This window comes from Oratosquilla oratoria, chromosome 12, assembly GCF_046742065.1.
Source record: "Oratosquilla oratoria isolate Oo_2021 chromosome 12, ASM4674206v1, whole genome shotgun sequence".
In the NCBI taxonomy this organism is placed as follows: domain Eukaryota; kingdom Metazoa; phylum Arthropoda; class Malacostraca; order Stomatopoda; family Squillidae; genus Oratosquilla; species Oratosquilla oratoria.
In genome coordinates, this window is record NC_134788.1 from 35,732,813 (window position 1) to 35,804,901 (window position 72,089).

Here is a 72,089-nt window from a genome sequence, read left to right on the forward strand (position 1 = left end):
ACACACACACACACATACACACACACCGGACTCCACGGCCACGAGAGTTGGAGTAACGACTCGAAGCGCAGCGATACTGAAATTATTTCAACCCTAGGCGGGATTCGAACCCGGACCGCCGTAGTGACAGCCGGGAATTCTACCAATCGCGCCACCGAGTGTTTGTGTGTATGTATGTATTTATGTATGCATGTATGTATGTACTGTATGTATGTATGTATGTATGTATGTATGTATGTATGTACCGATATGTACATATGTATATGTATGTATGTATGTATGTATGTATATATGTGTGTATGTATGTATGTACGTATGTATGTATGTGTGTATGTATGTATATATGTATATGTATGTATGTGTGTATGTATGTGTGTATGCATATATGTATGTATGTACGTATGTATGTATGTGTGTATGTATGTATGTATGTATGTATGTATGTATGTATGTACAAGGTGTGTTCAATAAGTAATGAGAAAATGTCAGGCGAGACATTAAATATAATTTGATCAAAATACTACTTCATGGTGAAGTACACATACATATATTCTATAAAATGACTAACTGGCAACTTTCTATATTTGTAGGTCTGAGTGCAGCGGTGAACGTGGTGGAACCAGTCTGATTCGGTTTGCCGATCTGTGAACACTTGTCAAGATGCAGGGAAACATGGAGCAACGTTACACCATCAAATTTTGTGTTAAACTTAAGAAAACCAAACAAGAAGCTTATGGAATGTTAAAGGAGGCCTATGGGGATGAACAGATGAGCCAAGCAAGTTTCTATCGGTGATTTAACAGATTTTCTGAAGGAAATGAACAGGTTGAGGATGAACCCAGATCTGGAGCACCGAAAAGTGCACGCAAGGAGGAAAACATTGAGGAAGTGCAAAGGTTAGTGATGCAAGACCGTCGAATATCTGTGAGGATGATATCTGAAGCTATTGGTATTAGTATTGGCACAGTAGAGACAGTTCTGACAGAAGATCTGAAGCTCCACAAAGTCTGTGCCAAGTCCGTGCCAAAGATCCTCTCCGACGACCAGAGGCAGTTTCGTGTGGAATGTTGCACCGACATTCTCGAAATGATAGAGGCTGATTCAGATTTCCTGAATAAGGTAGTGACTTGCGACGAGAGTTGGATGTTCACCTACGACCCTAAGAGCAAACGTCAGAGTGCTCAGTGGAGGCACACGACCTCCCCCGACCCAAAAAGGCAAAGATGAGCAGGTCGCAAGAGAAGGCCATGGTTATTCCTTTTTTTTATTCCCAGGGGCTTATTCACGTTGAATGGGTTCCTCAGGGTCAAACCGTCAATAAGGAACATTACCTTACTGTTCTGAAAATGTTCAGGGAGAAGAAGAGGAAGAAGAGGCCTCAGCAGTTGAGGAGTGGTCAGTGATGGTTCCACCAGGACAATGCCCCATGCCACAAGTCAACGCTGGTGACCTCCTGGATGGCGACAGGGGAATGAAAGTGGTACAACACCCACCCTACAGCCCTGACCTAGCCCCTTGCGACTTCTTCCTGTTCCTACGCATGAAGGACAGCCTCAGGGGAACTAGATTCCAGTCAAGAGAGGAGCTGAAAGAGGCATCGGAAAGTTACCTGAAGGGGCTACTGAAAAAGGACTTTGAGGAAGTCTTTCAGGATTGGGAGAGACGCATGAAGAAGTGTGTAGATGCGAGAGGCAATTATTTTGAAGGAGACAAAGTCTTGTAAGCTTATGAAAATAAATAGTGACTCTCTTGACATTTTCTCAATACTTATTGATCATAGTGATATATGTGTGTGTGTGTGTGTGTGTGTGTGTATGTATGTGTGTGTGTGTGTGTGCGCGTGTGTGTGTGTATGTGTGTGATTCACCATGGTCTAGGATCTCATATTGGACTCGTGATCGACAGCTATTTCCCTCCCGGAAGAGAGCTCATAGCTCGTATATGACCGATCTGTGGGTAATGCTGTGACCTCACACACACACACAACTCCCCGCCCACGAGAATTGGAGTAACGACTCGCAGCGCAACGATACTGAAATTATTTCAGCCCTGGGCGGGATTCCAACCGGACCGCCGTAGTGACAGCCGGGAACTCTAACCACAGCGCCACCGAGTGTGTGTGTATGTATGTATGTGTGTATGTACATATGTATGTATGCATATATGTATGTATGTATATATGTATATATGTGTGTATGTATGTATGTATGCATGTATGTATGTATGTATATGTGTATGTATGTATGTATGTACGTATGTATGTGTGTATGTGTGTATGTATGTACGTATGTATGTATATGTATGTATGTATATTTGTACGTATGTGTGTATGTATGTACGTATGTATGTATATGTATGTATGTATATTTGTACGTATGTATGTATATGTGTATATATGTATGTACGTATGTATGTATATGTGTATGTATGTCTGCATATATGTGTGTGTGTATGTATGTATGTACGTATGTATATGTCTGTATGTATATATATGTGTGTACGTATATGTGTATGTATCTATGTATGTATACATATTTGTATGTACGTATGTATATGTGTATGTATGTGTGTATGTATACATATATGTATGTATGCATGTATGTATGTATGTATGCATGTATGTGTGTATGCATGTGTGTGTATACATGTATATGTGTATGCATGTATGTATGTATGCATGTATGTGTGTATGCATGTATGTGTGTATACATGTATGTGTGTATGCATGTATGTGTGTATGCATGTATGTGTGTATGTATACACGCACGTATGTATGTATGTGTGTACGTATGTATGTGTGTATGTATGTAAGAGGCCGGTAGATGGAGGTAGACGATTAGGTAGATGGAGAGGTAGATGGAGAACGAATGCTAATTCAATATCAGTTGTTATGAAACAACGGCCGACTCTGAAGTGCTGAGTCGCGGATTTGTTTAGTCGCCGTCCTGTCTATGTAGACAAACGACAGACGACCGACGAGGTTGTTGAATGTTGATACAGAGGTGACTGATTGTAATAATGCTGATGTAAGCGATTAGCCAGCTCCGTTTCGACATAATGCTTATGTAGCAATAGATAGATAGATAGATAGACTTTATTTGGCAATAAATCAATGTACATGAAGTGCAAATAATGACAAGAACACATAGTTTGAAATAATAAATGTAAATTGCCGAGGATAACACAAAAAGCATGAACGCTTATTTCCATTGTGGTCCTCATCAGGTAATTTTTCTACATTAAGTCACACGGACAAACATACATAGGGGGTTGAGGGGACCAGAGACACTCATGAGTAATACCAGTCAGTACACATATGACACGCAAACATTGTTATAGATTTGCTAATATTACTGAAATGTTTGTACACATAGGAACATTGAGTCCGAATATTTGAGCACCATCCAAAAGGAACCTTGCATTAATCAAAGGAACAACAAAATAATGTTAAACTGTAACAAAACAGTATGAGTGAGTACTATATCGGAGTAGTACCATTAATAATATATTGCATTTTTCTACATCTGTATCAACATGTTTGAGTGAGTACTATATCAGAGTAGGACCATTAATGATATACTACAATATTCAACATCTGTAACAACATGTAGTTATAGTGAATCCTACACTGCAGCTAGGGTTACCTATTAATTAAATCTAACATTTTACCTGAATCTCAGGACGGAGTGGGCAATTACTATGAGTAGTACATTATAACCTGAAGCACCAGAGGTAGGGTACAGGGGACCAGTACTCGAATGAGTAAAACAACAAGGAGAATGAGGAAAGAGGTCAGATCATAACTGTTCTCGGAACCTACCTGAGACATATGCCATATTATGACTGGCAAAACAAAGGTGGAAACCAGTTTGTAAACATCAATCATTGTTATGCTTAACTAAACTTCTGAAAAAAGGGGGGGAAGGGAGGTCAGAAACAGTTATGAGTGAACGCAGATATGGATGGTATTACTCATGGATTCAGGTATCCCTCACTAAGCTAGTAGTACACAAAATCAAGGCTGTTCTCTGTCCATAGCTGAGACATATAGTAACCCTTGACTTTTTTCTTGAAGGTAACCTTGCTCTTTGTCTTCTTAATGGACACAGGTAGTGAGTTCCATAGTTGAGCACCTGTGAAGTGAAAACTGTTTTTGGTGAAGGGACCTGCATGAGGTACGATAAGAGACTCTTGACTGTTCCGGGTTACTAGAAGGGCTGTAACAGCTTCTCGGATTGGAGAAAAATGTGTACGAGGAGAAAATATTATTGGACAAAAAAGAAAAGGCACGCCCTTAAGGTGTGGCACTTGTTTGAGAAGTAAAAGACTATTGGATGGGGAAAAAAGTGACGTCAGAACGAAGGTGGCTAGACGCGACTTTGAGAATTCCTCTGGGGACTTCTCGAGTGTGTACTGATTGAGACCAACACGTTCACTGAAAGTATAATCTCACTCTCATTCACCCTCAATCGGAACTTAGGCAGGGGGCCTACTGAATAAGATGAACTTGGAAGTTAGTGAAACTGGCATAACGAAAGCCTTGTGACGAGTGAATTACGAGACTAACATTAAGAAGGAATTATAAGTGTTATTAGTCGTGGTGTAACAGTGGTGACAGAGGGTGACAATGTACCTATGTATGTATATGTGTATGCATGTATTTATGTATGTATGTATACATTAATATATATATATATATATATATATATATATATATGTGTGTGTGTGTGTGTGTGTGTGTGTTTGTGTGTGTGTGTGTTTATGTGTGTGTGTGTGTGTGTGTGTGTGTGTGTGTGTGTGTGTGTGTGTGTGTGTGGGTGTATGTATGTATGCATGTGTGTATGCATGTATGTGTGTATGTATGTATGTATGTGTGTATGCATATATGTGTGTATGTATGCATGCATGCATGTATGTATGTGTATGTATGTATGTATGTATGTATGCATGCATGTGTATGTATGTATGTGTATGTATGTATTTATATATGTATGTATATATGTATGTATGTGTGTATGCATATATGCATGTATGTATGTATGCATGTATGTGTGTATACATGTATGTGTGTATGCATGTATGTATGTATGTGTGTATATAAGTATGTATGTACGTATGTATGAGTGTATGTATGTACCTATGTATGTAAATGTGTGTATGCATGTATGTATATGTATGTATGTATATATGTATGTGTGTATATATTTATGTATGTGTGTATGCATATATGTATGTATGTATATATGCATGCATGTATGTATGCATGTATGTGTGTATATATGTATGTGTGTATGCATGTATGTATGTGTGTGCATGTATGTATGTACGTATGTATGAGTATATGTATGTACCTATGTATGTATGTATGCATGTATATATGTATGTATGTGTGTATGCATGTATGTATGCATGTATGTATGTGTGTATGTATATATGTGTATGTATGTACCTATTTATGTGTATGTCTATGTATGTATGCATGTATATATGTATGTATGTGTGCATGCATGCATGTATGTATATATGTATGTATGTATGTATGTATTTATGTATGCATGTATTCAACATGGTCTTTGGATCACGTTTTGGACTCGTGATCGACAGCTATTTCCCTCCTGGAAGAGAGTTCAGAGCTCGTATGACCGATCTATAGGCAATGCCGTGACCTTACACGCACACACACACCCAACTCCCCGCCCACGAGAGTTGGAGTAACGACTCGAAGCTCAGCGATACTAAAATTAGTTCAGCTCTGGGCAGGATTTGAACCCGGGCCGACGTAGGGACAGTCGGAGATTCTAGCAACCGCGCCACCGAGTCGTATGTACGTGGGTGTGTATGTATGAATGTATGTATGTATGTATGTATGTGTTAATGGAAGTTTCCGTGACGTTAGCGTCTCCTCCTGCCTCCCGGGGCCAGCACCTGTTTCTATTAGCGTCCGCCAGGAGGGGGGGGGGGCGAAAAAATGGCAGGTCCATTGGCAGGCAGGCAGACATGCATTCAAGGCCCTTGTGATGTTCATTGACAGGCTTAGGCAGACACGGCAAATATGTTATTTGTTTGCTATTATTTGTCTGTTTGTTTATTATTATTTATTTTATTACTGTTTATCACTATTTAGCTGTCAATTTATGATTTACCTGTTTGTTTGATATGTAACTTTACCTGTTTGTTTATTTATTTTATTTATCATTATATTGTTGTTATTTTATTGATCTATTTATCTATTTATCATTATTATATTATTTAGCATCCGACCTAGTTATGGAACAAAAGGTCTCCTGTCGGCATGCTCCTCCTTTGTCATTTTTTGCTTTTGTATGGGACACGAGCCAAACGTCAGACAGACCCAGAATTCTTTATTGTTTATGTTTACTTGGCAAAGTCGGTCGTCGTCGCTTCGCCTAAAGCCACCTTCCCACTGTCTTGGGACTTTTTTCCGGGTCGCCAAATTACATTTCGACAATCTCACTTGCTTGCCTTAGTTCGAGGGCTACTTGTCTTCTCTATTTTCGCATCAAGGTCGCCATGTCCGTGAGGTTCTGCTGTTTTGTTTTATTGCTTCTGACCCGGGGGCAAGGTGAGGGGGGAAACAAATATGGACGTGTTTGATGACGTGTTCTCATTCACATAACTTGTTTGGTGAGCGTCCAAAAGTTCACAATGGGATTGAAATCGCGTGAATAGCTTGGTCAATCATATTTCATATCGCAGAATGCAAAACATTCCTTCCAGGCAACTTCACTCACAGAATAGGAGCAACGCTCGTTGGGTACTGTGTCCTATTCTCTAATTACACAACGTAACATTGTTTTTCAAAAGTTTTGTTTATTGTATTTTTTTTAGATTTTATTAAGCCATTTTTCCTGCTGATTTCAAATATGCAATTATTTTTTCTGTATCATTGACTGTTATAGAAATACATATAATTTCAATGTTACCATGTATATTTTGGAATTGTTATGTGGTTTGCTACTAAATGTTGATCTAATTTTCTCTTTCAGATCAATGACTGAACTATTTACCTGTTAAGATGGATACTAGAGGATGTGAAAATTCTCCTGATACATTTTGCTATAAGTGTGTGGTTATTATATTGGGAAAAAACAAGTACTGCATAAGATCGTGAGAGGTGCTAAAGTGTGGATAGCGTACAGACTATTTCGGAATGCCCATGGGTGACCAGGACAAGCCATGGGCACCTCATGTGATATGTGGAAGCTGCCGATCTACTCTAGAAGGATGGCTGAGAGGTACAGGAAGGGCAATGCCTTTTGCCATTCCTAGAATATGGAGAGAGCCGAAGAACCATCACGACGACCGCTACTTTTGTATGATTGATGTGACGAAGTATAGGAAAGTGAAAGGAAGACAAGCTCTGCAGTATCCAGACATACCATCATCTAGAGCACCTGTCCCACATGATGATAGCTTACCAGTACCACAACCACCAGAAAATGCAAGTTTATTTTTATCATACTCTCTTTACTTTTAATTAACTTCAATATAAAGTACTTAATATACATTCACTTTCCTAGAGATATATGGAATACTAATGCTATTCGTCTTTGTTGAAGTTGCTATATTTAGTTATTTCTTTCCAGATGGAAGATGCAATGGAAATTTCATCTGAAGGGTCAGCAGGTAGCAGCAGCCATGAAATGGGAGACGAAGATTTCGCACCAAGAACGACTTCGGAGCCTCACTTTCCAAGTCAGAGTGAGCTAGATGACTTAATCAGAGACTTAGGTCTTACTAAGTCAGGAGCTGAGCTTCTTACATCAAGGATGAAAGAATGGAATCTACTAGGAAAAGACTGCAGGACATCTGTGTACCGGAAACGACATGAAGAATTTAAAATTTACTATGACTTTAGTGATGATATGTGTTATTGTAAGGATGTTACTGGTTTGTTTACAGCCCTTGGACTCGAACATGATCCTGCAGAATGGCGACTGTTCATAGATAGCTCAACACGAAGTCTCAAAGCAGTATTGCTCCACAATGGAAATAAAAACCCATTTTTGCCTCTTGCACACTCAGTACAAAAGAAAGAAAACTATCATAATGTCAAACAGCTTCTTGAAAAAATAAATTATGCTGAATTCAAATGGGATGTTTGTGGTGATTTCAAGATGCTAGCCTTTTTGCTTGGCTTACAAGGGGGATACACAAAGTATTCCTGTTTTCTTTCTTTATGGGACAGCAGGGCTGATGATGATCATTATAATAAAGTTCATTGGCCCCGAAGAGTTGAACTGCAGCCAGGAATGTTAAATGTTCTCAGACAGCCTCTAGTAGATTCGAAAAAAAATTATTACCCCCCACTTCATATCAAGCTAGGGTTAATTAAACAGTTTGTGAAGGCTTTTGATTTTGGAGGCGAAACTTTCCAAGAAATTTGTCTCATGTTTCCCAAGCTATCTGAGGCTAAGCTCAAGGGTGGTATGTTTGTTGGACCCCAGGTAAACAAAATGTTGAAGTCGGAGAAACTGGAAAGAGCGATGACGAAAGTTGAAAGAGAAGCTTGGTGTTCATTTCGTGATGTAGTTCGTGGATTCCTAGGAAATCACAAGGACCCTAATTATAAACAAATAGTGGCAAAGCTTATTGAGAACTTCAGGAAACTTGGTTGTCGTATGTCCTTGAAGATACATTTCTTGCATTCTCACCTAGATTTCTCCCCCGAAAACTTGGGGGCTGTTAGTGAGGAGCATGGCGAGAGATTTCATCAGGATATCGCAACTATGGAAAGAAGATATCAAGGACGATGGAATACTGCTATGATGGGAGATTACATATGGTCACTAGTCAGAAAAGACGAAAGCATGCATTCTAGAAAATCTCGATCGTCAAAGCACTTCTAATCATGAGAAGAGTCATCAAAACACTTGCAGTGCAAAGTTGTTGTCGGGAATAAATCCCGACAGAGGCATTTTTTAGAGTAAATAGACTATTATTACATATCAATATAGACATCTGTGGTTTCGGCCTCAGTTAATTTAGTGAATTGATAGCTGTAGAATTAGGATTAAAATTGAAATACAGCAATTAAGCATATCAAGCTGTATGAAATTGGTATTCTAGAGACTTAGTATATGAAAACATACATAACAGATTATACAGTATTACTTTTTCCATTTAGATAGAGTGGCCTATCATTTTTGTTTCTATATACGAAAATATTATATAAAGCATTTTGTAAGGACTCGACACCCCTTAGTTACCACAAGCCGGTTGTTCTAACCCCTCTCAGGAATGTCGAATTACCGATATGTCATTTTCATTATTAATCATTTAATTTACCACTTGGTGTCTTCTCCGTCTTGAGTATTGGTTCTGGTGTATTACCCATCTATAGTTCCTATGCATGGGGATCATATAATATATGTATCGTGCAACATTTTCACTTCAGTTAAGGTGAAGTTGTACTTCCCATAGACCCTTGGCAACGAGAGGCCAAAGGTCACTAGGCGTTCGGCACCAAGGAGGCCCCTCTGGCGCCAAAACAGGCAGTGTTGGCGTGGTTGAGTTCAAGTTGAGGACAAGACAAGTCCGAGACAAGAAATGTAATTGACCAAAGTGTTAGTGATTAGTGACTAGGGGATGATATGAATTCACCCCAATCACAGACCTCATATAAATCATGTGTGAAGTGCATATACGACGAAGCGTGTCTTAAACCAGTGAGGGGATTCTGTGAGAGAACCATTTCCCCTCAGCATACCTATATCCTTTCCCATCCCCATACTCACCCTCCATGCCACGCCCGAAGTTCGTTACGCACATCACCGTCATTAACCAGAACAAAGACGAAGATTTCCAAGTGGCCCCAAGGCCACGGTAAGTCACAAATTTAGTTCAATGAAATATTCAAACCAATATGAATAATGGAAATAATTACATATTCATAAAGATACATGATGCTTTGTGATGCCATTATACGTTTCAGGGTTCGATGAGTTCCCTGCTGTTCACAGGTACGTAGTTTTGTAGTGTTGAAAGTTGTATACAAAGTTCACGCAGAGTATCCCAGTATTAACTCGGTGGGACGGTCACCTAGATTAACTTATACCGTCAACATTCGTATTAAAAGAGATGGGAAATCTGTTGGAAGTCATAATATTCTCCACAATTGTGTTGTTTATTTTGTTCTTACTAATAGTGTAGCTCTTAAATACACTTCATATTATGAAAAAATACTAGATGTTGTATAATTATCCTTAGAATGCTAAAGTAGATCGAGTCAATTAATTAACTACTGTAGAGAAAGGTTGCGTATATAACAATAAAATATAAAATCAAGAATAAATAAATAAATGTCGATGTTACGTCAAAACTAATGTGATATTTGGATTCAGTGACACGAAATACATATATAAACATGAAAAAATACAAATAAACAAAACATGTGTTACATTGTGTTGTTTATTATACCTAGCCTCAGATTGATGTGCAGTTACAACTTAATCTATGTCCTTGATTTCCAGATATACTTATATTTGAAATCATGTATTGCTCGAGTTTGGGCTTTATCACTTCCTAAGCTAATCAAAGAATTTATACTTCTATGTAAAAAAATGTATTTCTTCACACCCTTTAGTGATCTGAATACTACAAGTACAATCTTATCACCTCTTTCTCTTCGATATTTCAAAGTTGGCAGACCCAGTAGTTTTTCCTCGTATGATTTACTTGCCAGGTTGGGGGACCAGTTTGGTTTCTGCCCTTTGTAGTCTCTGGATCTCGTGTGTGTGTGTGTAAAGGTACCATTAATTGATATAACCCATAATCGTGGGCATTGTACCTAATGTACAGTTGCCAAGTTGGGTATTTGGGCCCCCACCTCGTGACAACAAATACCCCCCTTTCTTTTCTATCCCTGTTACGGTCCTTTGCCTGGGTATATTTTCTACTTGTACTCATTTGCCCTTCATATGTAATAAACGAAAGTGCTTCGATTGTACTGTCCAAGAGTTATCTGTTATGTCTGCAAATATTACAAGTGATAGTGTAATGATTTAACCAACACAATTGTTAGTATTAATATTATTAGTATCACTGGTATTATTACTATGATCCTCGTTATCATTATAATTACCATAATCATCATTAATATTATCACATGTTTACATTTTAGATCCTTTTCCAAGCTTGTCGCCATGTTGTAAACAAAGTGTGTAAAAGTGAAAAGCATATTATTTTCTTTAAGTAAAATTATTTGCCCAGTTACTCCAGTTGAGAATACAACACTAATCGAACTGGATGAAGTTAATAAAGGTAGGATAAGTGTCTAGTAGTTGTGTTTTCTTGATATTCTTAATCGTATTAAGGCTGTTTGTAAGATAAATATGAATGACTTGGGTTAGCACATCGAAATGCAAGTTGGTAATTCACGTTGGTCCCGATTGTTTATAAGCCCTGAACTAAGGAATTGGCCAGACATCGCACCCAGCCTGTGTTGCTGGTAACATTGATTTGACAATACATAATTAACGAAATTATTAGAGGCCCACACAGTTGTACTAATATGATTAAATTGGAACCCATACTTAACGAGGATGAACGAAGAAAAAAAAAAAAAAACGGTATTTAACATCCGTCATCTTGCTTCGACAGGAATTTTTATTGGGTTTATTGGGAACAGGATAATATCTCCAGACAATAGGTGATATTCAAAACGACGATTGATTTTATACAAGAATAGAAACACCTTACAAATATTAATATACAGCATATCATCATATGGACTGGAGCTGTGCTGATTAATGGCAACTACTAAGAATTATATTATTGTAACAAATGTCAGGCATGTTCTACGTATTATTTTGTACCTGTAATCCTGGTGTAAAGTCACTTGGTCATGAAATGAAGTAATACGTCACAAGTGGTTGTTCTAAAGTGGGTTGTTGCTGCCTAGTTACATAATATAACCTAAGATGGTGATGGTCATCATCATTGACATTGTTATGATTGTATAGAATTTCACTGTTAACCTATAGTAGTTGAGAACATTCCAATGGCTCCCTGGGAAGGATAGATTGTTGTTCATGATGTTGTGGGTTGTATCATCAAATAGGAGAGGGGGCTCCACACTGGTAAGTTAATTCTATTTATGTAAAGTAGTAGAGGAAATATAATTTAAGTTCTGGGCAGAATAGATTGTTGTTCAGGGTATATTATTTTTATTATTGTGGGTCATATTACCAAATAGGAGAGGGGGCCAATCATTGGGTAGTTAATTCTGTTTATGTAAAGAAACGGAGGAAATATAATTTAAGTTCTGGGCAGAATAGATTGTTGTTCATGGTGTATTATTATTGTGGGTCATATTACCAAATAGGAGAGGGGGCCTGTCATTGGGAAGTTAATTCTGTTTATGTAAAGAAACAGAGAAAATATAATTTAAGGTTGTTGTTCATGGTGTATTATTGTTATTGTGGGTCGTATTACCAAATAGGAGAGGGGCTTGTCCTTTGGAAGTTAATTCTATTTATGTAAAGAGATAGAGGATATATAATTTAAGTTTGTAGTAATCTTACACCTAGTTGAAAGACCCATTTTCTGTCCCACTAGTTGGCGGTAAGCCCGTTGCTAGTTAGTGGTAAGCCTGTTGGGAAGATTTGAAGATGTCCGTACCCCATCGAATATAGATACAATGCAAAATTATTAGTGATACAGACCTTGCTGACAAATTATTAGATATATTCAATTAATGAACAAATCTACTTTTTTATTTCAAATGAAAAGTGTGAATAGTATGATACAATGACTGCACATTATAACAGTAATTATGAGTAATACTACATAGTACACACCAATGCAATTGCACTGGTTATCATGCCTTGTACCGCCAGGCTTAAGGTTTTGTATCCCTCGGGGGGGGGGGGCATAGGAACCCCAGGTTAAGAACCACTGATATAGATGATTTGCCGTAACGTCCACCTCGCAGGGGTAAACACGTAAAGATCCCCATAACAAGACTCCCTGGAAAATAAGAGGAGGTCCTGCTGCCAGTGTGAGGAAATGGAGGAAATGATGCCATTGAGAGAAAGTCAGCGGTTATCTCTGTTTTTTTTTTTTTTGTCTATTGCCATCATATATTGATCAAAATAAACACCACGTGTGAATGGAGCCTTCCTTGGCTCAACATTTTGCTTGCGACAGCTGTAATGACTACCATTTATTTTTTATTATTTGTTTGTAATTATTCATCTTCATTATTTACTTGATTTTCATTTATTATTATCTGTCAATTTATTATTATTTACTATTTACCTGTTTATTTATTATCTAACTATACCTATGCATTTATGTATTTTATTTATTATTCTTTATATTATTATAATTTTTACTTTATTTATTATATATATATTTTTTGCATCCAACCTAGTTATGGACCAAAAGGTCTCCTGTCGGCATGCTCTGCCGTTGTAATCCTTTGAAAACAAGGGAAATGTCGAACTAACAAAGGTCTCCATCGTCTCATGGCATTTATTTTGATGGATGTGTTGGCAATGGCCATTTTCATATATCATATATTTAATCAACTCCATTATGATTGTCAAATACTATAGCACTAATTTAATTTACCCTTCTGTTGTAACATTTGGAAAGATGTACTGATATAGAAACTGCGAAATTAGGATGGTGTTTCAAAATAGGGGTCACATGAAGAATTGTCACCTCAAAATGCCCACATGAAGGATGGATTGTCATCCTATGAGATCCCACCTGAAGAATTGTCACTCCAGTATGCCGAATATCAACAGTGGTGTAAAGATTAGGTTACGTTGAATGAGGGTTATGCTTGTTGTCATCAACTTGTACAACTGAAGAATCGTAAACCCAGGACGGCCCACTTGAAGAATTGTCACCCCAGAACGCTCACATGATGAATTGTCACCCCATGAGATCCCACCTGAACAATTGTCACCCCAGTATGCCGAATATCAAAAGTGGAATAAAGATTAGGTTAGATTGAATGAGGGTTATGCTTATTGTCATCAACTTATACAAATGAAGAATCATAAACCCAGGATGATGGCCCACATGAAGAATTGTCATCCTGTCGAAGACTGGGGTGACGATTCTTCATATGATCTGAAAATAGATACAGAAAAACGGTAAGGCCTTCCAGATTTTTTTTGGAGGGAGGGGGAATAAATGCATTGCTTGAGGATGGATAGAATTCTAGATTTACAGAAGCAAGCCAGACTCGGTATCCCGTTTCTAAATAGCATTAATTGAAAACGAAACTAGAGATTACTTTGGACTTTGGGCTGCTTTTGCCCCTTTGCGGTGTTCTTTGTTCGTGCCTGCTTTTGGGCATCTACACGCACAAGCACAATCAATGTGAATTTACGTAAATGTGTAGGTTTTGTTTTGGTAATGGTGTGTGATGTTTTGTCCTTCCAGTCGCTCTCTCTCTCTCTCTCTCTCTCTCTCTCTTTATGAAAGATAAAGACTTGCATGATATAATTGGTGAGGAACATTGTGGATTTAGGGCAGGTAGAGGTTGTATAGAAAAAGGGGAAGGATGTTTTTTGGGCTTTCATGGATCTGGAAAAGGCTTACGATAGGGTAGACAGAAAGGCACTGTGGGAGGTTATGCAGATATACGGGATAGGAGGAAAGCTTCTGGGAGCTGTCAAGAGTTTTTATGAGAGTAGTAGAGCTTGTGTCAGGATTAGAAATGGAGAGAGTGAGTGGTTGGAGGTAAAGGTGGGACTTCGTCAAGGATGCGTTATGTCGCCCTGGCTGTTCAACTTATACATGGATGGGGTAGTGCGAGAGGTAAATGCAAGGGTAGTGGGCAAGGGATTGGAGATGGTTAAAGAAAATGGAGAAAAGTGGGAGGTGAGCCAGCTGTTGTTTGTGGACGACACTGCGCTTGTGGCAGGATTGGAGGAGGGTTTGAGAAAGTTGGTGACAGAGATTGGGAGACTATGTGATAGAAGAAAGCTAAAGATAAAAGTGGGTAAAAGTAAGGTGATGAGATGTAAAAGGGGTGAAAGTGGCAGTAGACTGGATGTGAGCATTAAGGGAGAGCGACTGGAGGAAGTGAATAGTTTTAGATACTTGGGTGCAAATGTGGCAGGAAAAGGTGGAGTGAAGGTGGAGGTAGAATGTAGATTGAGAGAAGCGAGTAAATGCCTTGGTGGATGAAAGAGTGTATTGAGGAATAGACATTTGGGAATGGATGCTAAGAGGAGACTGTATGAAGGAGTGATTGTGCCAACAGCACTGTATGGGGCAGAAACATGGAACATAAGAGAAGAGAGAAGGAGTTTGAATGTGTTTGAGATGAGGTGTCTGAGAAGTATGATGGGGTTACTAGGCTGGATAGAGTGAGAAATGAGGTGAGGAGAAGAACGGGTGGAAAGGGAGCTGGGAGATAGGGTGGATGAAAGAGTATTAGGATGGTTTGGACACATGGAAAGAATGAGTGAAGAAGACTAGTAAAAGAGGTATGGAAGGCAGATGTGGAGGGAGTGAACATGAGGGGACGTCCTAGGATGAGGTGGATGGATGGGGTGAAGGGGGCTTTGGGGAAGAGAGGAATGTCTGTGGAGGAAGGACGGGAGAGGACAGAAGACAGGGGTGATTAGAGAATGGTTGTATATGGATGATGCATGAGGTGGAATGGGCCGGGGGGATGGGGGATGAGGTAGAATGTGTGAGCAAAATTTTGACGCAGCCCGAAGGGATTTCTCCCCGTCTTCTCCTTTTATGCAATGGGGGGACGGAGAGTGGGGGGTCGCCGATTTAATGAAGCGGCCTTGGTGTGGATGCGCTGTGTCTTGCAACACTGCTTCTGACCCAGGGCAGTGGACAAGGTGCAGGGATGACCCGTCATCCAGGAGGTGCTAAGATAAGAGGGAGGGTGGAGGGGTGTGGAGTGTATTCAGGGATGGAATGGGTTGGAATGATTTTATGCCTTTTCCTTTTTTGCTACCTCCCTTATAAAGGGGAAAAAGCCTTGGTATATGTATGTATAGTTTTTTCTTTTTTAAAAGTGAATGATGAATTTACATTTATATTTATTATTTTATTTCTCTTTCTCTCTCTCTCTCCTTCTTCTTCTTCTTCTTAACTCGTTGGGGCAGTCACCTAGATTAAACTTATGCTGTCAACATTATGTATTAAAAGGGATGGCAAATCTGTCAGAAGTCGTAATATTCTCGGCTACTGCCCCTGCCAATTGCCTCCTGTTGGCTGTGTACGTAGACCCAATCCCACAGGAATACATCACGGCCAAAAGTCCCATTTTTCTCGTAAGAGATATCTTTGGCGAAGGTACGAGGGCTGTAGCCCAATACTGTGAGCTCACAGTATAAGGCTACAGCCCTCGTACCTTCGCCAAAGATATCTCTTACGAGAAACACGGGACTTTTGGCCGTGACGTATTCCTGTGGGATTGGATCTACGTACACAGCCAACAGGAGGCGATTGGCAGTGGCAGTAGCCGAGAATATTACGACTTCTGACAGATTTGCCATCCCTTTTAATACATAATGTTGACAGAGTAAGTTTAATCTAGGTGCCTACCCCAAAGAGTTAATTAGAAGAAGAAGAAGAAGAAGGGGAGAGAGAGAGAGAGAGAGAGACAGACAAATAAAATAATAAATATAAATGAAATGTAAATTCATCATTCACTTTTAAAAAAGATGATATTTGTAATAACAATTTGGGTTCTTGTTTCAGATGATATTCATAATAACAATTGGTATTCTCATTTCAGATGGTATTCGTAATAACGTTTTCGTTTCTAGTTTCAGGTGGTATTCGTAATAACAGTTGGGATTCTCGTTTCAGATGAAATGTGTAATAATGATTGGAATTCTCCTTTCAGATGATATTCGTAATAACGATTGCATTTCTTGTTTCAGATGATATTCGTAATTATGATTGCGGTTCTTGTTTCAGATGGTATTTGTAATAATGATTGGGATTCTCACATCAGATGATATTGGTAGTAACGAATGCGATTCGCGTTTCAGATGATACGGCTCCCGGGCTGACGGGATGAACGGGCACCCGAAAGACGACCAGGGGCCAGGAGGAGGAGCAGGGGGAGGTGGAGGAGGAGGAGGAACGGGAGCCGGAGGTGGTGGCGGAAATGTGGGCGGAGGAGGAGCTGGAGTTTCGGGTGGAGGAACGGGAGGTGGAGGAGGAGGAAGCGGTGGTGGATCGGGCGGAGTGGCGTCATCGTCGTCAGGAGGAGGCGGATCTGCAAACAACAGTGGCGGGACAAATGGCAACGTTGCGAATGCCAACGGAGGACCCGGCAGTGGTATCAGCAACGGCAACAGCAGTGGAGGAGGGGGCGGGGGAGTGGGAAGTGGTAAGTAATGTTCGGAAAGATTTATGAATGCTCGGTTTACGTGTATTACTCTTCTGAGTCTCTGGACATTTGCTTTGTTAAATTATTCTTTTATATTTATACATACATATACCGATGGCTTTTTTCCCCCTTACAAGGGAGGTAGCCAAAGTCAAAAGACATAATTCCACTCCCACCCATTCCATCCCCAACATACTCCACTCCGCTCTACCCTCCCTCCGTCCCTCCCTCTCATCTTGGCTCCTCCTGGATGACGGGTCATCCCTCCATAAAATAAAATACATAAGATACGAGTGCACTCATACATATACCAAAGGCTTTCTTTCCCTCTTACAAGGGAGTTAGCCAAAAAACAAAGGCATAAAATCCACTCCCACCCATTCCATCCCCCACATGCTCCACCCTCTTCTAATATCACAGATACTTTATTTTAAATGTGAAAAGATTAATCATGGCACAGAGAGCAATAAGAAATATTGTTTATTAACGTTTATTACACATACATATACCAAAGGCTTTTTCCCCCTTACATGGGAGGTAGCCATAAAAATGGAGGCATAAAGACCATTCCCACCCATTCCATCCCAAATACACTCCACTCCCCTCCACCCTCTGCCTTCCCTCTTAATCTTGGCACCTCCTGCATGATGACGGGTCATCCCTGCATCTTGTCCACTGCCCTGGGTCAGAAGGAGTGTCGCAAGACACAGCACATCCACAGCAAGGCTGCTTCATAAAATCGGCAAAAAAAAAAACCCTCGCTGTCCCTCCATACAGAAAAGGAGAAGATGGGGAGAAATCCCTTCGGGCTGCATCAAATTTTGCTCACACATACTACCTCACCCCCCATCCCCCTGCCCATTCCACCTCATGCATCACAACATCATCCATATACAACCATTCTCCATTCACCCCTGTCTTCTGTCCTCTCCCGTCCTTCCTCAACTGACATTCCCCTCTTCCCCAAAGCCCCCCTTCACCCCATCCATCCACCTCATCCTAGGACATCCCCTCATGTTCACTCCCTCCATCTCTGCCTTCCATACCTCTTTTACCAGTCTTTCTTCACTCATTCTTTCCATGTGTCCAAACCATCCCATCACTCTTTCATCCACCCTATCTCCCAACTCCCTTTCCACCCCTGTTCTCCTCCTCACCTCCTCATTTCTCACTCCCTATCCAGCCTAGTAACCCCATCATACTTCTCAGACACCTCATCTAATACACATTCAAACTCCTTCTCTCTTCCTCTTTTATGTTTATTGGATTAACGTTTATTAACGAGGATTGATTTAATCCTGTATTTTAATGAGAAGGATGTGTTTGCTTTTTTTTATACAAGTGAATCAATATGCGAGTCTGTGCGGCTGAATGTACGTATGGTTGGACCCTCTGTGACCCCCAGGAAAAGGCTCACGAGTCTTATGGGGGATTGTGACCCGCAGTTTGGGAACCCCTATCGTAAAGGGACTTTGGGATATGTATATTTATGTGCTCGTATTTCTTATCTCTGAACATCTCCTTCCCTGCCGTAAAGGGGAAAGGGACTTTGGTATATACGCGTATTTACGTGCTCGTATTTCTTGCCCCTGAACGTCTCTTTCCCACAGCCGAGGAGGAGAGCAACATCTGCCGTGACTTCCTACGGAAAGTCTGCCGCCGTGGGAAACGATGCAAGTACCGGCACCCAGAGGACACGTCGGCCCTTGAGACTTTGCCCACGTCTGCCCACCGTAACGAGTTGACTTTCTGCCATGACTACCAGAATGGCCACTGCTCGCGGCAGGTCTGCAGGTTGGTGAAGTCAGGTTGATTCTGCTGGTCAGTTAAGTCAGGTCGATTCTGCAGGTCAGTTAAGTCAGGTCAATTCTGCAGGTCAGTTAAGTCAGGTCGATTCTGCAGGTCAATTAAGTCAGGTTGATTCTGCAGGTCAGTTAAGTCAGGTAAATTCTGCAGGTTGGTTATATCAGGTTGATTCTGCAGGCATCATTTTTAACCCCGTCCGACGTCCGTACTATGATGCCTACATAGGCGTCATGAGGTGCAAGTAGGTATATGACGATGCTGGCGTCTTGATTATATTTATTTTGTAGCTGTAGCCGAGCAACCCCTATATTCCGTGAACTTGCCTCGTCGTATTTTCTGTGGTTATTGATATTCAGAGTGAAGGAGAATGAGTAATACAGTTTTAATTTTCATCACACCACTTGCGTCATAAGATAAAGTCACTGCTGTATTACTGATTCTCTTTTACTCAGGGTAATGATAAACACAGAAAACATGATCAAACCAGTTCACAGAATCCGGGGGTAACTCGTGTAAAAAAAAAAAAAAAAAAAAAAAAAAAAAAAAAATATATATATATATATATATATATACATATGTATGTATATATATATATACATGTATATATATATGTATATATACATATGTATGTATATATATATATACATGTATATATATATGTATATATATATATATATATATATATATATACATGTATATATATATATGTATGTATATATATATATATGTATATATATATATATATATATATTGTCAACCATGATACACTTTAATTCTAGGCCATCTAGGCACCTACACATATATATGTATATATATATATATATATATATATATATATATATATATATATATATATATATATATATATATATATAAGGTATAGATATGTATGTATGAAAAGAAATCACAAACAACACATGGTTAATAAAGTATGCAAATAACCACTAGGAAAATCAGAACTTGATTACCAAATGTTTTCAGCTATTTAAGCCATTTAAAAAAAATTTGGTTACCAAGTTCTAATTTTCCTAGTGGACACACGATATATAGATATGTGTGTGTATATATGTATATATATATATATATATATATATATATGTATGTATGTATGTATGTATATTTATACATATACAGGAATACCTCACTATATGACCGAGTATGATGGGGGTTACTAGGCTAGATAGAGTGAGAAATGAGGAGGTGAGGAGGAGAACAGGGTTGGAAAGGGAGTTGGGAGATAGGGTTGATGAAAGAGTATTAGGATGGTTTGGACACATGGAAAGAATGAGTGAAGAAAGACTAGTAAAAGAGGCATGGAAGGCAGATGTGGAGGGAGTGAACATGAGGGGACATCCTAGGATGAGGTGGATGGATGGGGTGAAGGGGGCTTTGGGGAAGAGGGGAATGTCTGTGGAGGAAGGACGGGAGAGGACAGAAGACAGGGGTGAATGGAGAATGGTTGTATATGGGTGATGCTGTGATGCATGAGGTGGAATGGGCGGGGGGATGGTGGATGACGTAGTATGTGTGAGCAAAATTTGATGCAGCCCAAAGGGATTTCTCCCCGTCTTCTCCTTTTATGCATGGGGGGACGGAGAGGGGGGGTCGCCGATTTAATGAAGCGGCCTTGCTGTGTCTTGCGACACTACTTCTGACCCAGGGCAGTGGACAAGGTGCAGGGATGACCTGTCATCCAGGAGGTGTTAAGATAAGAGGGGGGTGTGGAGTATATTCAGGGATGGAATGGGTGGGAGTGATGTTATGCCTTTTCCTTTTTGGCTACCTCCCTTGTAAGGGGGAAAAGCCTTGGTATATGTATGTATGTGTGACTGAGTGCTATAAAGTAGGTTAAAACAAATGTTGTGTGCATATATGTGAAAGCCCCCAGGAGGCAAAAAAAAAATTGAGCGGTGGGGAGCGGGTTGACAGGGTCCATGAACACAACAACCGTTTACGTACATGTAAAACCCACCTCCATATATGAATTTTTGCTTTGCGACCAGTCAGCTGGGAACACAAGCCGGTTGTATAGCGAGATATTCCTGTATATAGACATACATATACCAAAGGCTTTTTCCCCCTTACAAGGGAGGTAGCCAAAAAGAAAAAGGCATAAAAACCATTCCCACCCATTCCATCCCTAAATACACTCCACACCCCTCCACTCTCCCTCTCATCTTAGCACCTCCTGGATGACGGGTCATCCCTGCACCTTGTCCACTGCCCTGAGTCAGAGGCAGTGTTGCAAGACACAGCACATCCACAGCAAGGCCGCTTCATTAAACCGGCGACCACCCCCTCTCCGTCCCCTCATGCAGAAAAGAAGACGGGGAGAAATCCCTTCAGGCTGCGTCAATTTTCTTCTCTCACATACCTCCCCACCCCCCACCCACTCCACCTCATGCATCACAAAATCATCCACATATAGAAATATATATATATATATTTATTTAATTAAGATGCCGATGCCAGCATTCTCATGTGCCCACTCATGCCTACGTAGGCATCATCATACTGAAGTGGTGAATGCCCTCACTCATTGTCAGAAGTGCTGTTTAGTGTTTCCGTACCAGTTCCCTTCGGAAGAGTTAAAGGTCGCTCTAAGATCAACGAAACGGTCAGACGACAGCTGGGACACGAGTAATTCCTCTCCTGTTTTCTTTGACAGATTCATCCACTGTACGTGCGAGGACGAGAACTATTACCTGCGTACGGGCGACATGCCGCCCCACATTCTGGACCAGGCCATCCGCAAGGGCCAGCTGGTGGACATAATGCTGAACGGCCTTGTGCCGATCTGCAAGGTGAGGAAGATCCTTGTCGTTCTCAAAATATAATCTTTGGCATTATTCCTGTTCATCAGTTCGTTGCCTTGAGTTTTTTCTTGCAGTACTTAACATCTAGGAGGTGCCAAGGTAAAAGGGAGGGTAGAGGGTGGAGGGGAGTGGAGTGCATGAGGGATGGAATGGGTGGGAATGGTTTTTATGCCTTTGTTTTCTGGCTACTTCCCTTATAAGGGAAAAAAAAGCCTTTGGTATATGTATGGTATGTATGTACTTAACATCCCAGGGTGAGATGGATGGATGGGGTAAAAGGGGCTTTGGGGAAGAGGGTAATGTCTGTGGAGGAAGGACTGGAGAGGACAGAAGACAGAGGTGAATGGAGAAGGGTTGTGTATGGATGATGATGTGATCCATGAGGTGGAAAGGGTGGGGGGATGGGGGTGAGGGAGTATGTGTGAGAAATAAATTGACGCAGCCCAAAGGGATTTCTCCCTGTCTTCTCGTTTTTTGCATGAGGGGATGGAGAGGGAGGGTCACCAAACTAATGAACTAGCCTCACTGTGGATGTGCTGTGTCTTGCGACACTGCCACTGACCCAGGGCAGTGGACAAGGTGCAGGGATGACCCGTCATCCAGGAGGTGCCAAGATGAGAGGGAGGGGGGAACAAGGGTGAATGGGAGTGAAGTATGTTGGGATAGAATGGGTGGGAGTGGATTTTATGCCTTTTGACTTTGGTGGACAAGGTGCAGGGATGACCCGTCATCCAGGAAGTGCTAAGATAAGAGGGAGGGTGGAGGGGTGTGGAGTGTGATAGGGATGGAATGGGTGGGGATGATTTTATGCCTTTTTCTTTTTGGCTAACTCCCTTGTAAGGGGGAAAAAGCCTTGGTATGTATGTATGACTTTGGCTACCTCCCTTGTAAGGGGGGAAAAAAGCCCTTAGTATATGGACGTATATTGAGAGAAGCGAGTAAATGCCTTGGTGGATTAAAAAGTGTAATGAGGAATAGACATTTGGGAATTGATGCTAAGAGGAGAGTGTATGAAGGAGTGATTGTGCCAACAGCACTATATGGGGCAGAAACATGGAACGTAAGAGAGGAAGAGAGAAGGAGTTTGAATGTGTTTGAGATGAGGTGTCTGAGAAGTATGATAGGGGTTACTAGGCTGGATAGAGTGAGAAATGAGGAGGTGAGGAGGAGAACAGGGGTGGAAAGGGAGTTGGGAGTTAGGGTGGATGAAAGAATGATGGGATGGTTTGGACACTTTGAAAGAATGAGTGAAGAAAGACTAGTAAAGGAGGTATGGAAGGCAGATGTGGGGGGAGTGAATATGAGGGGGTGACCTAGGATAAGATGGATGGATGGGGTGAAGGGGGCCTTGGGGAAGAGGGGAATGTCTGTTGAGGAAGGACGGGAGAGGACAGAAGACAGGGGTGAATGGAGAACGGTTGTATATGGGTGATGCTGTGATGCATGAGGTGGAATGGGCGGGGGGATGGCGGGTGAGGTAGAATGAGTGAGAAATAAATTGATGCAGCCTGAAGGGATTTCTCCCCCTCTTTTCTTTTTCTGCATGAGGGGATGGAGAGGGGGGTCGCCGATTTAATGAAGTGGCCTTGCTGTGGATATGCTGTGTCTTGCGACACTACCACTGACCCAGGGCAGTGGACAAGATGCAGGGATGACCCGTCATCCAGGAGGTGCTCAGATGAGAGGGAGGGTGGAGGGGTGTGGAGTGTATTAGGGATGGAAGAATGGGTGGGAATGGTTTTTATGCCTTTTTCTTTTTGGCTACCTTTCCTGTACGGGCAAAAAAGCCTTTGGTAAATGTATGTATGTATGTATGTATGCATTAATTTGAAAGTGGCATTACACAAAGAGGTTTGGGGGTTGAGATTAATGGCTACAGAGATGAGAGGAACAGATTTATTACAATTCATAATATAAAACTGATGTTTTATAAGGAGTGTGCACTGTATAACTTTAAAAGAGTAAACTAGGGCCATATAAAGCGTAAATTCAATTGCAGTCAGAGTCGGTATAGTTTTAACAACTCCAACTCCTACTCCAGAAGACCCTTAATCGTCCACAGACCTGCTTGTAAGGGTCCCAGGTATATGTATGTAAGTGTACTCACTCTCTCGCTCGCTCAATCCACTCCTCCCCTTCCTTCGCTAGGACTTCTTGATGGGCGAGTGCACGCGTCGCCGAGGCGGCAAGTGCAAGTTCCGCCACCTGAGCAAGTCCGAGTACGAGAAGGAGATCTACGGATCTGGCCGTGAGGACGACCATCACCACCACCAACGGACTGGCCAGGACCAGCACCAGCTTCAGGTGAGTTGAGTTTACGGGTGAGGGCACGGGAGCTTGCCGGGGAAAAGCCGAGTAGTTTAGGGCACTGTTACTTGCGGCAGAGGTTGAGGGGATGGGATTTGAACCCTGCCACCGGTGAAGTTGAACCAAGGGCATGGTTTGTTAACTTCCGTGCTACAGAGTCTTTTTGAAGGGGTGCAGTTCTAGCCTCCCATTAATTATGGGAGTGAATTTTATGACTGGTTTTTTGGCTACCTCCCTTGTAAGGGAAAAAAAGCCTTTCGTATATGAATGTATGTGTGCTGTATGTATTTATGTATATATGTACAACACTGAATGGGTCCCAGTGATTAGAGATACATTTTAACAACCACAATGCACTTTAATACTAAGCCATCAACATCGGGAGACCCAATGGTGGCAACATGCAGAAATTGAAACGTGGTATGACCAAGGACTCAAACTATCTCTCTTGATGGAGCAATGGTTTAAGTCACTACAGCACTTGTTATGCACTAACCAGGTTTGAGTCCTTGGTCGTACCACGTTTCAATTTCTGCATGTTGCCTCCATCGGGACACCCGATGTTGATGGCTTAGAATTAAAGTGCATTGTGGTTGATAAATGTGTATATGTATATATATATATATATATATATATATATATATAAATATATATGTATATATATATATATATATGTATATATATATATATATGTATGTAATATATATATATATATATATATATATATATGTATATATAAACATATATATGTATATATACATGTATATATATATATATAATATATATATGTATATATATATATATATATATATATATATATATATACATATATATATATTATATATATATATATATATATATATATATATATATATATATATATATATATATATATATATATATATATATATATATGTATATTGTATATTTTGGGTGCAGATTCTCAATAATACACACTGTGTTAAACACAACGGCATTTTGGCTTTGATTAATCTCCTTACTAAGATTTTCAAGTTTTCTCACAGTAGATCTCATTTCAGGGGGGGGGGGGGGTTTAAATACAAGCCTTTCATAGTCTTCCATATTTAATTTGACGTTTCGACTTCGAAGATGACTCCCCGAAGTCGAAACGTCAAATATATATATTTACTATAATAGACTAGTAGCCTCTGTCCGTCTGTTTGTTTTGCAGATAGACCCCCATAACCATATATATTTTGATACCCTATCCCACCGGGTACTTGGATGACTATATTTCATTTCCAATTTTTTTTTATTTTGGTTAGGGTGAAGGGTTCAGTTTAGGTGGGTTATGGTTAGGTGAGTGATTATTCACGAACTACTCCTAGGAGTTTGAATGTGTTTGAGATGAGGTGTCTGAGAAGTATGGTGGGGGTTACTAGGCTGGATAGAGTGAGAAATGAGGAGGTGAGGAGGAGAACAGGGGTGAAAAAGGAGCTGGGAGATAGGGTTGATGAAAGAATATTAGGATGGTTTGGACACATGGAAAGAATGAGTGAAGAAAGACTAGTAAAAGAGGTATGGAAGGCAGATGTGGAGGGAGTGAACATGAGGGGACGTCCTAGGATGAGGTGGATGGATGGGGTGAAGGGGGCTTTGGGGAAGAGGGGAATGTCTGTTGAGGAAGGAAGGGAGAGGACGGAAGACAGAGGTGAGTGGAGAATGGTTGTGTATGGATGATGTTGTGATTGCATGAGGAGGAATGGGCGGGGGGGTGGGGTAGTATGTGTGAGCAAATTTTGACGCAGCCCGAAGGGATTTCTCCCCGTCCTCTCCTTATATGCAAGGGGGGACGGAGAGGGGGGGTCGCCGATGAAATGAAGCGGCCTTGCTGTGGATGTGCTGTGTCTTGCGACACTGCTTCTGACCCAGGGCGGTGGGCAAGGTGCAGGGATGACCCGTCATCCAGGAGGTGCTCAGATGAGAGGGAGGGTGGGAGGGGTGTGGAGTGTATTTAGGGATGAAATGGGTGGGAGTGTTTTTATGCCTTTCCCTTTTTGGCTACCTCCCTTGAAAGGGGGAAAAAGCCTTGGTATATGTATGTACTCCTAGGTTTTTGCAGATTGACTCCTATAACCATATATATTCTGAAACCTTATAACCCAATGTACTTGGAAAACTATCTTTCATTTGTCTGTCTGTTTGTTGAGGAACTCATAGGGTTTTGCATATAGACCCCCATAACCATATATATTCTGATACCCTATCACTTCAAGTACTTGGATAACTATATTTAATTTTGAAAAACATATATTTTGGTTAAGGTTAAGGGTTAAAGTTAGGTGGGGTATGGTTAGGTTAGAGATTATTCACAAACTCCTCCTAGGGTTTTGCAGATAGACCCCTATAACCATATATATTCCAAAACCTTATTTAAGGGTTAAAGTTAGGTGGGGTATGGTTAGGTTAGAGATTATTCACACACTCCTCCTAGGTTTTTGCAGATAGACCCCTATAACCATATATATTCTGAAACCTTATAACCCAAGGTACTTGGATTACTATCTTTTATTTGTCTGTCAATTTTTGTTTGTATGTTCACGAACTCCTCCTAGGGTTTTGCAGGTAGACCCCCTTAACTATATATATTCTGATACACTATCCCTCCAGGTACTTGGATAACTATGTTTCATTTAAAAAAATATATTCGGGTTAAGGTTAAGGGTAAAAGTTAGGTGGGGTATGGTTAGGTTAGGGATGATTCAGGAACTCGCAGCAATGCACAGGTAATTTGGCTTGTATATATTTATTTATTTATTATTGTTTTTTTATATTTTATTTTTTCCCGCAGTTGGAGCTGGATAATCCCCACTACGGAGTTCCTCCCCCCGAAGCAAAGCGGTTCTGCTTCGACGTCAAGCCGCCTCTGCCTCCGCTGCCCCCAGAGTTTGTCCGGGATCGGCCCCTCCCTCCGCCCCCAGACTTCATGCGGGGTGGTCCCGTCGACGACCTCTGTGGCGGACGAGGTGGTGGTGGTGGAAGCGGCGGTGGCGGTGGCGGCGGTGGTGGTGGTGGCAGCGGTGCCGGGGGCGGCGGCAGTGGAAACTCGGGTAGCGGTGGTGGAGGCAGCGGGGGTGGTGGCGGAGGGGGTGGAAGCGGAGGTGGAGGCGGAGGGGGAAGTGGCGGTGGTGGTGGCGATTTGCTGTGCCGCGACCTACGTGATTACCGGGATCGCGAGCGGGACCGGGATCGGCGAGGCCTGGAAGAAATCTTGGTCCTTCGCAAACAGCTGGAGGATGCCAAGAAGGACAATTCCGCCCTCAAGAAGGAGATCAACGACCTCAGGGCCACCAACGAGTTCCTCTTAGATCAGGTGGGTCCTTGTGGCTGGAGCAGCAACTCCCAAACGAGGGAGAAGGTAGTTACATCGTTGAAGGTGGTGGATGGGAGTGGAGTACATGGGGGTGGAATGGGTGGGAGTGGTTTCTATGCCTTTGTCTTTTGGCTGCCTCCCATGTAAGGGGGAAAAAGCCTTTGGTATATGTATGTTTCTAAGGGAAAGGGTGTCCTATCTCTGTATCTCCCACTATCTAATTTGCTCTTAAATTTGTGTATTGTTTTTGTACACACTATTGTTTCATCCAGTGTGTGCAAAAACAATACACAAATTTAAAGACAAATTAGACATGCGAGATACAGAGATGGGATAGCACAAGCATAGCTCCCCTTTCCATAAGATATAACTAGGTAAAAACTGTAATGACTATCATTTATTTGATATTATTTGTTTATTTGTTTTGTTATCATATGTCCGTTTGTTTATTATTATTTCCTTGATTCTCATTTATTATTAGTTATATGTCAATTTATTATTATTTACTATTTACCTGTTTGTTTATTATTTAACTATACCTGTGCATTTATTTATGTATTTTATATATTATTTATATTATAGATTTATTTTTTCATTTATTTATTTATCATTATTACAATTTTAATGCAGGGGTAGTGGGTCAGGGATTGGAGATGGTTAAAGAAAATGGAGAAAAGTGGGAGGTGAGCCAGGTGTTGTTTGCGGACGACACTGCACTTGTGGCAGGATCGGAGGAGGGATTAAGGAAGTTGGTAACAGAGTTTGGGAGAGTGTGTGATAGAAGAAAGCTGAAGATAAATGTGGGTAAAAGTAAGGTGATGAGATGTACAAGGGGTGAAAGTGGCAGTAGACTGGAAGTGAGCGACAGGAGGACGTGGATAGTTTTAGATACTTGGGTGCAAATGTGGCAGGAAAAGGTGGAGTGAAGGTGGAGGTAGAATGTAGATTGAGAGAAGCGAGTAAATGCCTTGGTGGATTAAAAAGTGTAATGAGGAATAGACTGGAAGTGAGCGACAGGAGGAAGTGGATAGTTTTAGATACTTGGATGCAAATGTGGCAGGAAAAGGTGGAGTGAAGGTGGAGGTAGAATGTAGATTGAGAGAAGCGAGTAAATGCCTTGGTGGATTAAAAAGTGTAATGAGGAATAGACATTTGGGAATGGATGCTAAGAGGAGACTATATGAAGGAGTGATTGTGCCAACAGCACTGTATGGGGCAGAAACATGGAACATAAGAGAGGAAGAGAGAAAGAGTTTGAGATGAGGTGTCTGAGAAGTATGATAGGGGTTACTAGGCTGGATAGAGTGAGAAATGAGGAGGTGAGGAGGAGAACAGGAGTGGAAAGGGGGTTGGGAGATAGGGTTGATGAAAGAGTATTAGGATGGTTTGGACACATGGAAAGAATGAGTGAAGAAAGACTAGTAAAAGAGGTATGGAAGGCAGATGTGGAGGGAGTGAACATGAGGGGACGTCCTAGGATGAGGTGGATGGATGGGGTGAAGGGGGCTTTGGGGAAGAGAGGAATGTCTGTTGAGGAAGGACAGGAGAGGACAGAAGACAGGGGTGAATGGAGAATGGTAGTATATGGATGATGTTGTGATGCATGAGGTGGAATGGGCGAGGGGATGGGGGGTGAGGTAGTATGTGTGAGTAAATTTTGACGCAGCCCGAAGGGATTTCTCCCCATCTTCTCCTTTTATGCATGGGGGGACGGAGAGGGAGGGTCACATATTTAATGAAGCGGCCTTGCTGTGGATGTGCTGTGTCTTGCGACGCTGCTTCTGACACAGGGCAGTGGACAAGGTGCAGGGATGACCTGTCATCTAGGAGTTGCTAAGATGAGAGGGAGGGTTGAGGGGTGTGGAGTGTATTCAGGGATGGAATGGGTTGGAATGATTTTATGCCTTTTCCTTTTTGGCCACCTCCCTTGTAAGGGGGAAAAACCCTTGATATATGTATGTATGTATAGTTTTTATTTATTCATTTATTTATTTATCATTATTATGATTTTTTTTTTTTTTTTTGCATCCGACCTAGATATGGACCAAAAAGTCTCCTGTCGACATGCTCCGCCTTTGTAATCCTTAAATACATCCACCACTCTGTGGGGGGAAAGCTTTTTTTTTTTTTTTTTTTTTCTCTCCAAGTCTCCTCTATAACTGTCCATTTCGAGCTTCCTTCCATGTCCTCTTGTATTTCTTCTACCCCAATTTAGTAAGTCATCTCTATCAGGGATTTCTATACCTCTCTTAAGTCTGTAGATAGTCAACATGTCACCTCTTTCTCTCCTTTGTTCCAGAGCTGGTAATTCTAGTTTTGACAATCTGTCTTTGGGATTTGTGCAAGAGGTGTAAGATGCTCAATTTAATTTACATCATGAGCCCATCGATTATACCTTCCCCTCACCGTATTAACTGTCACCCGCAGTGCGAAGTGACAAAGCACAAGATTTTCTGTTCTCTCTTGGGAATCACTGATGTTCCACATATCTGTGTGACTTTTGATGTTGAGTTCCTTTCGAGTGGACGTGCCATGTCTTCCATGAGGGGGATGGAGAGGGGGGGGTCGCTGATTTAATGAAGCAGCCTTGCTGTGGATGTGCTGTGTCTTGCGACACTGCCTCTGACCCAGGGTAGTGGGCAAGGTGCAGGGATGAGCCGTCATCCAGGAGGTGCCAAGATAAGAGGGAGGGAGAAGGGTGGATGAGAGTGGAGTATGTTGGGGGATGGAATAGGTGGGAGTGGTTTCAATGCCTTTGCTTTTTGGCTGCCTCCCTTGTAAAGGGGAACGAGCCTTGGGTATGTGTTTATAACTTCTCCAAAAGCATATATATGTATGTACATATACATGCAGTTTACGAATATTAAGAACATAAGAATGAAGGAGACTGCAAGAGACCCTAAGGCCTACACTAGGCAGCTCCATATCCATCACCACCTGTCATCCCCATCCATAAAGTTGTTTAACAGGTTCTTAAAACAACCGTGCTTACTACACGGTTACTAATTCTATTCTAAATCGTCTTGCCTATTCCCCGTAGGTGACATCTCTCCGGCTGAGTAAGGTGGCGAGCAGCGTGGCTGCGGTGACGATGCCGACCGTGAGCCTGGCCTCGACCATTCCCGTGGCGACTAGTGTCCAGCCCCTCACCCAGCAACAGCTCTCTCAGCCGCTCCCGACCACCATCACCTCGGACGGATCCGTGGTGGCTCTGGCGGCGCCGCCCCCGCCGGGACCTCCGGGACCGCCTCCTACGGCCCAGCCGCCCCCGCAATCCCTGGCTCCGCCCTCGCAGCAGGTGCCGGTGCCGCCTCCGGCCCCGCCGTCTGTCGTCGGCTCCGTGGGCGGCGTGCAGGTCTCGCTGTCGCAGGCCCCGGCTCTCACTGCCGTCTCCCTCTCGACTGTAACGCTCAACCCGACCATTGCCCCGGCTACCTCCATGGCGCCGTCGCTGGCGCCCCCGCCCACGCAGCCCAACCTCCAAGCCATGTCCATGAGCGGGGCCACAGGCCACCTCGTGTCGTACCCGATCATGTCTCAGCCCCAGGCGCTTCGCCCCCAGCTCCAGTGAGCCCGCGTTTGCTGCTGCCGCTGGCGCAGAGGCTGGACCCAAGCACCAGCGGTAGCAGGTAGGCGGAAGTGGCGGAAGACGGAGAAGGAGCAGGGCTGGAGCGGGAGGAAGAGGCGAGACTTCTTCCACAGGAAGTACAACTGTGCGGGTTGAACCTCGATCGAACAGAGACCCGCATTTAACAGCAATTTATGGAAAAAAAGAAAGACGATGCAACTCTCCCCCTGCTGTGTAATCTTCATTTGCAAACGCACCCATGTGTACACCATGTACGGAAAATGCAACGTTGACCCACAGATAGTTTGCAATATATTTTTGCATTCATGATCCTGTACAGGCATTACTTGATATAAATTTGTATTTTTGTTATCGTTTCGTTTAATGGGAGTTTGTATTCGGTGACATGGGCGAGGGTCGATGATTGTTGGTAAATCAAATCGAGGTTCAACCGGTGGTAGTTGGTGAATAGAGGGTAGAGGGAGTTGCTTAATCTCCGTCAGGGGCCTTGAGGAGCCTCAGACATCAGTCACACCAACTGTACAACCAGTTTCCGACCACCTTAGACCAAACGTCAAGAGATCGGTCAGCAATACCATTGTTCAATCGATCTTTGATTGGTGGACGACCTTCAAAGGAATCTCTGGCATCCAAACTGGTCGTAGGTGGTTTTCGATATAACGTGGACAACCACCAGGGAGCAGTCTTGCTCGGCCGACCAGCTACGACCTTTTTACCGCTGGCTGAGCGGGTTAGGGCGTCGTTACCTGTGGCAAAGGTCAAGGGGATGGTGGTTCGAACCCTGCCAATGGCAAAGTTGAACTAAGGGATTGGTTCGTTAAATTCCATGCCACAAAGCCCTACCTGGAATTGGCTGGCGACCACCTGGTTGGAAATGGGTCGTAAGCTTGGTGTGACTGGGCCCTTAACGAAAGGAATGGACGATCAGTCACCAGCAGGAGGCATTGGCGCTTTAGAGCCAACCCACAGGAGGGGCAGGCGGGCATGTTTGCTGTGCCCACTTGCCATGCCGATTTGTCGTCACGATTCCCTCCCAGAACAGCAGGGTTTGGGATCAAGAGCCCCTCAATTCCTGTGGAAGAGTTATACCCCTCATTTGCTCCGAGGCATGGCAGTGCATTTCATCATTGTCATCGTCATCAATCAGTCATCGTTTTCATCGTCATCAGTCATCATCTAGCATGCACCTTTGTCGACTTACGGCTTGCCACAGCATGCATCACTTCTCTGTCACTTCGAGGAAGACGAGCAGATACTACGAGAAAATATTTTTGAGATGACCCAAGGGAGGTTGAAGGTCACTAGTGTGCCACGGGTGGCGGATTGACCAATCGAGATGTCTGCTATCTCTTGCCGCCAACCACTCTGATTGCCAGACCATGCCTTCTATCCTCGAAACCTAAGTATTGCAATTCCTTCTACGGGGTCCTCAGGTCGCTTCAGGGTGCCTTTGGGTTCTGCCAAAAACACGGGAGCATTACGGTTACGCTCCTTGCTCGTGTAGGAGAGTGTGCAGTGGGTACCCGGTGACCAGTCGTAAAGACGGCCTTGGATCTGCCGAGCCCTCGGTACTCAGGGGGAAGAAGTGGAAGAGTAGAGTACGAGTCCACATTTGAGTCATGTGCCTCTGTCCTGAGGAGAAGCGTAAAGGGGAATAGTCCACGAAGCGGACTTGTTCTGAAACGAAAAGTCGTGTGAGGTGGTGGTGCCGCCGCTGCATTCGGACAACTCTGAATCCCCTTTGCCGTTAGCTGGGGCTCAGGAACCTGCGATGCCCACGATGTAGACTGCGTCCCAAGGTGCCACCGAGGAAGTGCAGTAGTTTGTGTGACGACTGAAGGTGGAAAAACAGTTTGTGCGATTTAAGGTGAAAAATGGCAGTCACGAAAGTATACAAACACTCGAATGCAACCCATGCGACCTGTTATCAGGTCTGGAAAGTGAGAGTTTCAAAGTCGAGGTTTGGTTCATCGCTGGATTCCAGGCCTACGAGTGAACAGGCAAGCGAGAGGAAGCTAAGCCTTACAAACTTGTTCTAGGATTGCGGAGCTTTCAAGAATTGCGAAAATAAACTTTGATTGGATTCTCCGGGACTTTTGTGTGTAGCGTTTCTTCACTGTCCAGTTAACCCAATAAGACATAGGTGTCGACTTGATTATTTTTATTTTGCGTAACCCCAGACCATTGTTGTCGACTTTTGAACGACCTCTGGGCATTAGAGCATGGAAAACTATCTTGGTTACCGCTGTTAACCACTTCAGTACGATGACGCCTACGTAGGCGTCATGAAGCATGAGTAGGTACACGAGAATGCCGGCGTCGGCGACTTGATTACATATATATTTTTTTTGTAGCTGTGCATGAATTACCCCTGGATTCTATGAACTGGTTTGATGACGTTCTCTGGTTTTATTGTTACTCTGAGCAAAAGAGAACGAGTAATGCAGCAGTGGATTTATGTTTTATAGTGCGAGTGGTGTGATGCATCGTACATATGGCAGCCGATGCTGCTCGCTAAAATTTCACTCGTACTGAAGTGTTTAAAGCACGGGGTATCTTGGTTACCACTATTAAGGCAAATTTTCTTTGTAATGATTTTGTTCTCTCGGATGCCAGATAATCTTAGTTTTGAGGACTCTTTCCCTGAATTTTTATATTTTTTCCTCCTGGCTACACCTATGGGCTTTATCAGGTTAATTATTAAGGAGTTATTTCTGATGACGGAGATCACGTCTCGGTGTCCTTTGTTTGGTGCTGTTTTACGTCTGTGTTGTTATGGCTACAGTTATATGAAAAATAATTGTGGCCACCATAATGTTTAGGTCGTCAAGACTTAAGGATGTGGATGTTGCCAAGACAGAGAGGAAAGGTGTTGTGGACGTGATTCAGATCCTGTTTTGTAACAGAAGTCCTTGCGAGACAAAAGAAACCGTTTTGTTGCAGCAAGCAAATGCTTGATAATCTAGCACCCGGCAGGCGATTTTATTTGAGTGAGAGAACTCCGATGGGTACCCTTCCACCAGGATCCTCCCGTCCTCTCTCTAAAAAGAAGACGGATCAGGAACGTTCCCTCTAAGCTGTGCACGCGCACATATGTTTTACAAGTAACGCACGCAAAGAAAAAAATGGACGCACACAAGGTTTTCAAGTGATATTAAAATCCATTCAATATAGAAGTTCCACCCAAACATAGACTTGTAAATTCTCTACAAATATGGTAACTTGCCAACCGTCAAACCAATATATATATATATATATATATATATATATATATATATATATATATATATATATATATATATATATTCTCTTATAATTCAAGCACTTCCATTCCAAACGAAACGACTTTGTTACCATGGGAGCCCACATACTTTTCAGAGGAGGCAAAGTTTGCACACACTCACAGGAAAACATTAGAGGGAACGTTGCTGACCAGTTTCAACTACCCATTCTTAAATCTTTAACCAATTCAAGGATACTGGTACTGATTATTAGTATTGAAATAGAATTCTTCCTCCTCTCAGCTATGAGGAAAGTGAAAACAAGAAGAGAGGAGGGGGGGGGATGTCTGAAGAAAATCCTTTTTAATCGTGCAGCGAATTCTCCCACCGTCATTCTGGGTAAGATCCGTGACCAAGATGGTGGTCGTCTTTAATAGTTTGTGGGCGAGAGGTTTTCCCTCGCATGAATAAAGTCATCAGCCCTTTGAACCAAGTTGAATGATATTCGCAAGTGCAAGGACATTCTTCAGTGGTTTTATAACTGTTAAAACATCAGTGGAGGATTTGGATCTTTCTTGCTGCTTTGAGAATATAATTCCTTAATTTAGAGCCTCGCAGAATGTTTTTCGGTGCCTGTATACCCACTTTTTACTTCTTAAACTACTTGGCAACTGTCGCAGCACAGCATTGTTAGAATTTTGTAACCTTTTTTATATATTTGTTTCATATACACTTTTTTTTTTTTTTTTTTGTACAAGAAGCTTCAAAAATCATCTCACCAAACTTTAATTCTTGTTCTAAACATTTTTGTACAAGAAGTTTCAAAAATCATCTCGCCAAACTTTTTTACTATCTTTAATTCTTGTTCTAAACATTTTTGTACAATGTGAAATCAACTTCCCCAGACATTTACTGTGAATGGAATATACCTCATATCAACAATCTGTCAAGAACCCCTTTGTTTCAGTGATGTCTTCTGCAGATTTTGGTGCCAGTGTTGCTCAGCAGACGGGCAGACTTGTCACGAGGCATCTTAATTGATTAAATTGAGTGGTTCTTAACCCAGGGGCACCCGCACCCTCATGTGGTACAAAACCTTGAACCCTTTGGTGGGTTGGGGGGTATGAGACATGATAGCCAGTGCAAGTGGCACTGTATATTTACCATGAGAAAGCAAAGCAAGGTTTGTATCACTGTCGTTTTCATATGTTTGCTTTGTATTTGTGTTGGATGGAAATACGAGGACATTTTTTCTGAGATATTGAGGGGTACTAAGGGCACCGAAGAAGGTTAAGAACCACATCGTTAATCACATCACTGGTACGCTGCACTGAATGGAATCTGTACTTTGCTTGAGTGACTTTTTTTTTTTTTTTTTTTAATACTTTCTGGTGGATATACACGATTCCACATGACCAAAAGGTTTGTTGTTGGTGCGAGACTACTGTATGTAGGCATAAGAAAACTTGGCCATCTCGACACTCTCTTTCATTAACCTGGAAATGATAACGGGAACTGCTCAGGTGCAGCGATAAAAGAGAAAAAATAATAACAATAATAGTAAAAAAAAAAAAAAAAATCCCTGTTCTGCATCATCACAATTTCTCGGTGGATCTACACAATTTTGGCGTAAACGTAAACTTGTCTTTTTCATTAACCTGGAGATGACAAAGGAAACTGCTCAGGCACAGAGATAAAAGAGCAAAAAAAAAAAAAAACTTCTCGTTCTGTATCATCACAATTTCTCAGTGGATCTACACCAAATTTGGTGTAAAAGTAAACTTGTCTTTTTCGTTAACCTAGAAATGATAAAGGAAACTGCTGAGGCGCAGCAATAAGAAAAAAAAATTGAAATGTCACAATTTCTCGATGGATCTACAACAAATTTGGCATAAAAGTAAACTTCTTTTATCAACCTGAAAATGGGAAACAGTAATGTTATAATACATTTGTAAATGTACACTTTGAACACACTATCGGAGAAATAATATCAGAAGTACAGGAGATCGGTATATTTCGACTACCATCTGTAGTCCTCTTCAGCAGAATGGTGTGGAGGACTACAGATAGTAGTTGAAATATACGGTTTTCCTGTACTTCTGATATCATTTGTGCGATAGTGGGTTTTAAGTGTACAATCTGGAAATGATAGAGGAAACTGCTGAGGTGCAGTGATAAAAAAATATAAACTTCTTGTTCTACATCATCACAATTTCTCGATGGATCTTCACCAAATTTGGCGTAAAAGTAAACATCCGTGCAGAATAAAGTGGGAACGAAGAAAACCCAGGACTGGGGACCATCTGGGGTAATGTCTCTCCCAGTGCTTCTCAAGTGTGGGGGGGGGGGGCATATGCCCCACAGGTGGGCAACGTGATTTCCAAGGAGTCTGGGTAATAAAAAATATTATTTTAATCCATTTTTTGTATTTTTGTTGGGGGGATGGGGGGTGAGGTAGTATGTGTGAGCAAATTTTGACGCAGCCCGAAGGGATTTCTCCCCGTCTTCTCCTTTTATGCATGGGAGGATGGAGAGGGGGGGGGGTCGTCGATGTAATGAAGCGGCCTTGCTGTGGATGTGCTGTGTCTTGCGACACTGCCTCTGACCCAGGGCAGTGGACAAGGTGCAGGGATGACCAGTCATCCAGGAGGTGCCAATATGAGAGGGTGGAGGGGAGTGGAGTGTATTTGGGATGGAATAGATGGAAATGGTTTTTATACCTTTTTCTTTTTGGCTACCTCCCTTGTAAGGGGGAAAAAGTCTTGGTATATGTATGTATGTAATTTTTGTTTTTTATTTTTCATTGATGCCTTGTTCTTTTGAAGTGCTTTTAAGCAAAGGTTTTATGCTTTTTTGCAGCTAAAGGGGGAGTTTATTTTTCAAATGATAAGAATTGTATATATCAGCACATGGGTGGGGGACAGACATCAGGATTTTAAAGGTGATTAGGTGGCGTGGCATGGCCCAAAAGAAAATGTGGGAAAACCACTGGTATAGCCATAGGGTCCTCTCCTCTGGTGCTTAGTACCATCACCTACCACGCACGTGATCCACATGCTTGTGACATGGCACTCTCTCCCCTTCTTGCTAACCAAAACACCAATGCTGGCCTCCTAGTGTACCACCGTTCTTGGCTCGTGACGCCGACGTGGGCGCCATTGCGCTGAAGCGGTTAGATTTATATGAATATACAGGAATACCTCACTATACGACCGACTGCTATAAAGCAGGTTAAAACAAATGTTGTGTGCATATATATGAAAGCCTCCAGGAGGCAAAAATAATCGAGGGAGGAGAGGGTTGGTTGACAGGGTCTATGAACAGCAAGCCCCCTATTTACGTGCATGTCAAACCCTAACCTTCGATATGAGATTTTTCGCGCTGAGACCTGTCAGCTGGGAATTGCACAACTCAGTTGTACAAATACAGGGCCAGAGGAATGTCAGTGGTAGAAACCATAGAAGGGGCAAAGTGACAGCGAGTTCGAGTGTTGACGAGCCTCGAAAAAGCTGGGGTTCTTGATTCGGAGGAGCGTGAAGAACTGGCTCCTCTGTATCGTTTTCCTCCTATGTCGGGCTGCATCGCCAGTGACCTGGGCAATGGGTGGGAGAAAGGGACGCCATATTTCCCACAAAGAGCAAATATACGTAGGTTACAAGTTGAAGTAATGCAAAAATAATCACAATAACGCCTGACTAAATGATATTGTAGAAACCACAGGGGAAATTAAAGTCGGAATACTAGGCGTTTTCGTCTAGTACTTTATTTTCCCTGTGGTCTCTGTAATAACATGTTGAAGTATGGAAGACAAATGAGTGGAAGGGCAGTGAGACAAACAAAGGATTACAAAGGCGGAGCATGCCGACAGGAGACCTTTTGGTCTGTATCTAGGTCGGATGCAAAAAAAAAAAAAAAAAAAATCAATGATAAATGAATAAATAAAAAATAATAATGTAAACATACATAAATAAATGCACAGGCATTGTTAAATAATAAACAGGTAATTAGTAAATAACAATAGACATATAACTAATAACAAATGAGAATCAAGCAAATAATAAGCAAAGGGACAAATGATAACAAATAAATAATATGAAATAAATTATAGTCATCACAGCATCTTGTATAGAGAACGGTTGGAGTTTTATTCCCTGACGTTTCGTCCTTACCAGGACATTCTCACGTACTCAGAGAATGTCCCGGTAAATTTAGGCGAAACGTCAGTGAATAAAACCCCAACTGTTCATTGTGTTTACCTCACTACCCTTCCACTCATACATACACTCATATACCAAGGGCTTTTCCACCCTTACAAGGGAAGTAGTCAAAGGCATAAATCCACTCCCACCCATTCCTTCCACACATACTTCACTCCCATTCACCACCCCTCCCTCCCTCTTATCTTGGCTCCTCCTGGATGATGGGTCATCCCTGCATCTTGCCCATTGCCTGGGGGGGGGGGGTCAGAAGCAGTGCCGCAAGACACAGCAAGGCCGCTACATTTGATCGACGACCCCCGTCTCCGTCCCCTCACGCAGAAAAAGAGAAGACTGGGAGAAGTCCCTTCTGGTTGTGTCAAAATATCATTCACACATGCTTAACACCGTATCCCCCACCCACTCCCCCTCATGCATCACAGCATCATCCATACACAACCAATCTCCACTCACCCCTGTCTTCTGTCTTCCCTTGCTCTCATCAGACATTCCTATCTTTCTCCAATTCCCCTTTTACCCCATCCATCCATCCATCTATCTTATCCTTGGTCATCCCCTCAGGTTCACTCCTTCCACCTCTGCCTTCCACACCTCTTTTACTAACCTTTCTTCACCCATTCTTTCCATCTGCCCAAACTATCCCAAATCTCTTTCATCAACTCCCAACTCCCTTTCCGCCCCTGCTTTACTCCGCGTTTCTCTATCCAGCCTAGTAACCCCTACCATACTTGCTCAGCCATTTTATCTCAAACATTTAAATTTTATGTTCCATGTTTCTTCCCCATGCAGTGCTGTCGGCACAATCACTCCTTCATGCAAACTCCTCTTAGCATCCATTCCCAAATGTCTTATTTCTCATTACACTTAGTAACCCCCCAAGGCATTTACTCGCTTCCCTCAATCTACATTCTACCTCCACCTCCACTCCTCCCTTTCCAGCTACATTAGCACCCAAGTATCTAAAGCTGTCCACTTCCTCTAGACTCCCTTGGTACTTCCAATTTGCTTTTACTTTCACCCCTTGTACATCCCATCACCTTATTTTTAGCCACATTTATCTTCAACTTCCTTCTTTCACACACCTTCCCAAACAGAAATCAGCATTGGCCAAAAGCGACGAAGTGATCAAATTTTGCTATCATCATCAAGAAGAGCGGATGGCAATTCTGGATCATATGATGACATGAATCACGATCATTGAGCAGAGGACAGCAGTGAGACATCGATGGCCCTGGTGCATCGGGGAGAGAGTATGAATGGAATTCGAGTGAGGATGAAGGAGTTGCACCGACCCCCACACCACCTGACACGAACCCCTGCGAGAATGTGGATTTTTCTTCCTGGAGTGATGGTCATGATTTTGAGCCTCACATTCATAATTTTGACTCTAGCTCATCAGGTGTGACTTCAGTTTTTTTTCCCCCGTTGGACCTGATGGAACAGAAGCAGAATGTTTAGAAGCCTTCTTTTTTACAATGAAGTAATGGACAAAATAGTGCAGAAGACTAATCTACAACATAATTATCTCATAACACAGGAGAGTGACAATTCAGAAGAAAATAATACACACAGCCACCTCAGGATATGGAAAGACGCAACAGTCAGGGAACTCTTTGTGTTCTTTGCTCTAATTATTCTGATGCCATACGCAAAGAAACATGTCATAAGCGACTATTGGAAAAAAGAACCGTTGCTGGGTACACCAACATTCGGGAAATTCATGTCAAGAAATAGGTTCCAAACACTACCTTGCCACTTTGCCATGAATACACAACCTCGACCAGACGACCGCATGTGGAAGATATGTGATGTGTTTATGATGATAAATGAACGGTACAGCCGATTTTTCAAACCCTTCTGCAAGCTGGTAATAGACGAATCGCTTTTGCTGTTCAAGGGACGTCTTATTTTCAAGCAGTATATGCAGACGAAAAGGAACCTATTTGGAATCAAATTGTTTGTCTTGTGTGATTGTGAGACTGGTATTGTAGTGGACATGATCCCATACACAGGTACCAACCAGCATTGATTACAATCGAAATGACCCTCACGGAAGCACCAGGAGCATTATAAAAAAAAAAAAAAAAAAAAAAAGACTGCTTGCACCATACATGGAGAAAGGCCATGTCTTGTATACAGACTATTACTCAAGCCCAGCCAGATTTGTCCCGTTTTCTGCACGGCAAAGGGGTAGGAGGATCCTGTGGTACAGCTCGAAAGACACGAAAACACATGCCTCCATTTTTCAAGGCACACAAAACTAGAAGTGGGGACCACAACATTCAAAAGTGGGGAAAGGTCATGGCAATGCAGTGGCATGGCAAGCGTCAAGTCATTATGCTGTCAACTCTGCATACCGGAAAAATGATGACTACAGGGAAGGTGAAATACAGGACAGGTGAACTAATAAAGAAACCAGACCTTGTGATTGACTACACGGCAAATATGCGTCTTGTTGACAAGGCCGACATGATGGTCAGCTTTGTGGAATGTGTGAGGAAAACTGTTCTCAATGCCTATAACTTCAGGCTGATAAGGAGTGGCAACAGACCAACGTCTCTGAAGAAATTCACGTATGCAGTGTCGTACCAATTGCTGGACAAGTACGGAGAACAAAGTTCACCACACTCAGGCCAGGCCGCCACTCGCTACTTCAAAACATGCCCGATCGTCTGGCCTGTACAGCGTGGGTACAGAGGCACTACCTGGAAATCTCTCTCACCCCCAGCACCTACTGCCTCAATAAAACGTACAAAAAGACAAAGGGATTGCCACGTCTGTATGAACACCATCCTGCGACCAAGGAAAAGAAAATCAACATCTTCCCATTGTAAGAAGTGCAATGTAGCACTCTGCCCAGGGAAATGCTATACGCAGTACCACCCTCTTCGAACCTATTGAGTGCTAGAGTACTGAAAAAGAAATATGCCTTGTGGCTACACGCCAAACGACGCATCATTCCATTTGTAAAATGTTTACTTGTGTTGAATGTGGTGCTGACTGAAGTTCAGCGGCGGCGCCAGGAATTTTTAGTTGGGGAGGCTAAGGGGGGGCTGAGCAAATTTTTTGGGGGGCTAATAGTAATATGATAATACACATATATCATCCTCATTTCAGAAGGGGAGGGGGTTAATGGTTGGGCTAGCACTGATGGCTGACAAATCTGTAGCCCTGGCAATTAAAAAATTCCACTTAATAAAATTATTTCAATGAGTGTTTTAAATTTTTAATTTGCTCATTTCAGTTGGGGGGGCTGGCCACTTTTTGGGGGGCTAAAGCCCCCCCCCCAAGCCCCTCCCCCTGGCGCCGCCACTGCTGAAGTTTATTCCCCCTCTTTCTCCACACTAGCTTTCCTTCCTAAATCTATTGTTGCATTTGTCTTTTCTTCAGACATTTACGCCTGTCCTTCCTTTACTTTCCTCTCCTCAACCCTTTACTATCCTCTCCCTTCACTTCTCTTTCCTTTCTCATCTCATTCCGTATTATTTATGAGGAATTATATATTCCTGCTGCCCACTTGCTATATGATCTTATGGTCTAAATGAAAAGGTCTAAAGGAGTTATCACTATAACGAAAATTATTTGTTTGGTCTATTATCATATTTTCATTCTAGTTTTCACTCATTTATTATCAGTTTTGATGTATTGGAAATTGTTAATTTCTCGTCTGTCTGTATTACTTCCTTCGTGATATAATGTTGCATTGTTATGAATTGTAATTCATACCCCCACTAGAAAGGGATGGCAGTAGTTATTACTGTATTGGAAGTTATCATTTTCAACTTTTACTAATTCTTATTGTATTGGAAATGATATATTCTAAAGGTGTATTTCTTTATATTTATAATTTGAAAATGTAAAATCAATTCATGAATCTATACGTCACCATCTAGCATCTCTTTAGTTCCAATAATTTGTCGTTGAAATGTGTGCTAGAGACAGATGCGCTTTCTCCTCTCTCTCCAGATGGTAGGTACTGTATCCAAGGAAGAGGGAGATAGTGCTGTAGTCGCTGAAAGCCAACCCTCCTTTCAACCTCTCATTTCGTGTCGTTTCCTCTCTACTTTTCCGTCTAATATTCCATTATTATTTCTTTGTCGTGTTCTGCAGTATCATAACGTATTACAGGGAAATAATTTATTTGATGGAAAGGTATTTATATGAATTTTTATTCATGAGTATCGGGTCCTGACGTCTCATTTTCACAATTTATCATTATTTCGGGAGGATAGGGGTGATATGTGTATATATATATATATATATATATATATATATATATATATATATATATATACATATATATATATATATATGATTCAAAAGAGGCATGTTCATTTTTCAACGGCATATTCCCCTCGAAATTAGTCAAGATCTAAATTCAGTATGACGACATAATTTAGCCAATCATATTCCAGCACTGCCGTCGAGTTGCCAATAGCCCATTTTCACTCAAATTATTCCAATATTTCGCATTATTTCTCCAGAACAACAGTATACATAAGCATGGTAATTTTTTACTATATCAATTAGATAGTAAGCATCGTTTTGGCAAGACAAAAACTAAATGAAGTAATGATTATGCGTTACCCTAAGCTAAAAAAAATAATGAAACAATGCGCAAGAATACGGCAGTGTAAGGTTAAAAGTTTATTTTGTTTAATAATTTTATTGGTCTATTTATTTAACTATTTACTTATTTACATATTGCGTTTTATGTGATTTAATTCTTATTTATTCCTTTATTTTTTCTTTATTAATTCTATTTGTATATATATATATATTTTTTTTTTCCTCAAGGGACAAAAATACCTTTACGGTTTTTTTTGGGGAAAATATCGACAGTATTTTTGTCATGTGAGAAGGAAGTCCATGTGAGGGAATTTTGACGGTATTTCTGTCCCGTTTTCGCGAATAGAACAAAAAGTATACGACTTTTCTGCCAAATGTGAAGGAAGACATCGACATAGAAAACAAAAATCGACGGCATTTTTGCCTAGTGTGAAGATGGATATCGACGTCTTTTTTGCCTAGTGTGAAGGTGGAAATCGACGGTATTTTTGCCTAGTGTGAAGATGGAAATCGACGGTATTTTTGACTAGTGTGAAGATGGAAATCGACGGCAGTTTTGCCTAGTGTGAAGGTGGAAATCGACGGTATTTTTGCCTTGTGTGAACATGGAAATCGACGGTAGTTTTGCCTAGTATGAACATGGAAATCAACGTTATTTTTGCCTAGTATGAAGGAGGAAATCGACGGTATTTTTGCCTAGTGTGAAGATGGAAATCGAGGGCAGTTTTGCCTAGTGTGTACATGAAAATCAACGGTAATTTTGCTTAGTGTGTATATGGAAATCGACGGTATTTTTGCCTAGTGTGAAGATGGAAATCGACGGTAGTTTTGCCTAGTGTGAAGATGGAAATCGACGGCAGTTTTGCCTAGTGTGTATATGAAAATCGACGGTATTTTTGCCTAGTGTGAAGATGGAAATCGACGGTAGTTTTGCCTAATGTGAAGGAGGAAATCGACGGTATTTTTGCCTAGTGTGAAGATGGAAATCGACGGCAGTTTTGCCTAGTGTGTACATGAAAATCAGCGGTAATTTTGCTTAGTGTGTATATGTAAATCGACGTCATTTTTGCCTAGTATGAAGGAGGATATCGTAGGTATTTTTGCCTAGTGTGAAGGTGGAAATCAACGCTATTTTTGCCTTGTGTCTAGATGGAAATCGACGGTATTTTTGGCTACTGTGAAGATGGAAATAGACGGCAGTTTTCCCTGGTATCATGGAGCAAAATTTTCAATTCAGCACGTGGCCTTGCATAACACTGAACGAAAATTTCTGAGAAAGCTCTTAAACGCGTGGAGAGAAAAATGTTAGAATGTAGAAAAGACGATGAATTTTGGCAATTGTGTTCTTATTAAAACTGAGCGAAACATTCTGAGAAAATCCTTGTATACATGTAGAGAGAAACGTTTTCAAATATAGAAAAGACGATGAATTTTGACAATTGTGTTAATATTAACACTGAACGAAACATTAAGAAAATTCTTAAACACGTGGTGAGAATTTTTTTAAATATAGAAAATACGATGAATTTTGACAATTGTGTTCATATCAACACTGAGCGAAACGTTATGAGAAAATCCTTAAACGCGTGTAGAGATTTTTTTTAATATAGAAAAAACGATGAATTTTGAAAATTGTTTTCATATTACCACTGAGCGAAACATTCAGAGAAAACCTAAAGATTTTTTTTAAATATAGAAAAGACGATGAATTTTGAAAAGTGTTCATATTAACACTGAACGAAACATTCTGAGAAAACCCTTAAACACGTGGAGAAAAATGCAGTAAAGACATAGGAAAGATGATTTTTGACAATTGTGTTTATATTAACACTGAGCGAAACATTCTGAGAAAATCCTTAAATACTTGTAGAGAAAATATGAAAATTACTCATATAATACGATAATTTTTGACAATTATGTTAATTTTAACACTAAAAATATAGAAAATACAATAAATGTTGACAATTATGTTCATTTTAACACTAGAAATATAGAAAAAACGATGAATTTTGAAAAGTTCATATTAACACTGAACGAAACATTTTGAGAAAATCCTTAAACACGTGGAGAGAAAATGCATTAAAGACATAGAAAATGTGATTTTTGACAATTGTGTTCATATTAACACTGAGCGAAACATTCTGAGAAAATCCTTAAATACTTTTAGAGAAAATATGAAAAATACTCATATAAAAATACGATAAATTTTGACAAGTATGTTTATTTTAACACTAAACGAAACATTCTGATAATTGTGTTCATATTAACATTGAACGAAAGATTCTGAGAAAATCCTTAAAGGCGTGGAGAGAATTTTTTTTTAAATATAGAAAATACGATAAATTTTGACAATTGTGTTCATATTAACACTGAGCGAAACATTCTGAGAAAACCCTGAAACACGTGGAGAGAAAAATCTTTGAAGATATAGAAAAGATGATTTTTGACGATTGTATTCATATTAACACTGAGCGAAACATTCTGAGAAAACCTTAAACACTTGTAGAGAAAATATGAAAAATAGTCGTATAGAAAATACGATAAATTTTGACAATTATGTTCATTTTAACACTGAGCGAAACATTCTGACAATTGTGTTCATATTAACACTGAACGAAACATTCTGAGAAAATTCTTAAACACGTGGAGAGAATTTTTTTTTAAATATAGAAAATACGATGAATTTTGACAATTGTGTTCATATTAACACTGAGCGAAACATTCTGAAGAAATCCCTAAACACGTGTAGAGATTTTTTTAATATAGAAAAGACGATGATTTTTGAAAATCGTTTTCATATTAACACTGAGCGAAACATTCTGAGAAAACATAGAGAAAACCTTTAAAAAATATATAGAAAAGACGATGAATTTTGAAAAGTGTTCATATTAACACTGAACGAAATATGCATTAAAGACATAGAAAAGATGATTTTTGACAATTGTGTTCATATTATCAATGAGCGAAACATTCTGAGAAAATCCTTAAATACTTGTAGAGAAAATATGAAAAATATTCGTATAGAAAATACGATAAGTTTTGGCAATTATGTTCATTTTAACACTAAACGAAACATTCTGATAATTGTGTTCATATTAACATTGAACGAAACATTCTGAGAAAATCCTTAAAGACGTAGAGAGAAAAATGTTTTAAGATGTAGAAAATGCGATAAATTTTGACAATTGTGTCCATATTAAGACTGAGCGAAACATTCTGAGAAAATCCATAAACACACGGAGATATTTTTTTTAATATAGAAAAGGCGATGAATTTTGAAAAGCGCTCATATTAACACTGAGCGAAACATTCTGAGAAAACCTAGAGAATTTTTTTTAAATATAGAAAAGGCGATGAATTTTGAAAAGTGTTCATATTAACACTGAATGAAACATTCTGAGGAAACCTTTAAACACGTGGAGAGAAAAATGCTTTAAAGATATAGAAAAGATTATTTTTGACAATTGTGTTAATATTAACACTGAGCGAAAAATTCTGAGAAAACCCTGAAACACTTGTAGAGAAAACATGAAAAAATACTTGTATAGATAATACGATAAATTTTGACAATTATGTTCATTTTAACACTGAGCGAAGCATTCTGACAATTGAGTTCATATCAACGGAACGAAACATTCTGGGAAAGAGTTTTTTTTTTTTAATATAAAAAACAGTAAAATTTGGCAATTCTGTTAACAGAAACATTCTGAGAAAATCCTTAAACACACGTAGAGAATTTTTCTATGTATAGAAAAGTCGATGAATTTCGATTTTTTCCCATATTAACACTAAGCGAAACATTCTGAGAAAACCTAGAGAAAACTTTTTAAAAATATAGAAAAGATGATGAATTCTGAAAAGTGTTCATATTAACACTGAACGAAACATTCTGAGAAAACCTTAAACACTTGCAGGAAAAAATGCTTTAAAGATATAGAAAAGATTATTTTTGACAATTGTGTTCATATCAACACTGAGCGAAACATTCTGAGAATATCATTAAACACTTGTAGAGAAAATATGAAAAATACTCGTATAGAAAATACGATAATGTTTGACAATTATGTTAATTTTAATACTAAACGAAACGTTCTGATAATTGTGTTCATATTAACACTGAACGAAACATTCTGAGAAAATCTTAAACACGTGGAGATATTTTTTTTAATAGAAAATACGATGAATTTTGATAATTGTGTTCATATTAACACTGAGCGAAACATTCTGAGAAAATCCTTAAACACGTGTAGAGAATTTTTTTAGATATAGGAAAGACGATGAATTTGTAAAATTTTCATATTAACACTGAGCGAAACATTCTGAGAAAACCTAGAGAAAAACCTTTTAAAGATATAGAAAAGACGATGAATTCTGAAAAGTGTTCATATTATCACTGAACGAAACATTCTGAGAAAACCTTAAACACTTGCAGGAAAAACTGCTTTAAAGATATAGAAAAGATGATTTTTGACAATTGTGTTCATATCAACACTGAGCGAAACATTCTGAGAATATCCTTAAACACTTGTAGAGAAAATATGAAAAATACTCGTATAGAAAATACGATTTTTGACAATTATGTTAATTTTAATACTAAACGAAACTTTCTGATAATTGTGTTCATATTAACATTGAACGAAACATTCTGAGAAAATCTTAAACACGTGGAGATATTTTTAAATATAGAAAATACGTTGAATTTTGACAATTGTGTTCATATTAACACTGAGCGAAACATTCTGAGAAAATCCTTAACACGTGTAGAGAATTTTTTTAGATATAGGAAAGACGATGAATTCTGAAAAGTGTTCATATTATCACTGAACGAAACATTCTGAGAAAACCTTAAACATTTGCAGGAAAAAATGCTTTAAAGATATAGAAAGGATGATTTTTTGACAATTGTGTTCATATCAACACTGAGCGAAACATTCTGAGAATATCCTTAAACACTTGTAGAGAAAATATGAAAAATACTCGTATAGAAAATACGATAATTTTTGACATGTTAATTTTAATACTAAACGAAACTTTCTGATAATTGTGTTCATATTAACACTGAACGAAACATTCTGAGAAAATCTTAAACACGTGGATATTTTTTTTTAATATAGAAAATACATTGAATTTTGACAATTGTGTTCATATTAACACTGAGCGAAACATTCTGAGAAAATCCTTAAACACGTGTTGAGAATTTTTTTAGATATAGGAAAGACGATGAATTTGGAAAATTTTCATATTAACATTGAGCGAAACATTCTGAGAAAACCTAGAGAAAAACCTTTTAAAGATATAGAAAAGACGATGAATTCTGAAGTGTTCATATTATCACTGAACGAAACATTCTGAGAAAACCTTAAACATTTGCAGGAAAAAATGCTTTAAAGATATAGAAAAGACGATTTTTGACAATTGTGTTCATATCAACACTGAGCGAAACATTCTGAGAATATCCTTAAACACTTGTAGAGAAAATATGAAAAATACTCGTATAGAAAATACGATAATTTTTGACAATTATGTTAATTTTATTACTAAACGAAACTTTCTGATAGTGTTCATATTAACACTGAACGAAACATTCTGAGAAAATCTTAAACACGTGGAGATATTTTTTTTAATAGAAAATACGATGAATTTTGACAATTGTGTTCATATTAACACTGAGCGAAACATTCTGAGAAAATCTTTAAGCACGCGTAAAGAATTTTTTAAATATAGAAAAGACGATGAATTTGGACAATTTTCATATTAACACTGAGCGAAACATTCTGAGAAAACCTAGAGAAAAACCTTTTAAAGATATAGAAAAGACGATGAATTCTGAAAAGTGTTCATATTATCACTGAACGAAACATTCTGAGAAAACCTTAAACACTTGCAGGAAAAAATGCTTTAAAGATATAGAAAAGATGATTTTTTACAATTGTGTTCATATCAACACTGAGCGAAACATTCTGAGAATATCCTTAAACACTTGTAGAGAAAATATGAAAAATACTCGTATAGAAAATACGATAATTTTTTATAATTATGTTAATTTTAATACTAAACGAAACTTTCTGATAATTGTGTTCATATTAACATTGAACGAAACATTCTGAGAAAATCTTAAACACGTGGAGATATTTTTAAATATAGAAAATACGTTGAATTTTGACAATTGTGTTCATATTAACACTGAGCGAAACATTCTGAGAAAATCCTTAAACACGTGTAGAGAATGTTTTTAAATATAAAAAAGACGATGAATTTGGAAAATTTTCATATTAACAATGAGCGAAACATTCTAAGAAAACAGAGAAAAAACTTTTAAAAATATAGAAAAGACGATGAATTTTGAAAAATGTTCATATTAACACTGAACGAAACATTCTGAGAAAACCCTTAAACATTTGCAGGAAAAAATGCTTTAAAGATATAGAAAGGATGATTTTTTGACAATTGTGTTCATATCAACACTGAGCGAAACATTCTGAGAATATCCTTAAACACTTGTAGAGAAAATATGAAAAATACTCGTATAGAAAATACGATAATTTTTGACATGTTAATTTTAATACTAAACGAAACATTCTGATAATTATGTTCATATTAACACTGAAGGAAACATTCTGAGAAAAATTTTAAACACGTGGAGAGAATTTTTTTTAATATAGAAAATACGATGAATTTTGACAATTGTGTTCATACTAACACTGAGCCAAACATTCTGAGAAAATCCTTAAACACGTGTAGAGAATGTTTTTAAATATAAAAAAGACGATGAATTTGGAAAATTTTCATATTAACAATGAGCGAAACATTCTAAGAAAACAGAGAAAAAACTTTTAAAAATATAGAAAAGACGATGAATTCTGAAGTGTTCATATTATCACTGAACGAAACATTCTGAGAAAACCTTAAACATTTGCAGGAAAAAATGCTTTAAAGATATAGAAAAGACGATTTTTGACAATTGTGTTCATATCAACACTGAGCGAAACATTCTGAGAATATCCTTAAACACTTGTAGAGAAAATATGAAAAATACTCGTATAGAAAATACGATAATTTTTGACAATTATGTTAATTTTATTACTAAACGAAACTTTCTGATAGTGTTCATATTAACACTGAACGAAACATTCTGAGAAAATCTTAAACACGTGGAGATATTTTTTTTAATATAGAAAATACGATGAATTTTAACAATTGTGTTCATATTAACACTGAGCGAAACATTCTGAGAAAATCCTTAAACACGTGTAGAGAATTTTTCTAGATATAGGAAAGACGATGAATTTGTAAAATTTTCATATTAACACTGAGCTAAACATTCTGAGAAAACCTAGAGAAAAACCTTTTAAAAATATAGAAAAGACGATGAATTCTGAGGTGTTCATATTATCACTGAACGAAACATTCTGAGAAAACCCTTAAACACGTGGAGAGAAAAATGCTTTAAAGATATAGAAAAGATGATTTTTGACAATTGTGATAATAATAACACTGAGCGAAATATTCTGAGAAAACCCTTCAACACGTGTAGAGAAAATATGGAAAATACTCGCAAAGAAAATACGATAATTTTTGACAATTATGTTCATTTTAAGTAACGAATTATTCTGACAATTGAGTTCATATTAACTGAACGAAACATACTGAGAAAATCCTTTAAGACGTGGAGAGATTTTTTTTAAATATAATAAATACAATAAATTTTGGCAATTGTGTTCATATAAACACTGAGCGAAACATTCTGAGAAAATCCTTAAACACGCGTAGAGATTTTTTTTTAATATAGAAATGTCGATGAATTTTTATCTTTTTTCATATTATCACTGAGCGAAACATTCTGAGAAAACCTAGAGAATTTTTTTTCAATATAGAAAAGACGATGAATTCTGAAAAGTGTCCAACATTGATTTTTTTTTTTTTAATATGTTGATTGTCAAGTGTCCATTGCGCATGCGTCTCTGCTACGTCACAGGCCGTGACGTAAAAATATTTCGTTTGTATTTACCGCATAAACAATGTAGGCTCGTCAGGCTAGGTAAATCCCGCCCCCCTTGTAGTATCCAACGAGTCTATACGATTGTCCAGACCCTGCTTAGACCTACTACTACTACACGGGTCAGATTCAAAATGACTGCCTTGAGGTTAGTACCCTTTTCCCTTGGTATAGCAGTGAGCCAGATCCACTAGGACTTAGCTTTGTAGTGCCCCATCTAAGTGAGCGCGGAGTGAGTAGCTTTGGGGCTTAGGATTAGCTTATATTTCATAACTGTTTGGTGATCTGTGACCCGGTCTTACGTCTATTCAATCCCGTTAAAACCTTCGAACTAGATTTTTTTGTGTAATGTTAAATGTATGATCAGAAGTCAGATGTATTATGTAAAATTATGTTTGTTTAATTGTAATCGTGTGCCTTTGTTATATTATTTTCGTGTCATTTTACTTGTATTAACTTTCATACTTATAAATTTATCTAATTATATTTCTTTAAGTTAAGTTGGTTTGATTTCTTTCCCCGGTGTCCGACCGGGTGGCGACCTTATTCAGTTCTCTTGACCGTTTGAACCCCGTAATAGACATAGGGTCTAAGGGTTCCCTTGATGTTACCAACCTCTGACATTCGCAAGGCCGGTGAACCTTTGGTACTTTAGAGAGGTTTGTAACAACATGTAGAATTTTTTTTTTTTTTTAATATAGAAAAGTCGATGAATTTTTGTTTCATATTAACACTGAGCGAAACATTCTGAGAAAACCTAGAGAAAAACTTTTTAAAAATATAGAAAAGACGATGAATTCTGAAAAGTGTTCATATTAACACTGAACGAAACATTCTGAGAAAATCTTAAACACGTGCAGAGAATCTTTTTTTTTTTTTTAAAGATGTAGAAAAGATGGTTTTTGACAATTGTTTAAATTAACACCGAGCGAAGCAGGATAGATAAGATGGGGGAGAGGGTGGGAGGGGGGGGGATTTGGGGGTTTAGTGGAAGGAAAGAAGGAAATGGAAGGAAGTTAGAGTTATGATAGATGTGGGGCAGACCCACTTGCTTAGTTAGAGGGCAGGAGAGATAAGATGGGGGAGAGGGAGGGAGGGAGGGAGGGAGGGGGGATTTTTTTTTTTTTTTTTTTTTTTTTTTTTTTTATAACTTTTTTCAATCTCTAGGTATCCCGTGACGAATATTATTGTTTCGAAAAGATATATATAGAATATATTTTGATACAAATGATATGCTTACAAGTTTATGATTTTTAAAATTTTATAATCTAATATAAAGACAATAAGATATCCTACATTGGTAGTAGATACTATTACCTCCGATATTTAATAAATATACCAAGTACCTTTGTTCATTGTACAAGGAGACACTTTAGTAAACATTTTAGAATCCTTGTGAGGCGACATGAAGCATAAATATTTGTAAACACTTCATTATATCAACAAATAAAATGTATAATAGTAGTGCAAAAAGAATGTTGCATTTCAGTAATGATTCTTAGTTTCTGTTAGTATTATTGTCGACTGGAAAATTAGATCAATGGTGACCGACCGTTTTCGTCTGTTTGAGACATCTTCAAGGAATCTCAAATCTAAAATGGGAAATCTGGGCCTATGTGTTTTAGTTTCCTTTTTCTTATACTTAAAGGGGCCTCTGTTTGTTTCTATATGTACGGTTGGGATTGAATCTTCCAAGTCCGGTACTATTTTGTGCTTCAAGCCTGCATCTTACAGCAATGACTAATCCGTCGTTGATTTCTTTACTCCTATTCCGCTGCTATACTGCACATTAATTCACTGTAGATTGCATAGCGAAGTAGCACTTTTTTTGTGGTTCCTACATGTTTTAACATCGTTTCTGTTCAATGATCAGTACAACACATTGTGTTTACGTAATATATATATATATATATATATATATACATACATACATTTCTAATATATCCTTGATCTCTGTGTGTTTCTATGGCTTCCTATTGTTTGACATTATTGTGTAACCGTTTGTACGTAATGATGGGCAATAGTTAAATAGATCTTTAATTGGACCTCATGCTCCTTGAGATTTCACCAAACAGCAGTTAGGCGTTTAGAATACTAAGGTTAAACCTAGGAAATGCAGTCTTTGAAATCCTTATTACAATTTGCAGCGGCGGCGCCAGGAATTTTTAGTTGGGGAGGCTAAGGGGGGGCTGAGCAAATTTTTGGGGTGGCTTATAGTACTATAATTTCCGCGTGAGCGGCAATCCGAAAGGCGTAGTCCAAGGTCCGCCATGGGGTCAAAGGGGCCGCCCTAGGGTCCTTGGTGGGGTCCAGGGGCACCACCATGCTGTTTTGATCCCGGTAAAAAAAAAAAAAAAAAAAATTCTAACCTCGCTTATCTATTGTTCGAGTGAGGTATATCGAGTTTCCAAACCCACTCCTGGATGTCTATTACTATCACTTCACCGAGCTGCTATTCCACTTAGGTTGCAAAAAATGACACGGTACTTTGGGCAGGATTGTAATCAAAACCCCCTCTACATGCTCTGCATGCTGTGACTAGGGTTTCTTGAGCTGGATTTATTTTTAACCGTGACCAATTCTTGAGCTGGATTATATTTTTACCGTGACCAATTCATCATGCAGTACATGCCATAGGAAATTCAGGGCCAATGTGGAAATTCAAAAGCTTCTTATATAGTATTGTGGGCCCTGGCAGCTAATCACCCTTTTCACCCATGTAGCATATACGTCTGTGTAAATTGTTTCATGAAACATTACTTGAAATAGGCTATATTTCTTCAATTGTCGAATAAAAAAAATTGAAATAAAAACAAATGTTTTACGGTTTGTAAAACATTTATATGAATGAAAATGGAATTCATATATAGCTGAACAAACACTTTTGAAACATAAGCACTTCCCTAGAAACTATTTACATATTTCGATAACAAAAATGTAATCCTCTTGCTAAACTTAATTGCAAGTTGTTCCTTAAGAATAGTTTTAAAAACAGATAGAAATACATGTTTTCTTCATTCAGTGTCCTTCATATGAAAAAGCCAGTAAATCCTTGATGTTTTGACATTTCATGGATTTCAACCATAAACAGATAAAGTTAAAAAAAAAAGAGAAACTCACGATGATATATCTCAGGAAATACATCGTTCCACCTACTTTAAAATGATACGCCTATTCCTATGGTTGGCAGCAAATGCATCGATAATCATATCCCTGTCTAACATCTTTGCTCTTTGGGAATTGATGTTTAATACTCCAAGATTACTGGTACGTTTGTCACCGCTACTGTTACACAAGTAGGTTTTCAGTTGCTTTAGGCACGAAAAGCTTTCACATGATGCCGAGTTCACTGGAAGAGTAACATTAATACGCACTAGCTTATACAAATCTATGAATGCATCTTTGTACGGTTGGAGCATGATGGCAAGTTGCATAGGTGTGTCCACTTCCATTCCCTGTTCCTGCTTTCTTGCAATCAACCTTCTTAGTTGGTGCAGCTCTACGGATAGATCTTTGTCCTCCACCCCGTAATTTGCAGCCATTCCTGATAGCTTTTCCTTGTTCAAAAAGGTTGGATGATTGGGGTTGAGGGCAGATACTCCAATAAGTACCTGGCATGCATCGCCGGAAAGCCTTCTTCTCAACTCACTGAGAAACTTGTCTACCACGGAGTAGTAAATCCGTCTCTTGGTAACATTGGAGTCATTCGAATCATCTTGTCCTATGCCGGATGTTATGACAAACTCATCCAAGTATCGCGGGGCTGCCCTTTGCCTCTGACGTGCAAATTATCTGCGAATCCCTACAGTCTGGCACAATTCTTCAGCATGATTTCGTAGTTGCTCCCAGCTCTCTTCGTTTCTCATCTCTGTGAGACTAGACATCACTGCTTCAACCAAATCAACTGCTGAGGCAAGCTGGAGATCGGGGGACTGGAGTTGATCTGACAAGGTTTTCGTCAAATGCAGCAAACTCTCCATGAACACCAGATTCGTCACAAAATGGTGATCCAGAAGGGGAGTGGGTGACCTTGCTCCACTGGCCCTGTCCACATTTCCCCCTTCCATTAAATGTTTTAGGGTTGCAACGATGCCAGGCAAGGTCCTCTTAACAGCTTGGCAGGCTGAGTGTTGGCATGCCCATCTGGTGTCCGATAACCGTTTGAGTTCTATATGTGGTCTTTCTGGGTTCAGCTCCTTTTGGAATTTTAGAAATTCCTGATGCACCACCGACGAGGAGAAAAAATTGTACAGTGATTGGATTGTGACGAAAAACTCAGAGATTGACCTTATATTGTTTACACAGTCAACTAAAACGAGGTTTAGCCTATGAGCATAGCAGTGGATGTATACAGTCTGTGAAACATCTCTTCTGAATCTTTCTTGGACCCCATTGGTGCAACCCGACATAACTGCCGCTCCATCATAGCACTGACCGACACAGGTATTGTGGTCAATTTTACATTTGGCTAAAGTTTCTTTTATCTTCTGGAGTAACGATTCTGCATCAAGGCCTTCAGCTGGTGTGAAATCCAAGAATTCTTCATGAAATTCCTGATCATGGAGATACCTCGCAGCAATAAAGATCTGCTCCTTCTTCGCTATATCCTTCGTTTCGTCCACCATGATGGCAAAGTGCACTGTTTGTTTCACCTCATCACTTATCTCCTTTCTGATCATACCTGCCATTATTTCAAATAATTCATTCTGTATACCGTGGTGAGTATATTTTGCATTCCCCGGACCGTTAACTTTTTTTTTTTTTTTTTTTTTTCAACTGTATGATCATACTTGGCTAGTACATTAAGTAATTCCAAAAAGTTTCCTCGGTTGTCGGATTCATCCCCTTCTCTATGCCCTCTCTGGGCAACATTTTGACATGCTGTATAGAGAAGTACGTCAATAACTGCTTTAATGTACCGACGATTATCCACCACTGTCTTGGCATGCCCGACATCAGTGGCTTGATCAATTGTTGCCCCTGTAACTTTCTGCAATTTGAATTCTCCCCAAGCTTGCATCGCAAATTTATGACAAGCTGAAGTATCATGAGCCTTCAGAGACATGGTTGCCTTCTTCCAATTCTTGAATCCGTTGTGGGTGAATGATTGTTCAGCTCGACCAAGATGGGAAGTTGTAAAATGACGACACGCAAAACAGTAAGCTGCATCTTTGACCACGGAATATTCAAGCCAAGAATATTGTTGGTGCCATCTTTTATTGAATGATCTTGTCCGACCACCTTGCATGTGTGAAGGCTATTTCTTCAAATCAGGACAGGTAGGCCACTATCTGGCAGCAGGCTGATGTTGTTTGGCCCTGGAGGACGTCTTGTGTTTTTCTGGGTACTGTCATCATCCACTTTCTCTTCCAACTCCGGATTTTCATTACAGCTAGAAGTACATGGTTCTTGATCGTCGTCATTAACTTGTTGCCTCTTGTGGGGAATTAGGAAGCGATCCATGACCTATACAGAAAAATAGAACACATGATTAAAAATGGGGGTGGGACGAATTTTTCTTTAAGTACTATAGGCCCTATACATAACACACTAACAATCAGAAATTGTGTTCATTTTCGTGGTTCATTCAGCCCTCGCTAGCAATGGCTGTTTCGGACCACTTATAGACTTCGTGACTCATTCGTCAATTGTCACCATTGGGAAATACATTAGGTAGGTAGGTTAGGCTCACTTTAGGTTAGGTTTTAACTGAATTAGGTTCGGTTAGGTTAAATATTTGTATAAATATTCCATCCTTTTGATGACTTTTGTTACAAAAATATGTTAAGCTTATTCATTTTTACATTGATTCTAATTCTCTAAGAGATTAATATTTCTTCTTTAACATTTCTATCTTTCCTCTTTGTCTTTTATCACAAAATTCACATAAAACATTATTGGCGTTCTCAATATCACTATTATGAATTAACAACATTTATAGTATAGTAACAGTGTCATCTTGATAGGGTCGCTGGATTCGTTTAAAATCCAATATTGGTAATATTGGACTCGAAACTGAGCGGGTCCGCCTTCGCTAATATTCTGCGAGCAACAACCACTAAACGAATAGAAAACTTCCTTGAGAAACAAGAGCCTGTATAGTTATTAGTGGAACTGTGAAATTAAGAAAAAGCATGTGCTTCACAACGAAACAAGAACAGTGGAAAGTACATGTACAGTTTTTTGTATAATTATGCATAAAAATGTCCATATAACAATAGCAGCACCACAATATAAAAACAGATACATGAAGTGAAATCATCTCCATGTGGGGAAAATGATTTACAAGATTGAAACAGCAAGTTGAAAAACCTCAGCATGTACAAAATCACAAACAAACCCACAACCAACCAAACTGAAACTGCATGAATAACAACCACGAAATTCCTCAGTGTTTCCAATCAAACTGATTGAAGTTTATAGTTGCCAAGAACGCAATTTCGCCTAAAATATGCATCTTGCTTATGAACACTACATACCAAACTTGCACGGACAACGAAGGCTGTAGAATTGAAACTTCAATTGATTTTGTTTGATTAGTTTGAATTGATTTCATCATCTATTGCGTCTTTAAGAAATTACTCGGTCTCATTAGTCATTGATATTAGTTATATCTGGTTTTCCATATAAATACGATCCATTCATATTGGCACCATCTCAAATATGACAGAAAAAAATCAACGTGGGTAGAGGATAAGAATGAATGTGAAGAAAAGTTCAAGAAGAGGTAAGAACTATGATGAAGTTTGGAGTGTGACAGAGGTCAAATGTGATATAACTTGGGTGCGTCGAATTTATTATATATATATATATATTCCACTACAATAATGTATTGTAACCTATTATAAAGTATTTTTATATTATCGGTATGATTGGTATTAACTAAAAATGTTTATTAGCATAATCATTGATACAGTGTAATTTTGTAGTTTGAAATTATTTTTAAATGGTCTCTTCTACTCCAGCAGTAAACATTCACCGACCCCCTGATTATTCATCGACCCCTTGGCTATTCATTGACCCCTTGGATGTTCCGATCGACCACTTTGAAAACCCCTGGTCTATATACTTTGGGAATACTATTGTCGCCTGGCCACGCCCTGATTCGTTGCATAGTCTATCTCAGGCTATGCATATATATGTCGCACATTACCGATATGCTATCTGTAATGTGTGACATTTCTACAACGGGTTACAGGTGATTTGAGGTGTATATAATGAAAGCAGTTGAACTTGCATAACGCCGCAATAATACACATATATTGTCCTCATTTCAGATGGGGAGGGGGTTAATGGTAGGGCTAGCGCTGATGGCTGACAAATTTTTAGACCTGGCCATTATAAATTCCACTTAATAAAATTATTTTAATGAGTGTTTTGAATTTTCAATGTGCTCATTTCAGTTGGGGGGGCTTATGGGGGGGCTGACCACTTTTTGCCCAAACTCCATCACTAATTTCCTTAATCCCTCCTCTGATCCTGCTATTCCATATATCTGCAATTTTTTTCCCACAGTGCCTTCCTCTCTACCCTGTCATAAGCCTTTTCCAAGTCCATAAAGGCCCCCCCAAAAAACAAACTGCCTTACCTTTTCCTAAAGCTTTCTGACTCTCTGCCTTACCACAGAAATCTGATCCACGCAACCCTTACCTGTCCTAAATCCACACTGTTCCTCACCAATTACTCCCTCTGTTCCTCTCCTAATCCTCTCAATCAAGACCCTTCCATAAGTCTTCCCAACTACACTCAAAAAACTGATCCCTCTCAAACTACTTCAGTAACGCTCGTCCTCTTTTCTCTTAAGCCTTACAAAGAGAGGCTTAACCTTACGAAGAGAGGCTTAGGCACCTTAACTTACACTCTCTGGAAAGACACAGAGTGCGGGGTGATCTAACAGAGGTGTTCAAGTGGATCAAAGGCTTTAACAAGGGTGATGCAAACAAGGTCATCATATTAAAACAACAGGGCAGGACTCGCAGTAATGGATTTAAACTGGACAAATTTAGATTTAAGAAGGAAATAGGCAAGAATTGGTTTACTAATAGGGTGGTCAACGAATGGAATAGACTTGGTAGCCATGTAGTAGTGAGCGCTGAAACTATCGGTTGTTTTAAGACAAGGTTAGACAGCTTTATGGATGGAGATGACAGGTGGTGATGGATATGGAGCTGCCTAGTGTAGGCCTTATGGTCTCCTGCAGTCTCCTTCATTCTTATGTTCTTATGTTGTAAAGCGGAACTATACAGGCACTCCTCCAGTCCTCTTCCCTCTTTTAGAAAAACATTAAACAAGCTCACCAGCGAAGGTAAATAGCGATAATGAATGTGGGATGGGCGAAGGGCAGGTATCCACCCTGACTGGCGAACGGACAAAACCTCAATCGGAAGGTGGGTTATGTCCTCCCCTCCAATTTTCCTATTGGGGTTTTGTCTGCTATGCAGGTTGGGGTGTTGTCACGTCTCCACCCCCAGCTCGGCTGCCTCTTACGAGAGGAAAGGACCTTTTGGTGCTCTGTGTGGATACCAACGACGGGCACCTGCAAGTTGGACGTCTGTCATCTCCGTGCGATCGCCATCTTCACGACGCATCGGGATCCTCGTCTTCGTCTTGAAGCGCGGCCCCAGTACGACGCGGGTGGACACTCGGTCCTTGGGCCGAGACCAAGCCAGGTTCCTGTCAACTTTGATTGTATTTTCTTCTGTCCAGACAAGGAAAGCTGGCAACCAGTAATCGTACCCTACTCACTAATACGATGATGATATGGCTTAACGTCACCAACGTTAAGCCACAGAGAACGTTGTGGCGTGGAATTCAATGAACCGTGCCCTTGGTTCAACTCACCGGTGACAGGGTCATCCCCTTGACCTTCGCATGAAGTAACGACGCCGTACCCCGCTCATCCAGCGAGCTTCCCGCTATTACTACTACTATAAATTACAGCCACTGACAAAGACACCCCCCTACTAGTGTAACACAGACAGACATCAATTCAAAGATTCCTCCCTGGAAGTGGAACACCAGTCGGCAATGTTATAAACACGTACACATACAGAACTCTTATAAATGTTGGGGAAACGCGGATATCAACCCTTGAGGAAATGTCCTACTATTACTACTACCCGTATAAGCGCTGACAAAGACGGCACCCTACTAGTGTAACGCAGAACGTAGACATCAATCCAAAGTTTCTTTCCAGAAGTATATGGGGTGAACTAAGGAGAGTTACCACATACTGTGGGCTTCCACGAATTGGAACACAAGTCGACATAAGAACATACGAATGAAGGAGACTGCAAGAGACCATAAGGCCTACACTAGGCAGTTCCAACCTAAGAATATAAGAACATACGAATGAAGGAGACTGCAAGAGACCATAAGGCCTACACTAGGCAGTTCCAACCTAAGAATATAAGAACATACGAATGAAGGAGACTGCAAGAGACCATAAGGCCTACACTAGGCAGCTCCGTATCCATCACCACCTGTCATCCCCATCCATAAAGTTGTCTAGCATTTTCTTAAAACAACCGATAGTTTCAGCGCTTACTACGTGGTTGCTAAGTCTATTCCATTCGTGGACCAGCCAATTAGTAAAACAATTCTTGCCTATTTCCTTCTTAAATCTGAATTTGTCCATTTTATAACCATTACTGCGAGTCCTGTCCTATTGTTTTAATATGATGACATTGTTTGCATCACCCTTGTTAAAGCCTTTGATCCACTTGAACACCTCTATTAGATCACCCTCTGCGTCTTTCCAATGTGTAAGTTAAGGTGCCTAAGCCTCTCTTCGCAAGGCAAATTTCCGAATTCATGTATCATTTTGGTTATTCTTCTCTGCACTGATTCTATGATAAGCACACACACACGCAATGTACATACACAAAGTACTCGTATAAATATTGGTGAAACGTTGGCAGACACGTCTGCAATGGCAAAAATTGGGAAGAAGCTTGCAGAAAAAAAAAAAAAAAATGGCAGCCTGTCTTTCTGAGTCAGGGTGCGGTTGAGGTTTCGGTGTAAAAATAAAAACTGTCACAGCAAGAAGAAAATCTCTTGTGGTAAGTTTATTGGTTATCAGAAAATATAAGATTTACAAATTTACAAATGTTTCACTGGTACAAAATACTCCACCACGACTGGCTCTGCTTGCATGCAACAGCCATCAGTTCCACTGTTTACATTTCACCAAAATTAAAGGAAGTGGTAGGTAGTCCGGCTTTCCACATACGGCAGAACATCGTACCACAACATAGCAGTTTCGCTGTGCACGTCCATACACACACACACATATACATCTAAAAAAAAAAAAAAAAAGTATATAAACATGTGTACACAGAGTAGTAGCTTTTTCTTACACCCTTCGATAAATTCAGCACCTGATATTGGGGACAGAGGGAAATCTACAAAGCAAACCGTTGCAAAAATTGGTACTAATTTCTTGCAAGAGGTCAAGGCAGATACCACATTTGCCTCCATCATGTCTATCTTCAAATCTCTGCATCAAGAATGGAACATACTACAGGGATACCTCACTGTTCGACCGAGTGAAAATAGGTGAAAACTCTTTACGTACACGTATAACCCTTAACCTCGATATACGAAGCTGGGGATGACACAACTCGGTTGTATAGCGAGGTATTCCTGTATAGTTCCGTTAAGTTACTCGACCTCAGTTTTGGAAAAGAATTTAGATTCGTTCCCGAGTCCGGTAACGGGTTACTTCGTTTGACTTGCTCTTCAGGATGGTCGAGTCAAGGTCCATATAGTATATGGACCTTGGGTCGAGTGGCCATTCCTGGTACAGAGATCTGGGCGGTACGGGATTCGGCGTATTTGGTCCTCAGTCATTCTTCACCCCATAACCAAGGAATGCTATTTTGTCGTATAATGTTTTCTTGGCGAGATTCGTCAATATCACTTTGTGTAGACAGTTTTGAAAATCGATACTTGTAACGAACTGTCAACTCGTTCTGCCACCAACTAGTGACGGTTGGCTGGAGCTTGCTTATGACGGTACTGCGAGAGCAGCGGTTCATAACCGTTTTCTATGGTGCCCGTGCCCCTCGATTACCTCATAAAAAAATTCTCGTACCCCCATCCAACATAAATACAATTCAAATATATGGAAAGATACAAACCTTGCTAAGAAATAATTAGATACATTCAATTACTGAACAATGGTAATTTTTTTTTTTCAAATTAGAAATGTCAATTAGTAGGTTACAATGAATACACATAATGCTTTCTCGTGGTATATATATATATAGAGTACTATTGCACTGGCTATCGTGTCTCGTACCCCATGGGGCTACAGATACCCCAGGTGAAGAATCACTGGTTTTGAAAATGTTCATGAAAGTAGCAGTTGCCGACAAGACTGACGAGTTAAACACCATAGACTGAGGAGGTTGTATTTGTGCGACGTTTCGTGTATTTTCGTGTACTTGAAAAAGCTGTAATGAGCGAAACGTCGTATAAAGGCTTAGTCCTCGCATCACGTTTAACTCGCCTGTCTTGAAAACCCAACGACTCTCTCTCTCTCTCTCTCCAGATGCAGCAGTCCCAAGAAGCTGCCACTCAAAACCTCACCTGTATCAACTTATACAATATCACCTCCATTTCCTCATAACACTGGACACCGGTGCAATGTTGTGGGAATTTTCCACAAATTTGTGTCTGAGAAATTTGAAGAATTTTATGTAGAATTTGAAGAATGATCTGTTGCAATGAACTTGTGTATTTAATAATTCCTTCTCTTTGTGGGGGGGGGATGCGGAAATCCAGATTTCCTTGTGGGAATTTTGTGGAAAAAATATCGCTCGTCTTTGAGAACCGACATAGATCACAGTTGGCAACACTGTCACTAGAGTTGCCACTGTGATCCATGCCTCCTCAAAACTGATGATACATAATGCCTATGCAACATGACTAAAGATCCTACATCACCTCTGACTTATTTCTTTGCCATGGTATTTTTGTCAGACAGAAAAGGTTACTGTGAACTAAAATCCAACATTCCCTCCCAGAAGGGTTTATAGGCCTGTTGACATGGGGCCTAGTTTAGTTGCTGCTACTGGTAACTGGGCTAGTTTAGTAGCTGCTAGTGCTAGCTGGGCTATTTTAGTGGCTGCTAGTGCTAGCTGCATGTAACTTACCCAGCACGCAAGTTTCGACCCTAGCATTGTTTGGAGGAAAGTTTACGAACTTTCTGTTGACGTTGGGCAGGTGGAGGGTCGATTACAAGTCGTCGCTAGAGCAGTGGCTCCCAAACTTTAGTGGCTTGAGGCACCCACCCTTGCCAAGCCTTTCACAAGTTCCCTTACATTAGATAATCTAAATTCTAATTTGTCACTATTTTGTTGATTCAACATCAGTGCAACAACATTTTGTCCCAGGATAATATGGAAATTGCTCATCTTTACACTGATGCTGCTTTATTGAACAAAAATGGATGACAGAGCGAGTCGGTAATACGAAAATTAATTTTGCCCTGAATTTAGGCGGCACCCTCAGCAGTTGATCTCACGGTCGGATTCTGTCCCAACATCGGTTGGGAGCCACTGCGCTACAGGCTATCAAACTAGCCCCATGTCAACAACATGGGTTACGGAAGGACCATTCTTGGCTACTGCGAGTTTCTAGCCAGCGAAACTTGAGGGAAAAATTAACCCATTAAACTCCGATGACAAGATGTCTTGTCGTCATTTGGTCAAATAAAACAAAAAATCTTGTCATCGGAGTTTAATGGGTTAAGTCTCGACACTTCTTTCATCTCGATATATCGCAAATTCTTAGAACTCCCCGGGCTGTGCAGTAGAGAGTATTTACACAAGCTTTCTGTCGTGAATACTTTAAGGACAATAATGACATCCATTTGCACCATTCGTTGGTGGCTGGTGATACAAAGAAGATTGCTCGACACCATTAGCGTTCCCTCCGAGCTGTGCGTGTGCAGACGTTTTACAAAACTAGCGCACATAAAGAGAAAATATGCACACCCAAGGTTTTCAAATGAAATTAAAATCCATTCAGTAAAGAAATTCCACCCAAACGTGAACTAAAAATATGGTAAGTTGCCAACCATCAAACCAATAGCTGTTTTTTTCCCTCTTCTAATTCTAGCGGTTCTATTGCAAATGAAACGACTTTGCCACCTTGAGCGCGCACATACTTCAAGAAAAGGCAAAGTTTGCATACAAGCACATTTCTGCGCACACAGCAATAAATTAGAGGGAATATTGCTTAACATGTCACTTCCATCCCTACTTTCTGCTTCCCTCGTTAAATCTCTTTCCCTTCCACCTCTTTCGACACTTTTTTCTCTGTTGTCTCCAAGGGTATAGTAATCACTGGTTACCGGCCAAGAAATACTACATGGGCGCATAATACGTTTTAAATTGTACCGTCGGATTATCAAATTGGGTATTGTAGGGTTATAGTTTGAAGGGTAGATTGGTCTCTTGAGGAAGTGCAGCACAGGTTCTCCCAAAATAAGGTAAAGTGAAATTATTGAGGAGGAAAGTGAGGGAAAACGAGGTTGAGGTGCTGTTTGTGTATCTCCGTTCCAACCCCGATCTGAAACCTCCGGTATTTACAACAAAAAGCTATTGAAAATATATCAGAACATTGGACATTGTTCCTGCTGCTTTGAAATATTCAGTTAGATTTTCATCGTGTATACTGAATATTTCCTAATTCTATGGATTCTGAATACACAAAAGGCTTCTCAGTTCTGGGCTACTCTCGGCACTGCTTGCACAAGCATTTAATAATAATGATAATAATAATAACAAATAAACGAACATCATCTAGGAGAAAACATTGATCAAACTGCCATGTTAATGTTTGTTTACAATATGTACGAAAGTAGCAACTGCCGACAAGTCTACGGAAAATAACACAACTTTTCGCTCGTTATGGCTCTTTCGAGCACAGCATTGTCCTAATAGAGCCTCTGTCCTCGCGTTGTGTTTACGCGTCACAGCGGTTTGAGTAAAATAAAAACAGAGAACAAGATTTTTACTCAATAAATTCTCACTCAAATGGTTGAGCAACATAAGCAGCCTAAGATTGTGAGCGGGAATTACAACGATAAAACATGAAGGTCAACAAAAGAATTTTCATTCCGTCAAGAGTATTCTTTTGTGGCTGTGAGAAAACAAAGGATAAAAAAGGCGGAACATGCCGACAGGAAACCTTTTGGTTCACATCTAGGTCGGATGCGAAAAAAACATAATAATGATCAATAAAATGAGTAAATAAATACTATAATAATGTAAATAATTAATAAAATACACAGATACATGCGTAGGTATAGCTAAATAATAAACACAACATAAAGGACAAAGGAGGGCGCAGAACAAGCGCAACAGATAAAACTCAATGAAGAATAGTTAAAAATAAAGCGTGGCCTGAGGGAATATTCTGTCTGCCAGATCCCTTACATTCGAAGCTTTAAGAATCATTTAGATAAGCACCTCAGCAAGATGCTGTAATGACTATCATTTAATTTATATTATGTTTTATCATTTCTCTATTTATTATTTGCTTGAATGTCATTTATTATATGTCAATTTATTATCATTTACTATTTACCTGTTTATTATTTAGCCATACCTATGCATTTATTTATGGCTTTTATTTATTATTTACATTATTGTTTTTATTCATTTTATTTACTTAATCTTTTTTTTATCCGCCCTCGATATGGACCAAAAGGTCTCCTGTCGGCATGCTCCGCCTTTGTAATCCTTTGTGCCGCCCTGGGGGGGCAAAGTTCTCGGTGCCCCCCCCCCTACTCTTCTCCCATCACTACTCTCCCTTACTGCCTATTATTATAGCGACTGGCTTGCAAAATAATCGTACAGATTTTAAAAATGTTATTTAATGTCCCTATTACAGAAAGGAAAAATATTCTATATTCTGTTGGTTCTAATGCAAAATTCGTATGTTGCGGCAAAATATTCAGGGCTCCTTTGACCTCTTTTTTTTTTTTTTTTTTTTTTTTTATTACAATTATTTTGTCAGCCTTGTGCATGTCCAGACTAGAATTGCATCTCCCCCCCCCCGGGCATATGCCCCCTCCCCCCTCAATGGAAGCATATACGGAAACCGATACGTGGTCAAGCTAAAGACTTGAACCCATAGCGCAATGGACTAAGTCACTGTCACTTGTTATGTCTTGAGCTGGGTTCGAGTCCTTAGCTTAAACATGCACTGGTTTCCGTATATATGCTTCCATCGAGCTCCTTGTAAGTCTCGACTGTGATGGCATGGAATTAAAGTGTAATATGTGGTTGAAAAGATGAATATGTACTGGGGACCATTCAGTGCTTGTAATGTATATATATTATATATATCTAATAATTCTGACAGTCATCCCCGGATTTGAACCAAGGGTTGTGTGAACGCAAAGCTGCTGCTCTATCAACTGAGCTATTGGGTATCTAAAATTCTCCAATCTGGAAATTAATCTTACTCCCGAGGGATTAAGTTCACTGCTAACTGCCATCCTCACCTAAACATATATACAAATATATATATATATACATATATATATATATATACATATATGAAAGGATTCCTGCACTCCATAATCCTGAGGGACCACAAAATCTGTGATAAAAAGTAGATAATTCCTCGTTTACAACCTAAAACCCATTAATCTCCAATATTCAGAACAGAAATCCCTTTTCGGAGATATGCCAGGACATTGGCAAATGGATATGGTATCCACAGTTTTCTAGGTTTTTGGAGTTTCTCATTTTATGTTGGAGATTTGTCCTGCAAACTCCCGATCTATCTTTAGCAAGACGCAATTTATTTATTGTGAACATGACCTACGTGCAGGGCCGTAGCGAGGAATTAAATTTTGGGGGGCTAATCATGCTTTAGGGGGGGCGGGCAGCTGCTGGACTGTGCCCACACACACGTATATATATATATATACAATCACTGATAGTATTTGATATGCCTGTAATGATAACTACAGCTTTATATTCAATGTTGTATATATCATGCATCACAAATTCCCCATAAACTTAGCTTATTCTTTTATAAGTTTCCTGGTGTAGTGTATCTATAATACTTTTGAGTAAAAATCAATTGGGGAGGGGGCATCCAGTTTGATGTTAAATTCTTGTATCATTTTTGCACTGTTTCCTCATTCAGTTTGTTCCAGATATCTATCAATCTGTGTGGGAAGCTATTCTTTTTCAGATCTTTTCTGTAACTATCCTTTTTAAGTTTCTTTTCCAGTTTCTAAGTTGTGTGTGTGTGCGCGCACATGTGTACGTATCGAGAGAAAGAGGAGGTTTAGCAGCCTCTTGAGAAGTGTTAGTATTTAACTGGTAAACTACACGTACATAGCTACTTGGGCTTTATGTGCATGCGTTCGTGCAAGCAAGCATACGTTACATGTACAGATACAAAATACAAGTATAGCAGGTAGATACACAAGAGTACAGCCAACACTGTTAGTAGTTTACGGGTCCATTACATCCATCATTTGTCAAAAAATAGAACGATAACAGTATAAAAATATAAATGCTGTATGCATATTAGGTTCAATATCTTGATGTTCTTTATAATCAAAAGTGTATATATATATATATATAAAATGAGTCTAAATGTATTTGGAAGTGGCTCATTTATACACCTGTCAGTATCTACACAAATACACACTAGATATGCCTAAGTAGTAGGTGCTGGGGTTATGCATTGTAGGCCATTGCATTGTGGGTACAGTGAATATACAGTGGAACAATAACATATGAATTTAATCCATTCCTGAGGGTTGGTTATGGTATGAAAATATTCATAAACAGAATAAAATTGCCCAATATGAAATAAAATTGGATTAATCCAAAGGAAAATGCCCTATACTTTGCTAAAGATTTCAAACTCAGAATACTGGTTAATTAAACCTGTAAAACAAGACTGATGCATAGAATTAAACAGGAAACCTTTAACAATAAAGGATACATCATACAAGTATGAATTACACAAGAATACCAGCCACATGGAAGTTAAAAAAAAGATTGAAAAAATAAATGAAATAAAATAAATAAAAAAATAACAAAATGTACAGGATACATTATACAAGTAAGAATTACACAAGAATACCAGCCACATGGAAGTTACAAAAAAATAAAAATAAATAAATAAATAAATAAGATGAAATAGAATAAAAAATAAAATAAATGAATAACATAAAACAATGTACACCAAACATGACCAGCTTCTAAAATTTAGTTGTTTCCTGAAAAAGATGTTTGTGTACACTTTTGCTCAAATAGGGTAGTGTTCACATTGAGAGTCCACTGTGTGTATTCATAAAGCAAGAGCAGACATATGTAATCTAGAAAAAACAAAAAATTGAGCAACTGGAACTTAAGGAAGTCAAGAGATGTGATGAGGCAAAAGATAAACATTGAAGGGAAGGGGAACAATTATCCTTTTCTAAAGAAAGAACAGAGAAGAATACAAAGAGGAACAAGAAGTAGAGGAGGAAGAGGAAGAATAATAATACCAACTAGACCAAGAGAAAAATAATAGTAATAATAATGATAATAATAATGAACAAATTGCTAAAAATGATAAAGACACCCACAGAATCCAGAAGTTGAAGTTTCAGGTATTTGGAATAACAGCAACTGTTGCCCCAAGTTCTGTTGCATGGTGGCTGGTGACGGCATTAGCCCCAGCCACCTCTTCCTTTACACTGGGGACCCAGCGCTCCACATAGCAGCTCAACAACACTGCCACCTGGTGTCTGTTCAATGAATCACACAAAATCCAATATGGCTGCTCTCGGACAAATGACAACAAAAGAACACTCCAACACTACACATCTCTCGGGGGAAAAAATATTAGATTCTGGTCTGTGTGGGATTTGTGTAGGACTGTTTATCTGTCGCTAGTTTATAGAAGTGGAAGGGGGGAAAGTGACTTGTTAGCTTTTCTTGTGTCAAATGGAGATTATACTGCTCAAGTTAGACCAGTGGTTCTTAACCTTTTCCCATGGTTCCCGTACTCTGTTCACATTGGGTCAGGCTGCACACCGATGCCATTTTGTGGGAGTTTTCCACAAATCTGTGTCTGAGAAATTTGCTCACATGGGATGTTTTGTGAGCAAATTATATGTTGCAATGAACTTTTATGGGTATACAATAATTCCATCTTTTAGTGGGAAGAAAATGAGGAAATCCAGATTTCCTTGTAGGAATTTTGTGGAAAAAAATCTCACTCGTTTGTGGGAACCGGGATAGATCAAAGTGGCAACAGTAGTCTGGCATTCTGAGGAGCAAAGAACAAAGGATGTTCCAAGAGGATTCAACAGATATAAAAGACAAAAGACAATAAGTTCTTAATGACTAGGAAAATTCGAGGAAGACGAAGAGGAGGAGGAGGCAAAGAGATGTTAAAGTAAGATGAAAAATTCAGATGATGAAAATACTTTGGAAGAGTAAAAGTTATTTGAAAATATGAAAATTCGAGGAAGAGGAGGAGGCAAAGAGATGTTAAAGTAAGATTAACAAAAGTCAGATGATGGAAATACTTTGGGAGAGTAAAAGTTGTTCGAAAACACGAAAATTGAAGAGACACTTGGTACGAAAAGACTGGAAGTGCAAAAGTAGTACAAATACCAGGGCAAGGACACAAGACACGAGAAAGCTCATATAATACGAATGGACAAAAAGCATTAAAAGTGATATACAACAAACACAAGAGTGTTATGCACGAAATACAATAGACACATGCATTACACGCAACATGCCAAAGATAAGATACGACTACATACCAAACAAGATTAAGAAACCAATATATGTGATATACAGTGACAAAACAATTACACATTAAATATAACACGTACGAGACACCATTATATGTGAAATACAAAGTTATGAAACTAACATACGTGAGAGATAGATACGAAAATGTGCCTGAAATACAAAAGTATGAGAGTAATACACACGAAACAAACAAAAACGAAGCAAGATATTTGAAACAAAGGATGAGAGATTCTCGTGAAATACGACTTAGCAGCTAACGGAAAAAAGACGAAAGGACGAAAAAAAGAGACAAGCCTGGATAAAGGATTTCGCAAACATTTGGAAACTGTGGGATATTCTTAGTCGAGTGCAACCAGAGCATGGACGGCAAGAGTACCTGCAAGACGTGTGTCAACAAGAACCTCTCTGGCATCCGCGGCCCGGGCATTTGTTCACTTGAACCCAGCCAGAAAAAGCGTTTTCCCAAGCAGAGCTGCATGCCCCCTCATCAACTCACTTGGGCACAAAAAAACCGGCCCACCCACCGAGCATTGCCCAAATACAGGAATACCTCACTATACGATCGAGTGCTATAAAGTAGGTTAAAACAATCAGGAATAAACTCAGACTAAGACTCCTCTGTTTCCAGCTCCCATTTACGTCATATATACACGGGATAAGTCACTGTTTACTTGTTACGTCTGAGCTGGGTTCGAGTCCTTAGCTTGACCATGTATCAGTTTCTGTATACAAGATATGTCACTATACGACCAAGTGCTATAAAGTAGGTTAAAACAAATGTTGGGTGCATACATATGTCAAAGCCCCCATGAGGTGGTAAAAATAATCGAGGGGGGGGGGGAAGGGGGTTGACAGGGTTCATGAACACAACCCTCCCCCTATTTACGTATACGTAAAACCCCACCTCGATACACGAATTTTCGCAGTGCGACCAGTCAGCCGGGAATACAACTTGGATTGTATAGTGAGGTATTCCTGTACCCTAATGCCCAGTCTGCCCCTGTTGTGCCCCTCGTTTATGGACTGCACTGACGGACTGACAGGCTGAAGAATTATGTTTTCTGGGAGTTACGCTGCACTGACGGACTGACAGGCTGAAGAATTATGTTTTCTGGGAGTTACGCTGCACTACCCCAGTGCGGGTGTCGAAATTCTTGGGAAAAGAGAGGTAAACAAACAAAATAACGTAAACAAGAGACGACAAAAAGGAGACAAAAAAGACAACAGAAGATAAAAATAGTAACTGAAAATAAATTTTCAATAATACTAATAATGTAACAAAAGGAATTAATGAGATGGTACAAGGTTACCTGAATGTTTCATTTGGGTTTTTTTTTTCGTCAAGGCAAAAAACCTTGCGTAACCGCCACCCTAATAATGCTTCTTCCTGCCGAAGGAAACCACAGTCGTTAGCCAAACTGAAATCCGTAAACAAAGTCATCATGCTGAGAGACCTAATGCTTGCGGTGTGGCCTCGACTGTTTAAAATGTTTTGGCACTACAGAACAAAGTCTGTTAAGTGACGTCACTGCACTGGGGATCAAATAAAAGCGTCTTGTGGGACGATTTTGGTACGATTGGAAAAAAAAAAAAAAATCCATAAACGTTATTTAAGTGAAGAATGGTCAGGCCCCCATTGGTGGCACTGCACAATCACGTCAAGCTGCAGGGGGCGTACGTACACTTTCGCACGTCCCTAAGGCGACCAGCTCGAGGACAGGACCCGCAGGCATGGGGGTCTGGGGGGGTGACAGTGCTGGATGAGATGACCAAAAGACCCGCTATTGCTTCTTCTTGCCTGGCTTGATCTTCTCAAAGTTGAAATTCTGTCCACGGTCGACCACACGGCCGTTAGCACCACCGTCGCCAAGCGTCTGGAGCGTTCGCCGCCGTGCCCACTGGAACTGACGTTGCGCAAACTCGTAAAACTCGTGTTCGAGCTGCCAAACCTATAAATGGGGACATAAACAGAGCAGAGTTTAGCATCATTCAAGTTACATTAGACGGTTAGGGGCAAAGTTTTAAGTCTAACGGATCAAGTCAGTACGATCAGATAAATTCAGTTACGTTAACCTCTTCCATACGGC

At 39.8% G+C, this 72,089-nt stretch overlaps 2 protein-coding genes across 8 annotated transcripts in view; one reads left to right on the plus strand and one right to left on the minus strand.

Moving 5' to 3' along the window:
• The first annotated feature begins 11,161 nt into the window (after window positions 1-11,161).
• LOC143031390 (uncharacterized) lies at window positions 11,162-35,902 on the plus strand. The gene is made up of 7 exons (XM_076195140.1): window positions 11,162-11,283; window positions 17,007-17,350; window positions 18,961-19,144; window positions 21,825-21,960; window positions 24,121-24,276; window positions 27,092-27,613; window positions 30,654-35,902. Exons 2-7 carry the CDS (start codon window positions 17,032-17,034, stop codon window positions 31,182-31,184), a joined length of 1,848 nt encoding a protein of 615 aa, XP_076051255.1. The 5' UTR covers window positions 11,162-11,283; window positions 17,007-17,031; the 3' UTR covers window positions 31,185-35,902.
• A 25,336-nt stretch (window positions 35,903-61,238) lies between these two features.
• Hs2st (Heparan sulfate 2-O-sulfotransferase) overlaps window positions 61,239-72,089 on the minus strand; it is a 48,348-nt gene continuing 37,497 nt past the window's right edge. For 3 of the 7 annotated variants that reach the window (XM_076195142.1, XM_076195141.1, XM_076195144.1), the window contains 2 exons: window positions 71,801-71,951; window positions 61,239-61,503 (listed from right to left, as the gene is read on the minus strand). In XM_076195142.1, the coding sequence (XP_076051257.1) occupies window positions 61,384-61,503; window positions 71,801-71,951 (271 nt within the window). In that variant the 3' untranslated portion in view covers window positions 61,239-61,383. Of the gene's footprint in view, window positions 61,504-71,312; window positions 71,952-72,089 lie in introns of all 7 variants that reach the window. The other 4 variants (XR_012967000.1, XM_076195143.1, XR_012966999.1 and 1 more) reach the window with 3 other exon arrangements.

What these genes read in the sequence shown, in the direction of transcription:
- LOC143031390 (XM_076195140.1), top strand. Translation starts at nt 17,032, where the DNA reads ATGAACGGGCACCCGAAAGACGACCAGGGGCCAGGAGGAGGAGCAGGG. An exon ending in AGGACCAGCACCAGCTTCAG is followed by an intron (nt 24,277 to 27,091) that starts GTGAGTTGAGTT and finishes TTTTTCCCGCAG; the next exon opens with TTGGAGCTGGATAATCCCCA. An exon ending in ACGAGTTCCTCTTAGATCAG is followed by an intron (nt 27,614 to 30,653) that starts GTGGGTCCTTGT and finishes TATTCCCCGTAG; the next exon opens with GTGACATCTCTCCGGCTGAG.